Source organism: Symphalangus syndactylus, chromosome 15 (genome assembly GCF_028878055.3).
Source record: "Symphalangus syndactylus isolate Jambi chromosome 15, NHGRI_mSymSyn1-v2.1_pri, whole genome shotgun sequence".
Lineage (NCBI taxonomy): Eukaryota > Metazoa > Chordata > Mammalia > Primates > Hylobatidae > Symphalangus > Symphalangus syndactylus.
Genome location: NC_072437.2, coordinates 40,178,125 through 40,250,213, shown reverse-complemented (window position 1 = coordinate 40,250,213; position 72,089 = coordinate 40,178,125). Strand labels below are relative to the sequence as shown.

Genomic DNA, 72,089 nt, shown 5'->3' with positions numbered 1-72,089 from the left:
AGAAAATGGGATTTTCTTTTCTATTAAATTGTCAGGCTACAAATTTTCCGGGCTTTTATTCTCTCTTTCCCTTATAAAACTGAATGCCTTTAACAGCACACAAGTCACCTCTTGAATGCTTTGCTGCTTTGAAATTTCCTCTGCCAGGTATCCCAAATAATCTCTCTCAAGTTCAAAGTTCCACACATCTCCAGGAAAGGGGCAAAATGACTCCAGTCTCTTTGCTAAAACCTAACAGGAGTCTCCTTCACTCCAGTTCCCAACAAGTTCCTCATCTCCATCTGAGACCACCTCAGCCTGGACGTCATTGTTCATGTCACCATCAGTATTTTGGGCAAAGTCATTCAACAAGCCTCTAGGAAATTCCAAACTTTCCCACATGTTCCTGTCTTCTTCTGAGCCCTCCAATTTGTTCCAACCTCTGTCTGTTATCCAGTTCCTAAGCTGCTTCCACATTTTTGGGTATCTTTTCAGCAACACCCACCTATACCAATTTACTGTATTAGTCCATTTTCACACTGCTGATAAAGACATACCCAAGACTGGGGGAAAAAAGTGGTTTAATGGACTTACAGTTCCACATGGCTGGGTAAGCCTCACAATCATGGTGGAAGACAAGGAGGAACAAGTCATATCTTACATAGATGGTGACAGGTAAAGACAGAGATTGTGCAGGGGAACTCCCCCTTATAAAATTATCAGATCTCATGAGACTTATTAACTATCAGGAGAACAGCAAGGGAAAGGCCTGCCCCCATGATTCAATTACTCCCTACTGGGTGCCTCCCACAACACATGGGAATTCAATATGAGATTTGGGTCGGGATACAGCCAAACCATATCAAAAGTTTCTTGAATTAGATGGTAATGATGGTTATATAACTGAATTTTACACTCTGAAGTGGTGAAAATGGCAATTTATTTTACATGTTTTAGACAATTAAAAAAATAACTACACATACTGAATATCAACATGCAGGAAACTAATTCACAGATTAATTCAAGGAAAATTAACCTTCTCCAACTATTAAGTGGCATATTTGTTTATTAAACGTATGATTTTATTTTCTCTTTCTTAAATAAAAAAACTTGTTTACAAAAGCAATGGCTGACTAGTGGGCTACTGCTATGCTCACTAGTGAGCATGCCTTATTTGCCAAAAGGCTCTTCTTTTTTTGCTCAGTTTCATTTTAATGAAATTCCACCTATAGTTATTTCACATGCTCATATCTTTGATTAGGAAAAATGCCTTTTGAATGGAACCACTTATTATTAGCCCATCTCTCCTTTGGATGAAAAGTTTAAAAACGAAAATTTTTAAATATAACTAAAGCATTATTTTAAGAATATTGCCCTATCATTAAAGATAATTGAATATAATAGTTTCACATATAATTTTATCCCTGCCTCATTTTTTTACGCTACTTACATCAAGTCCCTGATTTCATCATGCTTTTAATTAAAATATGTCTGGATTTTCTTTCTCATTAATTGATCTGCCTTAACCCTAAGGTAGACTCTTATCTCACACTGGGATGATTGTGTTAGTTTCTTGTTCTCTCTGAATTTAAGGCCCTTACATTTCAACCCGTTTGATATGCTTCTGCCAGATTATGCTTCCTAAAATATAGCTTTTACATATTTTTTATGCTTTAAATTCTGCTGTGATCCTCCATGCCCTCATGATCAAGTCTAATTTCAATTGTGTGTTATCTCATGTATTTTAGCAAATTACTGTTCTTACCTATATCTTTTTACACTTTTTCATTATTTGTTGCCATTTCACGATGACTAATTTAAACATAAGACTATTGTATTAGTTCATTTTCACACCATTATAAAGATATACCATAACTGAAACTAGTTATTATAAATTTATAAAATAATATTTTTAATTATTTTTTTAAAATTAATTTTTAATCAATTAAATTTTTTAATTAAAAATTATAAATTTATAAAGAAAAGAGGTTTAATTGACTAACAGTTCCACATGGCTAGGGAAGCTTCAGGAAACTTACAATCATGGTGAAAAGGGAAGAGGCACATCTTACATGGTGGCAGCTGACAGAGAAAGTGAGCAAGAACAGGGAAAACTGCCTTATAAGACCATCAGATCTCATGAGAACTCACTGACTATCACGAGAACAGCATGGGGAAAACTGCTCCCATGATTTCATCACCTCCCACCTTGTCCTGCCCTCAATAGGTGGAGGTTATGGGGATTACAACTGGAGATGAGATTTGGGTGGAGACACAGAGTCATACTACATTGACTATGCATAGCAAGACATGCACTATGTGTAAAGAATCTGCTTTGTCTCTTGAGACAGAAGAAATATAATTGAATTCTAATTTTAGGATTTATTTCTTGAAATACTGAGAAAGTCACAAATTATTGAAATTAGTTTCCATATCTATACAATGAAAATTTAAAATGTCTCCTTTCTATCTCCTATAGTTTTTGTGAAGTCACAATGAGGTACTACATGTTAAACACAGTGAAAATAAGAGTTGATACTAGTTTGTATACAGTGCCATCATACCTTACTCATGACAGAACAGCAAATGTAGTACTTTCTACCAAATGTTTTTAAGATAGGTATAGCTCTGTCCTTTGTCATTCTTCTTTCTCATTATGCTGTGTAACTTTATTGAAGAGAGGAATGAGTGTAAAAAATTGGCTTCATGTGAATACTCCTCAGGTCAGTAGAGAAGAAGCATTATTTTTATTCCTGATTATTAACTACAACCACAGTCTGGCCTTCATAAAGCCAGCACAAAAGATGACTAAGTTCAGGAAAACAGCTACTCCTAAAATAAAATTGTGCTATAAATATGTTTATTATTTTCTCCTTAGATAAGCAGAGTGTTGTCTCTAAAATATAAAATATAGGAATACTGATCTTCTTGGCTGGCAATTTTTAACAATAATATCTCAATGTTGAAAATTTCCCATACTGGTTAACTAATTTATTTATAGAGCACAGCTATATCTCTAACTCTGAAAAAAATTATGTTACAATTGCTTATTCCAAAATTCTACCTCCAAGAAGCTATTATATTGAGCCAGTAACTGGTTAGTTTAATGTGGTCATATTTTTGTTTTAAATTTGATTTTTTCCCCTTTCACTGAATAAGAGCTATGCTGAGAATGATAGCCTCACTTTTTTTCTTTCTTTCTTTCTTTCTTTTTTTTTTTTTTTTTTTTAACAGAGTCATGCTCTATATCCCAGGCTGGAGTGCAGTGGCACTGTCTTGGTTCACTGCAACCTCTGCCTCCTGGGTTCAAGCGATTCTCGTGCCTCAGCCTCCTAAGTAGCTGGGATTACAGGGGTACACTACCATGCCCAGCTAACTTTTTGTATTTTTAGTAGAGCTGAGGTTTCATTATGCTGGCCAGGCTGGTCTTGGATTCCTGGCATCAAGTGGTCCGTGGGCCTCGACCTCCCAAAGTGTTGGGATTACAGGCATGAGCCACCATGCCTGGCCAATAGTCTCACTTTTAATAATGAGAAGGTAAAACTGAAGACTTGATTTTCTATGTCTGAAAATTTGTGGTTTGCCAGTTACAGGGGCAGAAACAAATATACCATATTCCTGAAGTCCTGTTTATTTTATTTGTTGCTAGTATAGTATACATAAAAACAAAATATTTTCATGTCCTGAATGCAAGTGTAGTTGGAATACTTTTCTGCTTAACCCTTTTTTTCTGTGTGAAATTATAAAAACAATAGATGAGTGGATGAAATATTTTCTTTATGCTCATGATAAATGTGTGACACTAGAAGAAACAAGACTACATTGAGTTCCCAAATGTGATGCTGCCTCATTCAGGAAACTGCTTTTGTCACTTTTCCCAGTTCAAAGTAATTTTTTGTGTGTGTGCAAATTGTTCTTTCATGATATGTGCAATGAAACAGGAGGTATAGAATTAAAATGAAAAGAAAATTGGAATTAGAAAAGATCTGGTTTTATATGTGAATAGAAAAGGTCAATTCATATAGAAAATCCTGAGGAAATTTGAGACCCAAATATTTCCCATTCTAGAAAGAAAAACAGCAACCTAAGGTTTATTTCAAGTTCCACAGCTGTTCAAGTTCTATTTCATTCGCCCTATTGAAGGCTAAAATTCTAGTCTTTCTTCTGTTCCTAGTTAAGCTTAAGTTAATCATACTCCTCAAACATGCACATTATTTCCATCAGCCTAAGGCTTTTTATTATTTATCAATTTGTTTATATGCTTGTTTGATTTTTTCCTTTTATCCCTATTTTCACCATTTTGTGCAAATCCTTATATTTACATATTTCTGTAGAAAATGTATTATTGTGCATGTGTATTTTAAGTTTGAATACATAATGCTATTTTATAGATTACGTTGTCATTTCAAATACATTTTCCAAAACCATCAGCATTTCTGTATCTTCTGCATAGTATTCTATGATATCCATCCACCGCTTTCTATAAGCTCATTCAAGGATAGACACACAGGTTGCCTCAACTCCCTAGCAAATAAAGAAGTATACACTGCCTACCCTTGTATATGCTCCTTAGTGGTCATATTGATCATGGCTTTGGTATATATACCCAGTAAAAGAATTGCAAGGGCATAGCATACCATAAATTATATTTATAAATATAATTTATAAATTTATCTATATAAATTGAGCCATTGAATAACTTAATACATTGCTTGCAAAAAAGGTAAAACAATATCCCATGCCCTCGCTCTACTTTTCCCTTTTCCTACTTCTACTCAAGCTGTTCTTCCCAATTTTTTCCTCTCTTTATTCATATCCTGGTTTTCATATTTCCAATTTTTAAATTGATCTTTTTTCAAAATTATCTTTAGCAGCAGAGCACTTCTTCAAAGAAAATCAGATGTATAGAGCAAATTATGTGTGCACGTATGTGAGTGCATGTGAGTATGCATATATATGTGTACACTCACACATATGTCAAATCAAAGACTTCTACTTTCATTGAGTTGGGTTGGGAGCTGTTCCACTACTGCCTGCTACTCCCTCCCCTTAGGGGCATCCTGGGAAGTTTCTAGGGCAGTAGCATCAGGTTAAAAAACTCTTAAATCTTTGAGATAGATTTGCACAAGTTGGAAGGAATAATAATATATATTACTCTTTAATAGATATTCCAGTATAATTTACATCTCAAAGCATCAAATTTAACAAGGAGTACAAGGAAGCAGAGTTTCATAAACTCACCAAAACTCAATAATTGTATAGCAAACAATCTCTTTTCCCCTTTTACTAACAGAATGTGTTTTATTTGGGTAGTTTCGCAGAGTCGGATCGATGCAAGTCAAGCTTTGTCACTGTCACTGACCAAACTAGACATTTTACTATGTTAAGAATGTTGAGAATGAACACAAATTTTCCCGTACTCAGTATGCATGTTAACTTTGAGTACTGTAGGAATTAAGAATTGCATTTCTCAGAATTAAGGATACATTTGTGGTTACTGTGCAAAAGCTAAAACAGAAATATCTCCTCCTTCTCCTGTTATTTTCACTTTTTAAAATCCTTCCTCAAGCTGTGGTTTCCTCACATTTTATTTGTCTGTTCTTTTTCAAATGCAAGCCTTCTTTCAAATCCCCTTCTACTCCAAAGCCACACCTTCATTTTTCACTTAAAATATGCATCTGAAGAAACACCTTTAGCTAAATTTTCTTTAGTGTACATATTTGTTAAATTTGCAAACTTCAAGCCAAGAACCATTTTCTATTTTTTCTATTGTCTGTCTTAAATACCAAGTTTTTGTTGAAATTTTGTTGAATTTTGCAGCACAAATTACATTCAATAAACCAAATGTGCACAACATTGATTAAACATTGAGATCTGTGATATACAGCATAATTTAAGCAATTTAGTGAAAGCTCTAAAATGATTTTGCCTACTTAAAGCATTTCCCTTTATTCTGTATAATCTTTAAAAATCATAATAAATAACAGCGTCGAATTCTATTTCTTAGCTTATATGACCTAATCTACCTTCAGGAATATCTACATCTGTCAGGGGTACCTGGAAAACCCAATACTTCAGATGTCAGCCATTACAATATTGCAACAAATTAAACCAGTAGATGGCAGTATCACTCAGCAAAATTTAAAGTTGTTTTTTTAGGCCTTTGTACAATAATCGTACGATCCTAAAACTTCCCCAATAGTATGAGCTGACAAAGGTTTTACTTAACCATAATCAATCTTTATTCTCTGGTAGATTAAAATTGTTAAATATACTTGATTGTATCAAACTCAGGATAAAACTTTGGTTTTTTTTTTAATAGGTTGAACATTTGTACCTTTGGCTTATTACTATGTTTTGTGTTCATTTTACAAATATATAATTCTAGAGACACTTTACACATTTTTTAAACATTGAATTTCATAATTTAAATTACAATTCTGAAAATAGAGTTCTCAATTTAGAAAAAGTGTAGTTTAGCTATTTTATATGATTATAAGTGCTGCATACTGCTATTTTAAACCCTCAGAAGCATGAAGGCTCTAATAGACTTTGCCTATATTACTGAAGTAAGTTACTAGGCTTTTTTTTTTCTTTCTACCTAACTTGTTTGCTCAGATAACTAACAACATACCTAGTCTTGTGGATCTGCATGTCTTTACTGGCACTGCAATGCAGTTCATACTATCATTTATCTTACTGGATGAAGTAGCAGATGATGATTCATATAATTTCAAGAGATGAAATGCTAAAAGTAGCATAGGCTATTTTACATTGCAGATAATCATAAGTCTACATTATTAGGTTTTGTCTATTAAAATTACTTTAATTCTTACAATATAATATTTTAGAATATTGAATAGAAAAAATAAAGTTTCTATTAACATGTTTGGAATTTAATGTAGAAGAGCTCATATGAAGTAAATTAGAATTTGGAGTGGTTGATGTTATTTCACTTGTTCTGTTTCTCCAATATTCTTAAGACAACTGACTGCGTAGTAACAAACTATTAGACTATTTCTTACATTTAATATCTTGTCTTTTTTAACGAAGGGCAAGCAATTACAGCATTTGTATGAAAATATACCATTAGCTAGAAGCAATGTTTGTACTATATACTTAGAAGTAAAGATGTGACTATGAAACATAGTGAATTGCATAGGTCTAATAAGTCTGGTGAGTCAGTTGCTTAATGAAAATGAATCGAATTGAGTAAAGCTCAAGTGTATCCACTGGAGTAAATGAATGTTCTAAATTCTGTAGAAAGCAACTGGAGTGTGTCACACAAACATCCAAAGAAAACAGGTGGTGATTTCAGATTTCCCAGGTGAGGATTACAATCAAGTTGCAATTGTGGATCTCTCCTGTGTAAGAGCAAATACGGATTGTTCTTTAAAGTCATGCTCTGCTGGTGTTCTGTTTGCTGCAGACACTGCCTTTTCAAGCGATGTCTCGTTTACAGGCAGATAAATTTATCCTTTTGCCAAGGACATTCGTAATTGTCAGAGCCTTTGCTGTTTTCTTTGACACTAGGGGTGAATCAGCTGTTTAACTAAACAGTGACTATACATGCTCACACATTTCTTCTTTCTTCCCCTAGCTTTCTTTCTTTCATGCTTTATGAAATGCCCCCTGCTAATCAAAGCCAAACAGTGCATAATGGACTTTCGTGAAAGCTGAAATGTATTCATTTCAAGTGTGGAGCATTTGAGCAAGCTGTGATTTAATCTTTGCTATTTGTTTTTCCTTATCAAGTGATTGGCAGGAGGAGGCAAGCACAATCCCTTCTTCTGATTAATACACTGCCATGCACTTTGATTTCCTCCACATGAAGGTTACAAAGACTGCTGGTGCCATCGAGGAAAAGATGAGTTCTCATATAGGAAAATGTCAAATGCATCCTGTTTTGTGAAGATAGCTGAGGCTGTGAGGTTCAATGGAAGAATCAGGGGCTTTGGAGTCGAAGAGGCCTGGGAATAGATTCAGCTCACCAACTTATTTGCCTTAAACAGGTGCTTTACTACCTGGCATTACTCCATGGGGCACCCAACCTATCCTACCAGGATCCTTTACCCACCTAAATCCTACCAGAATAACATTTTTGAGTCAGTACCAGTCTACAGATAAGTCTTATAGTCATGTTTGGCAGCATTTTCTGTTTCTCCTGGCAGTAAGGTGATACGCGTCTTTCAATGAATAGGATTGGTTTTCAATTCAATGAAATATTATAATCCTTATGAATTTCCATTTAATCACAGAAAAACAAATTTAGCAGTTCTTACTTTCAGCAGTTGTGTTAAGCATTGACTCTGGTGCATATATAAAGTAACTGGCAGATAATAGAAGTTCATTTATCATTAATCACAGTCTTTCATCATTTTTCTAGTGTAATCACTGCAAAGGTTGTGAATAACGAATTGTTATAAGAAGGAATTTTTCTGTATTTCCACAAATGGAAATGAGCTGTTTCATGGAATTAATGTGAGCTAATATCCAAAAATTTCCTTTCTTCTCTTAAATTACTCTTTAAGAGAAGGTAAGGGGACATTTAAAGGAAGGATATTTCTTTAATTTGTCAGTTTATTTTCCCTATGTACATAAAGTTATTGATTATAGTATTTCCAGAGCTCATAAGTCAATCAGACAATTATCATTTAATACATTATTGATAATATATTATAAAATAATATTAAGCAGTGACTATATTTCCTAAAGGCACATGACCACTAGTTGTGTCTTAAGCAATTGACAAAATAGATTCTCATTATCGTAATACTGAATTGTTATTGACTCCCATGGTCAAGCAATTTAACATTATGTACTTACTGTAACAGACTTAAAATGAGAAGAAGGACTTATTTAATTTGGGACTTAATGGCTAAAAGGTAACCTGAATTTGAAAATACTTCACATTGCCAGTCAGTGTCTTCACATTACGAAGGTCTATGGGTTGAATAGGGTGTTCAGGTATAAACATTTCTTTGAAGTTGAGGTAAGGCAGATTGAATTATACACTTGTTGGAGTACTTGCAACGTGAACTTCTAAAGTTCATTTCAACTCCTGCTTATGTCTCACTTAAGCCCATATCTCCAAAACAATTAACCTCTTGAATGCAGAGAGTATGTCAGGGTGATTTTAGTTTATACATGGATAAAATAAGCACCTCTGTGATAAATGACTTATCTACTTTCTTAATTTTAAATGGAAGCAACCCTTTATGTAATTCTAAATAAATTTTCAAATTCAAGAAATCTATGTCTAATATACTGGGATTAGGTTCTTCTAATATTTTTAATATTGGTGATAGTGATGCAACTAACAATTACTTCTTGGTAAAACATATATGGTTAGTAACAATACTATTTTTTTCTCAACTAGTGTGTCTGCTAAACATTTTTTAAGTGTTTGGAATCCTAAGTACAAATCCATTTTAAATATTAGGCTATTTTTTCTGTATAACAGGGGATAAAACAAGAAGAGAAAGTATATACTTGGTAACAATAGTTGTCTTTAAAATCATAGGATTTTAGACTAGCTCTTTTAAAAAATAATGCCTCAAAATAGTGCATCTTAGTTTGAAAGCTTAATCCTAAATGAATGAATTACACAAGATGGCTACATAATTGGAAAAAAGAGGGTGAAAAAAGGGGGGAAGTAAACAGTTTCCTCCAAAACAAGCATTTAAATTAGGAAAGGATTACAAACAAAAACCCTAATCTAATTTATATTAATTACATAATTTACAGTTTTCTTTTTCCTATATCTTCTTTCTCCTCCATTTCTGCTTTTTCTCTTTCTTTCTCTCCCTTATTGCATTAGCTCTTTGTTTAGATTTGGAAATTTGCTGATTCTTTGTGAATATAATTTGTTCTTTTAATTCATGGGTGGCAGGTGGAACTCTTCAAAATAAGCATTAAATTGAGTCAAAACAGGTATTAAAGGGGGTTTAAATTGCTAGACAAATGTAGGATATTAACTGCCTTAAAATTCCGAACAGTTTATCTGGCAGCATAAATGTTTGAAATGTTAATGTGCTTGACTTTCCTCTTTTTTTTAAATCCCTTTCTTTTCTCTATTGCTTAATTTCTTTGATTTTTGTTTTTTATTTTGCATTCATTAGTTCAAGATAAGGTTAGAGAAAAACAGAAGTCATCTCAACACTGGCTTCTTCAAATGCAAAATTAACCCCTTGGCCACCTTACACACACACACACACACACACACACACACTCACGTCCATGTATATGTACATATACAGACATAGAACTTATCTCTATGGCATATGTGCACCTTAGAAAAGTAAAAATCTCACGTGAAGAGTCTAATGTTCCTTATTTCTATTTTGTAGTAGAAAAGAATCAGTGGAAGTAAAGAAAAATAAGTACATTTTGTTCACAAGTCTGGTACTCATGGTGATTGACAAGATTTCAAATAAAGGGTACTGCATTTTAGAGTGACTGCTATCCCTACAATGTTAGAAAATGATAAGGAAATGGCCACATCCCAATGGATAAGCCAATGTATAGAGAATGCATAACTCTCAGAAGTAACTGATAGTAAGATAAATCTGAAAAAGATTCCAAAAAATACTGGATCTGAAATAGTACAAACAATGCTTGAAGTTGGTTAAGGAGTTACTAGTTACTTGTGAGAAGGAAGTTTGCTAATGCACACAACTTGATTTTGTGGTTTCATTCTGTGATATATATACCACAGAAAAATCCTTGTCCAATGTACGAAATTGTTCCAAGTAAAATAGTAGATAATAAAATTAACCTGGAAAATGATGCTTAAAAATTAATGAATAAATAAGTTGTGGACTATCACCAGAATGTAACATTAGGCAGCAATCAAAATAAACGAACACAGTTGCATAACTTAAATTAACAAGTACAATATTTAGCTAAAGATTATATAATAGAAGAATATATCATTTAACCTTTAATATACATTTCAAAAACTAGCAAAATGAAAAATATATTGTAAAATATATTGATTATATATTTATATGTACATATATGTGGAGTTTATGTGTATACATAGATAATATACATAGTAAAAATGAAAATAAAAGCAAAAAAATCACAGCAATCTTTTTATTTTTTGAGACGGAGTGCAGTGGTGCAATCTCGGCTCACTGCAACCTCCGCCTCCCAAGTTCGAGCAATTCTCCTGCCTCAGCCTCCCTAGTAGCCAAGATTACAGGCCTGTGCCACCACACCCGACTAATTTCTTTTTTTATTTTTAGTAGAGACAGGGTTTCACCATGTTGGCCAGGCTGGTCTTGAACTCCTGACTTCAGGTGATCCGCCCGCCTCGGCTTCCCAAAGTGCTGGGATTACAGGCATAAACCACCATCCCTGGCTGACAGCAAAACTTTTAAGACCTCTAAAGAGCAAAGCAAGGAACACCAGTGTATTTCAAAGGTAAATGAAATTCTCAAATTATTAATGTAGTTACTGAAAGTTGGAATTTGTGTTAGTAATTATTTTAGCTATCATATATATTACATATATTTTCGCATGCATGAAATGTAAGAAATATTTTAAAATAGAAATAAAAAAATAAGTAACATAAACTCCTTTAAAAATAAATATGATTGTGCGTAGTCATTTGCCCTTTATGGAAATAAAAATTGGAGTAACCTCTTCAAAAACAATTTGTCAGCATTTATATAAGAAATTCAAAATGTGTATACCATTTGCCCCAGCATACCACTTCCAGAAATTTCCCCTAAAAATATACTTATGGGTGTGTGCAAGGTCACAGTTATAAGGATGCTTTACTTCCTGTACTGTGATTTATGATACAGAAATTATGGCTAAAGCAAACTTTTGACAATTAGGGAACAATAATATAAATAAGGGTATGTCCACAAAATAAATTATGCCATAATTATTCTAAACAAATAAAATAATGCTGCATGTCACTATTGTCCATTTCAATGTCCACATTCTTTTCAAAGTTTTCACAGCATATTTAGTGCTCAAAGATGTTCCCTTTACATTTTTGTCAGTTCTTTCAAAAACTTTTTTCAATTATAAAAGCTTTTATTATTTTTACCAAGTTAATTTTAAATTTTGCTTTGTTTTAACTGACAAAATATTGTATATATTTATTGCACAAAAATATAGTTTTAAAATATAGTTTTAAAATATGTATACATTTTGCAATGGCTAAATTGAGCTAATTAACATATACATTACCTCACATAACTATTGATTGTGGTGAGAAAACTTAAAATCTACTCTCTTAGCAATTTTCAAGAGTATGATACATGTTATTAATGATAGTCATTATAGTTATTTATACAATAGATCACTTGATCTTATTCTTCTTCACTAATGGAAATTATGTATTATTTGACCATCTCCCCCAAAAGCCAGGTACAAGCATTCCTTGTTTGTACTTAAGTACTTATATATTTTTTATATACTGGGGGCATATATAATGCCAATTATATGTCTTCTATTTGTTTCAATTTATAATTTAATTTCTGTATATACATTTAAAACTTCTATTTAAAACACACTTCAAATATAAGTGCTTATTTTTATCACATATAGTAGGAATTACAAATAACGTATCATAAATTTTTTTAAGTGACTGAAAGGCACTGATGAGCTTTGGCTTGTGAGCATCCTAAAAAATAATGCAATGCAATATCTCTTTACACCTTTGTAATAGGCATGCCTGAGAAAGCTGGGTAATGCAGAGAGCTGGTTGTATGCAAGACAGGAAATCACTCCCACACTTCAGGTGGGTGGGTGAACTAGTGCAGTCCATTTGTAGATCAATTTGGAAAAGTCTAGTCAAATAAATATATGACCCAAACATTCAACTCCTGGAAGTAGGAGCCAAAGGAATGTCTACATATAGAGGATTGTATTTTACATAGTATTCGGGAGTTGGAAGTGATATGTGTTCATGGCTGGGTAGGGCATAGCAAAATGTGGTAAGAGCACAACGTGAGGCACTTGGCTATAGGTAGAATCAGTAAACTACATAAAGACATAGATAGACATGCACTAAGTATGCAAACAAAAAGTAGATTAATCTTAGAATTTTAGAGCAGAGTAAAAAGAGTTGAATAAAAATCATAAAAAAATGTACATTTCCACTTTCCTTCTAACTCAGGTCCCAGATTAAGCTGCTTTAACAATGAGACCCAAATGTTTGTTTGATATGCCCAAGGTTACCACAGTTACTATATTCTTTATTGATCTATTTTTATACAATCTGCATGCTAGCTAAGCATGGTTTTTAACTTTGTAAATGGTTGTTAAAGGAAGTGAAAGAAGCAGGAGGAGTAGAAAGGAGGATACGAAGAAGGAAAAGAGGAAGTAGAGAAGGAGGGGAGAGAGACTGTAAGTCTGAGACATTTACTATCTGAAACTCTAAGAAAAAATCTTGGCCGGTCTTTGCTATTAACGGTCATTCAGGGACCCATCTCCTTTGTCTTACTGCTGAGGGTTTCTCAATCTTCAGCAAGCATCAATATCACCTATAAGGTTTAAACCAGATTGCGGGCCCCATCTCTGAATTTCTGATTCAGTAGGTCTGGTACGCAGCCAGAGAATTCACAATGTTGAAACTAAGTTTCTGAGGTGAGACTGATGCTGTGTGCCTGGGAAGAACACTCTGAGGACCAGTGCCTTGGAGCATTGCTGTTTACTTGCCTACTTGAAACCACATTACTCCCACATCTGGGGAGCACAGAGTAGGAAGTAAGAGAAACAACACATTTAGTATTCTGAGGCTCAGACCTGGAAGTGTTTCACATCACCTTGCTTTCATTCCACATGGACACACCAAACTGCAGAAAATTCTGAAAAATGTAATTTATGATTCTATTACTATTGAATAAGGGGATGATGAATTTGGGTAGAAAATTAGCGATCTCTGCTACTGTAGTATTTACATAAATTAAAAGTGCATGAAGTAAAAAATGCCCATTATGAAAGAATATATGAAAACAAAAACATGCATATTAAATCATAAAATTGCCTCTGTGGGAAGGCAAATGTGTGCTTTTGTGTGTGTGTGTGTGTGTGTGCATGTAATTTTTCACAGACCAATTAATAATGTAAACTGAGTAAAATAATTAATTCAATTCTCTGCACTTAAGGTTAAAATAAAAAATCAGGGCCAGGCACTGTGGCTCACTCCTGTAATCCCAGCATTTTGAGAGGCCGAGCGGGGTAGATCACTTGAGGCCAGGAATTCGAGACCAGCCTGGCCAACGTGACAAAACCCCGTCTTTACTAAAAACACAAAAATTGGCCAGGAGTGGTGGTACATGCTTGTAGTCCCAGTTACTCAGGAGGCTGAGGCATAAACCAGGGAGGAACAGGTTGCAGTGAGCTGAGATCATGCCACTGCACTCCAACATGGGTGAAAGAGCCAGATTTTGTCTCAGAAATAAATAAAATAAAATAAAATATCAGTCATCCTACAAATAAGCATATATTTACTTCAGAAAAATACATATAAATTTTTCTTGGAAATTTAATTTATTTTTACACATTGATTACAACTTATTTACCTAAGTTTTTGAGTAATTATAGTACTTAATTTATTTAAAATTTGAAGACCCTGCCATGAGCAACACGAGAAGCAAAGGCTGAATCGGTGCTTATTCAGACTTATTAAAAATGAAAATTAAAATGATTTGCTACTACAGCTCTTTGTCATAGAAAAAACAAAAGCCCATCTTGGTTCAAAGCCTATGATATTGAAAAGCTTCAGAAGATTTGACAATTTCTCATCACTAAGAAATATAGTAATAATAACGTAGCTGACATTTACCAAAAGCTTATAGTACAATGAGCATGCTATACTAAGAGTTTTGCATGTACCTGCTCATTTAATAATTGAAATGACTGAATGAGATAGGTACTACTACAATCACGACTTTATGTACCAGGAAACTGAAGTACACACAATAAAATAAGCAAGATCACTAGTTAGTATCTAAGAGCCAGGTTTGAAACTTCTGTCATCCGTCTTTCTGAGCCTGCATTTTTCAGCCACTACCTTAAACTTTCTCTTTGTAGAAAGAGAACATTGTTAAACACTGTAATAATGAGGGAGCAGCACACACACCCAGTGTGTGCACAAACACACAGAACATCATTAGTACATGAAATAAAATGTTTTGCTGTGATGTTTTCAGAGAAAGATAGGATAAAGTCACAGTCACAGAATTAGTAAGAATAGCTTCTATATTCTTCCTAGTCCTAAAATAAGCTCTGCTCTTCTGTGATGTACTAAGATAGAAAGAACTGTTGTTTAAATAGTGGAAATAATGTTATCTCTGTTGGTCAGAGGTGGCCGAATGACTTCTTTGAAGGTAAAACCTTGAAAATGAAGTTAAGTTCCTCAGAGATGAATTGACAGGTACTGATATATGTTTGTATTTTCCACATTTTGAAGAGGAAAAAGAGTGTTGGTGATTTCTTATCTCCAAGGGGAGGAGAGGTTGATGGTGATTATTTCAATTCAGGGTTGGTGAACTACTGCCCTCTGGCCAAATCGGCCTAGCTGCCTATATATGCAAATGAAGCTGTATTGGACTCCAAGCACACTCAGAATTTAGATAGCGGGTATAGTTGATTTCCTGTGACTACAGTGTAGGGATTTTTCCTCAACCCCCGAAAGTTCAGATTTGGAACAGACTCTTATTACAGAAGACAGATTAACAAGAGAAAAAGAAACAAGTGGCTGGGCACGGTGGCTCACACCTGTAATCCCAGCATTTTGGGAGGCCGAGGCGGGTGGATCACGAGGTCAGGAGAATGAGACCATCCTGGCTAACACGGTGAAACCCTGTCTCTACTAAAATACAAAAAATTAGCTGGGCGTGGTGGCAGGCACCTATAGTCCCAGCTACTCGGGAGGCTGAGGCAGAAGAATGGTGTGAACTTGGGAGGCGGAGCTTGCAGTGAGCCAAGATCGTGCCACTGCACTCCAGCCTGGGTGACAGAGCAAGACTCCGTCTCAAAAACAAACAAACAAACAAAGTACAGTAACACATATATTTCATATACACATGGGAGACACTCAGACAATGAGTAGTTTTAAAAAGGTGGCTTTGAATTCTAACTTATATAGCATCTTCAACAATGAATAGTAAATTTTTACAGAAGTAATAAGACAAAGGAAGAGGACTTTGAGTTTCCACAGGTGGTCATTTTGGGGAAGGGTAAATAAATGGCAGATAAAGACTGCTTAGCAAAGCCTGTTGAGGTATATTCCTCTGGTACCATCTCCGGGTCCATAAGGGTCTACAGGTGTCATCACTGGTTAATTTTTGCTCTCCTTGGTTGAAGGGGGAAGGATACCTTTTCTTTGTAACTCTGTGTTCTGCTTTTAGGTAAATAGGGGAAGGACAGAAGCATTTCTGAATCTGCTTCTTCTTAATTTCTTCAGCTCAACAATCCTTCATATTTGGGGGCAGCATATTCTAGTCTCCCACAATGGCACGGTTGAAAGGCCTTCAAGACCAGATATATTTACTACATCAATGATTAGGAAAAAATTGCTAAACTGTATTTTAATTCAACAAAAGCAACTTGCCAAGACGAGGTTTGGGGAGCTCAAGTTTAAATCAGTCAGTGCTGACTAATGACACTCTCCTAGCCAATTGGATTAGGTTGAGAATGGGCATGTGACCTAATTCAGACAATGAGGCAAGAGGAGAGATTTTCAAAGTGTGTATGGAAAATATTTCTCTAGCAGCATGTATCAAAATGAATAGTGTCATTCCCAAATTATTGCTTGTCTGGAACTCAGAATATAATCTTAATTGGAAGTAGAATTTATGCAGATGTAATTAGTTAAATATGTTTGTAATAATATCCTCCTGGGTTTAGGGTGGGCCTTAAATTCAATGACTTGTGTCTTTATAAGAATAGGAGATAGCACAGAGACATACAGAGCAACGGTGTCAAAGCAAAAATTGCAGTGGTCAAAGTTAAGCGGGAGAGAAAGATTTTATTTGATTATATTACAGTAGGGTAGAGAGGCTGAAACTCAGCCTGAGATCAAATCCACTGACAAAAATGGCAGATATTTTAAGAGCCGGGATGAGGGGATTCTAGGCCATATGTTTTTGTTAATTAGCTTTACCCAAAGGAAAATAAACTTTCTCATCCTATCTTCTTGAAAATAAACTTCCTCATCCTACCAATCTTCTTGACAGAAGGTAGTTTTACTACTTGGAGCAAGGTGCTCACTTTAGTTAGGCTCCTACTCTCCCAGATAGACCGATTTTCCTTGATAATTACATTTCAAAATATGGCTCTCAAGTATTTGAGACAGATAACTCAGGATTTTAAAACTGTCTAGTGACTTCGAAAAAGATTTATATGTCAAAGAGGCAGAGAACAAATTTGCAATTGCATGTTTTCTAAAGTAAATGCTCTAAGAAAAGGGAGGAAGAGCACTGGTTAGGTCACCTGGATTCTGTAGGGGCCAGGGTAGGAGGGAGGTGAGGTCTTAGAGAGAAAGAAGACTGTCTAAGGTTTATTAAAGCTGAGGGAAACCTTAAGGCTGCCTTGAGCAAAGCCCATGTGTTGGCAGAGATAGGATTTATGCTGCCACAAACTAAGGATGCCAGGACCTACAAGAGGCATGGGAAGAATACTTCCTTAGAGCCTTCATGGGAAGCATGGCACTGCCAGAAACTTGATTTGGGCTTCTGGATGCTTGATTTGGGCTTCTGTGAGAGAATGCATTTCTGAAATTTTAAACCACCCAGTTTGTTGTGATAGGTGATGGCAGTCATAGAATATGAATATACTATAGGCCGTAAGTCTTCTTTCTCCCTGTGTTTCGATATAGCCCTGGGAGCAATTGGTAAAAATCTTACATTGGGATTAATTACACCCACTGTGGAAACCTGAGAATTGAGAAAAATTGTCCTAGTAATATCGATGAAATGCAAAATCAAGTCAATATACATTGGGCCTCTATTTATCCATCTTGTTTTGTGAAGCAATAAATGCTATTTAGGCTGATGCAGTTTTGAGAAGGAATCCTGTTACTTGCAAACAAAAACATCTTAATTGGTTTATGCACTGCACAACTCGGGAGAGCAGCCCCACATAGATTATAATGTGAATGGCACTTTCTGGAATTATTCAAAGCTGCAGTTCTACCTACTTCCTTATGGTCATTTTGTGTCCTTCAACATTATACCAAGCAAAGCAGTTTGAATGCTCTGTGAGTCTTGGGGTTACCACTAATAACTTTTGGGAGATATACTGCGAGAATTAAATAGCAGCATATATGAATTATTTTGTAAATTACTTCATCTTTTAGAAATTTTAATTTGTAAAATGTATATAATAATATGTACTTTGCATAGTTATAACAATTACATGTGAAAGGAAAAATAAAATCACACATTATGTCACACATTAAAAAGTAATAGATTTACTAAGAATCTAAAATTTGCTGGTGGTTACTATGACGATGACCACAGCAGTTTCTCCTCCTCCTCTTACTGAAGTTATAAAATCATTGCAGGCTCTACAAACAAAAGAGGCTATAGTTGTATAAAAGAACACATCTGTAGCATAGCACTTTATTCACTTCAATACTGTAATCATCAAATCTGAGTACAAAACACATTTATACATTTTTTGATGAAAAGTATGCTTAGAAAAAAGCTAATATGTAATAAGTGGGCAAATGTGACCTTGAGAAAGCAAATAGTGAACTAATATCAATTTAATCATATTTAAGAGGAGCAAATGGAAAATCTTACTTTTACAAAATAATGCACAATTTCGGAGGAATTACAATACTTGATTTATTGGCCTATAAGACACTATACAAATGAAGACAATAAAGAAGAGACTGGACTAAAAATTGACAAATAGATCAAACAAAGTAAATATACAGCTCAGAAATTGACCCACCTTTGTAACATAAAAATAAAATTCTAACCAATCACCCAAACTGACTAAATGGACCCTTTCTTGGCCAAGGAGATTGCAAAACAACTTGTAAACCAAAATTAAAATTCTAAGACTCCCCAACCATCTGAATGGATGCCTCTCAGGCAAGAGCATTCCAAAGTTAACCTGAAAATCTAGTTCAGGCCATGATGGGAAGTGGGGGATGGACATGCCTCATTACCGTTAACATCAAGACAGACCTTGATAAGACTGATAGAACAGCCTCTTTTAAGTCTGATAAGAAACGTTTACAATCTATTCTCTCTGAAGCCTGCTAACTGGAGGCTTCATCTGCACGATGAAACGATGAAACGTTGATCTCCACAACCCCTTATCATAACCCAGGCATTCCTTTCTATTGATTCCAGGTCTTTAGATAATAACTCAACCAATTGCCAATCAGAAAATCTTTGAATCTGACTATGACCTGGAAGCCTCCCACCCCACCCATCACTTCCTGTTGTCTTGCTCTTCTGGACAAAATCAATGTACATCTTACATGTATCCATTGATGTCTTATGTTTCCCTAAAATGAATAAAACCAAATTGTAGCCTGACCACATTGGGCACAAGTCCCATGTCATCAGGATGAGGCTGTGTCACAGGCATGTTCTTAACCTTGGCAAAATAAACTTCTAGATTGATTCAGACTTACCTCATATCCCCTTGGTTTGCAAAGCTTAAAAACAGAATTCTCAGTCATGATGGGAAGGGAAGTTGGACATGCCTCATTATACCCCCTCCCTTTTGAAGTTTAAACACAACAACTGACCAGCAATAATGTTAAACTGGAGATTATAATACTGACAAAATAGACTCTTTGGGGCAATAAGATACCAAACTATAAAGAAGACCTAAGGTCCTGCCAGGCAAAAGTTAAGTCACACCTGCAGGCCATCTATCTTGCTAAATAGCATCTTTATCTTAACTAAAACATTTGTTTCTGTTGATTCCAAGTTTTAGGCACAGCCTTATTCCTTTAACCAATTGCAATAAATGAATCTCTGAATCCACCTATAGCCTATAAGCCCTCATTTCAAGGTATTCTTCCTTTTGGGGCCAAACTAATTACACCTTCTTTCTGATTTTTGTCTTTGTCCGTAATTCCTGCCTGCGGAAAAGATGTTAAACCAAACCATGATCTGACCACCTCAGGGCCACTTACTCAAAGCTTCTTGAGTTTGTGTTTTCTCTGGGTCTTGGTCATGCATATTGACTCAGAATAAAGCTCTTTAAAATATTTTACAGAGTTTGGTTTTTCTGTTAACACATATATGCATTCATATGACACTTTAAAAATGAGACAAAGTAATCCAATGGGGATAGGATGCTTTTTCAACCAACGGTGTTGGAATGTCTCAAATCCATATGAAAAAAAATACTCTATTTCACTTTATACACCAAATTTAATTCAAAATGAAGCATAGATCCAAATGCAAATGCTAAAATTATAAAACTTCAGAGAAAAGCACGGAAGATATCTGGTCATGGCAATAGGTGAAGGTTTCTTATATTAGTCGTGGAAAGCAGCACTCAAAAAGGACAAAATAGTTAAATTAGGCTTCATTAATATTAAAATATCTGTTTATTGCCAGGCACGGTGGCTCACGCCTGTAATCCCAACACTTTGGGAGGCTGAGGCGGGTGGATCACCTGAGGTTGAGTTCAAGACCAGCCTGGCCAACATGTTGAAACCCCGTCTCTTCTAAAAACTACAAAAATTAGCAGGCACCTGTAATCTCAGCTACTCAGGAGGCTGAGGCAGGAGAATCACTTGAATCCAGGAGGCAGAGGTTGCAGTGAGCAGTCCAGCCTGGACAACAGAGTAAGACTCCATCTCAAAAAAAAAATTGTTTATTAAAAGATCCAATTAGGAAAAAGATTTGGCAAGATACAAACTGGAAGAAAATTTTTAGAAAACACGTATGGCTTAAAAGCATACATTTAAGAAATAACCGATAGCCATAATATGTAAAAAAATCATTTTCACTAAGTGATAAAAAGATAAACTACCAAATGTTAAAAAAAATGAGTTGAATAGAAACTTCACAAAGCAAGTAAGATACATAGATACAAAAGGCCAAGAAGCACATGAAAAAATTTTAATATCTTCAGGCATCAGGAAAATACAAATTATAGTCACAAAATAATATTAGCCCACATCCACCAGAAGAAAAAAAAAAAAAAAAACTCATGGCACTTTTTTTTTGCTATTTAGTGGACTCTTTGTGAAACAATGCAGGAATGTAAAATATATAGCCCCTTTGGAAAAAAGTTCTGCCAACATTCTTTAAAACTAATTATTGTTGTTCCTGGTACAATGCAAAGAATTGATAGAAATGTAAAATGTATAGCCACTGTGGGAAAAAAGCTCTGCTCAATTTCCTTTAAAGCTAATTGTATATTTACTCTACGTTCCAGAAATTTTATTCCTTGGCATTTAGCCAATGAAAATGAAAACATATTTTTATAAAAAGAATTTGTAATAAAATTCAAAGCAACTTTATTTTTAAAAAGACAAAAAAACCCCACAAATTTTAACTATGAATTGTAGAAGAATGGATAAGTAAGATGAATTAATTTATGATGTGAGATATGGTAAATAGACATGCAATAAAGCATCTATAACAAAAATATCTTGATGGTAGTTACATGGGTTTTCATTTTTTAATTTTTTGTTTATTTATTTATTTATTTTTTAAGATGGAGTCTCACTCTGTCACCCAGGCTGGAGTGCAATGGCTTGATCTCGGCTCATTGCGACCTCCACCTCCCAGGTTCAAGTGATTCTCCTGCCTCAGCCTCCCAACTAGCTGGGATTACAGGTGCTCACCACCACGCCTGGCTAATTTTTGCATTTTTAGTAGAGACGGGGTTTCACCATGTTGGTCAAGCTGGTCTCTAACTCCTGACCTCAGGCGATCCACCCACCTTGGCCTCCCAAAGCACTGGGCTTACAGGGGTGAGCCACTGCACACGGCCTCATTTTTAAATTCTTTAATCATTGCTGTATAAGTTTTTATTATAAACTAATAGCGAGAAAACTGCCAGGTGCAGTGGCTCATGCCTATAATCCTAGCACTTTGGGAGGCTGAGGTGGGTGGATCACCTGAGGTCAGGAGTTCGAGACCAGCCTGGCCAACGTGGTGAAACTCCATCTCTACCAAAAATTAGCAGGGCATGGTTGTGGGTGCCTACAATCCCAGCTACTCAGGAGGGTGAGGCAGGAGAATTGCTTGAACCCAGGGGTCAGAGGTTGCAGTGAGCAGAGATCATGCCACTGCATTCCAGCCTGGGCAACAGAGCAAAACTCCATCCGCCCCCCCCCCAAAAAATAAATAAAAATAAAATATTAGGGAGAAAGCTGTTCAAAAGAGGAATAGCCCACTTCTAATAGCCACATATAACATGCAAAATTGGAACACTCCAAAGGATGATCTTATGAGTTGGATGGGTGAGGGGTAAGGAAGGGTCACTGATAAACAGGACCAAAGGCTTTGTAAAAGGTCCTTAGTGAAATCATAAAGCAGCTTACAGCGGTGGGTGGGTGGCATAAATGGAAGAGGTCAATAAAATAGAGCACCTAGAAGTTTAGCATGCTCATTTGGGGGAAGCAACATATTAAATCATCTTCAGCTGCAGTGTAGAGGAACAAGAAAGATAGTTAAGTATTAATTTCACAAATATTGGATAAAAGTATTCACATATATAGTTACTGTAAAATATATATGTTGCTCTTTCCTTCACTCAAATGTTAAGAAGGTTCTTTGGGTGTCCTGCTTGGCACCTGGGTGTTTGCCTTTCACATTTGTGGGTTGAATGCCTCTGTGAAATGGAAAAAGTTTAAAGAGGCTACATTGATTTTCATTAGTAAGATTCTCTTTTTTTCTCCCCAAATCCACCAATTGCTTCTAATTTCACTTACATAAAGTCTAAAGCCTCGAAATACCTAGAGAGATCTGGTCTCTGTGAGCGATCTCGCTCACCTCATTTCTTGCTGCTTTTCTTCTCACCTACTGCATTACAACAAATAGTCTCCTTGCCACTCCTGGAGAAATGGAAGGCCTTCTGCTGCCTTGGAAACTTTTCATTTACTGCTCCCTTCACCTGAAATTATTCTCCTCAGATACATCAGTGACTAAATTGTTTATTTCCTACAGGTCATTAATGTAATACCACCTTATGGGTCAAGCCTTCTCCAGCCACACTATCTAAAAACTGCAATCTTCACTTCTCTGTTACTACTCCATTCCCATATTTAATTTTCTAACATCTAGAGCAATATAATTTACTCTATATTTTGCTAACCAAAATTCCTATTTGCCTTTCTCTTGCACTAAATTTTAAGCTCCATTAGGATATATAATTTCCCTTGTTAGTGTTCACTGGTAATCTTGAGCACTGAGCAAAGTGCAGTTCATATAACTGATGCTTGATAAATAATTATTTTTTGAAATAGTGATACATGAATGGAACGTTTATAATTACTAATATTTTAGCACATATTATATATGACTTTTTTATTCTAAGTGTATTGCAAGGTAACTCATGGAATTCTCACAATAACCCTATAAGGTAGATATTATCGTCCCTATTTTATAAATAAGGAAACTTACATAGTAATAATTTCAGTAACTTTCTCAGGGTTAAAATAGCTAGTATGTAATGAAAGCTAATTTGTAATACAGGACAGAAATAAAGGGAAGTCATTTTAAGATTGAACTTTTTAGGCATAAGAGAAAAAAGATAAATTCTAGGGACCAATGCTGTGATCTGAGAGACTTTGAGAGGTAGGTATAAGATATTGAGATGTTTTTAGGTTTGTTTTCTTTGATACATGATGTAGAAATAATGTTGCTGCCTCTATAAATATTACAGCAAAATTTACATAAATTTAAAGCTATTTGACTCATATTTATGACTTTGTTGAAAATTAGATTTAGCTTACAATTTATTTGGGTTATATGTAAATATAATCTTTACTAAATGTAAGGGGTCAGGCTGTAGAGAGGTGGGCCATTGCTCAAAACATTTCAATAAGGGTGCAGAGTAGGATGTATAACTTAAGAGCTTCATTAATTCATTTGAAGCTTGGATCTGTAAAATAAAATCTATGGTCAAACTTTATAATTTTATGAAAGAAAGATATATATGTCCATATTAGTATATTATAATTTATATTGTAATTTGTATTATAAAAATTATATTAGGTCTTGTCTCATGTTATTTAACATACTTTATGCATATGGCATTTTATATTAAGCACAAGTATAAATTTGCATTACTTCATAGTGTCACTGTAAAGTTAAAATCCTAGAATTGCCTTTCCAAATCTATTTTGTGCCATGAAAATACAAAATAAACTATTGATCGTTCTTCTGCTGTAGAATATTCAGAAGATTTCATTTTAAATATGAAAAACACATGCATCAGTTGACATTTCTAATTAATTTTATCTTCAAATGTCAATAAACTAAATTAACAAAGAGTAGTATCATGACAAGTAAAGTTATAATCATTTAGCAATATTTTTAATTCTACATTTAGGATGGAAATATTAAAGATTTTTCAACAGATTCTTTTATCTTTTCTTGTAATTTCTCTTCCCTTGAACACAACCAAGACTAAAGCTTTAAAACTTTCATTTTACTTTGATTTCTAAGATTCAAACTTCATTTCTACAGAGATAGAAATTGCAAGTTTGGCTGGTAGCTAGTAACCAGGTGTTAGCTATTCACTTTTCTGTTTCTGCCAAAAAGCTAGAAGCAATAAAATGAAATGTCTGTTTTCAGGGGAGAACTTACAAATTCAATCACAGGGTAACACTATCAAATTGAAAATCTATTTTTAAAAAGTCAAATATCTATGGTAATATTTTGGTAATGTAACTTCCTGTTGTACACACATCAGAAATTTTCAGACTTCCTATTCTGTTTGATGTTACATTAAAAGACATGGCTCAAATAAGGATATTTTTTAAAATTAAATATAAAAACTCAATTTTAAAAATTGGTTTATTTGGAAGAAATTTTGTGTAGCATATGAAAAGGTAATTGTTCTGTTAAACACTTAAAAGATTTTGTGGTTTAATATTTCAAATAGTCTTGTTTCATAATTCTCAAATATCAGTTACTCTTAGGGTATCACTATCAGAGATCACAAGATGATCTGTGGACACAGTGGGATGTCTTGTAACAAATCAATTGCTAAAAACAGATAATTTAAATCACAGCATGTTGAATTATGATCTCTGTCCTTACAGGTTTTGAGTTACAAGTGCAAACAACAATTGATATCTTTTAACAACTCTTCATACAATAATGCCCTATTTTAAAATAACTGTATCTATGTGAGGCTAAGTAGCAGGATGAGTTATGCATAGTAATTATTTCAATACTATCTCATATTTGAATTTTTGGCTAATTTTTGGCTAGTTACCCATTGGATATATATGCAATCTAATTTATTGTTATCAATAATTATTCACAATAATTATATCAATTATTAGAGAAAAAATTAAGGTACTTTAATTTATAGGACTTGCCATTTGAACTCTACTTCCAAGTCATCATCAACTGCCAATGGTACTTGGTAATTAGAATGTAGTTGCTTTCTGTCCCATCAAACCAATCCCATCAAAACTAGATCTGACTACATTAAATGGATTTCTTCATGAAGAAATAAAAATCAGAGTGATTTTCCTTTGACTCTATTTTGGGTCTGTGTACAACACCATCAATGATATCAGTCAATAAACAATGACTAAATCACAAAAATACCTGCTAAACAACTAAAGACTAAAACCAACTAAGGACTGAAATAGATTTCACTACAGTTGAAAATGATAGAAGCTAAGAAATTGCATATCTTTCCAGAAAATAAAATACTAGAATGAAATCTAGAGTAAGTGTAAGCCTGGATCCATTATTAATACAGCCATCGAAGGGCTTCATTGGGCTCTGGTATTTTAGCTATTTCCTTTCTCTAGCTCATATAAATAATATTGTTTTCTTCTGTGGCTTTAGTGAGAACACCAAGGTGTTACGATAGCATGCATGTGCATCTAGCATTGACTATTTCCTATTCCAGACCTAAATTTGTCACAGCCAGCTGGGTCATTTCATTTGAATATCCAAAGACAATATTGAAAGTAACATACATAAAACTGCATTAGTTATATTATCTATTCTCACAAGTAGTTCTCCTTCTGAGTTATCTTTCCTGCTGTTGCTAATATTTTATTACTGTTGCATAATGTGGAAACATCTGAATAATATCTGCCTGTCCTCTCCCAAACTCCTTATAGAAACTTACAGTGACTCCTTATAGTCACAAATCTTATTCATTAGCTCATGCTTACATTATCTTAACGCAAATGACAACTTCTTTCAGAAGATATAGAATGCTGGAGAATGTAGCAAACTGAGTCATTAATCCTCAATTGCATCTGGAAATAAAATGGTTCTGGAAAACATTAACAGAAGCAAGGTGGCAGTTATTCAGGCAACCTATTTATTCCCCATTTTCATTCCCACCTTCTCCCTCAGCAGAAATACACCTATACACACATCACATGCACATAAACATCTACATACACACACATATCCACCCTCACATATGCACATAAACTCACAACCTGAAAGAGAACTATTCTAGAGATGTTTTATTTATATTCATAAATTTAACAAATATGAGTATCTCTCTTATGCCAGGCGTTGTCCTGACACAAGGAATATGAGCTTTTGATAAAACAACAGTGATTCTACCATCATGAAGCTTATTTCCTTCATGGTCTGCTAGGCAAAACAAAATTTAAAAGGCAAATAATAAATGATAGTTTTCAAGTTGTAACGTGTTCTTTGGATAAAGCACACATGGGAAGAGATAGATAATGATATAGAAGGAAGATGGTTTCTTTTACAATTTTTCAGAAGTGACAATTAAGATAAAACTTGAAAGGTAAAAAGAAATAATATAAGCAAAGACTGTGAAAGAATCATTCCATGCAAAACTGCAAATATGCCCAAAGCTCCTACCATAGGAATGAGCTTGTCATGTTCATAAATAAATAAATAAATAAGCTGAAATAAAACTAGGTGATATGGTTTGGATCTGTGTCCCTATCCAAGTCTCAAGTTCAATTGCAGTCCCCATGGTTGGAGGTAGGGCCTCATGGGAGGTGGTTGAATCATGGTGGAGGGTTCTCATGAATGGATTAACACCATCTCCTTGGTACTGCTCTTTTAATAGTAAGTGAGTTATCATAAGCTCTGGTTGTTTGAAAGTGTATGGCACCTCCCCCCTCTCTCACAAAGCAGAAGCTACCATGCTTTCTGTACAGTCTGCAAAACCATGAGACAATTAAATCTATTTTCTTTATAAATTACTCGGTCTCAGGTATTTCTTTTTAGCAGTGCAAGAATGGACCAATACAAAATATTGGTACCGAGAAGCGGGGCATTGCTAGAAAGATACCTGAAAATGAGGAACAGCATTAGAATTGGGTAACTAGCAGAGTGTGGAATGATTTGGAGGGGTCAAAAAGACAGGAAGATGAGGAAAAGTTTGGAATTTCCTAGAGACTTGTTGGATTATTGTGACCAAATTCTGACAGTGATTTGAAAAGTGAAGTCCAGGCTGAGGAATTCTCAGGTGGCGATGAGAAACATATTGGGAACTGGAACAAAAGTCACTTCTGTTATGCATTAGCAAAGAGCTTGGTTGGATTGTGGTCCTGCCCTATGGATCTGTGAAACTTTGAACTTGAGAATGATGATTTAGGGTATCTGGCTGTATTAGTGTGTTTTCATGCTGCTAATAAAGACATACTCGAGACTGAGTAATTTATATTATAAAGAAAAGAGTTTAAATTGATTCACAGTTCCACATGGCTAGGGAGGTCTCAAAATCATGGCAGAAAGTGAATGAGAAGCAAAGTCACATCTCACATGGTGGCAGGTAAGAGAGCTTATGGTGGGGAGCTCTCAATTACAAAACCGTCAGATCTCATGAGACTTATTCACTACCATGAGAACAGTATGGGGGAAACTGCCCCATTATTCAATTATCTCCACCTTGACACATGGAGATTATTACAATTCAAGGTGAGATCTGGGTGGGGACACAGAGCCAAACCATATCATCCCACTCCTGGCCCCTCTCAAATCTCATGTCCTCCATTTCAAAATCAATCATGTCCTTCCAATCATCCCCCAAAGTCTTAACTCATTCCAGCATCACACCAAAAGTCCAAGTCCAAAGTCTCATCTGAGACAAGGCAAGTCCCTTCCACCTATGAGTCTGTAAATGCAAAGGCAAGTTAGTTATTTCCTGGATACAGTGGGACTACAGGCATTGGGTAAATACATCCATTCCAAATGGGAGAAATTGGTCAAAATGAAGGGGCTGCAGGTCCCATGCAAGACTGAAATCCAGAGGGACAGCCAAATCTTAAAATTCTAAAATGATCTCCTTTGACTTCATGTCTCACATCCAGGTTATGCCAATGCAAGAGGTCGACTCTCATGGCCTTGGGCAGCTTCACCCCTGTGGTTTTGCAGGGTATAGCTCCCCTCCCAGCTGCTTTCACTGGCTAGCATTGAGTGTCTGTGGCTTTTCCAGGTGCACAGTGCAAGCTGTCAGTGGATCTACCATTCTGGTGTCTGGAGGATGGTGGACCCCTTCTCACAGCTTCACTAGGCAGTGCCCCAGTGGGGGTATTTTGTGGGGGCTTCAACCCCACATTTCCCTTCTGCATTGCCCTAGAAGAGGTTCTACCTGAGGGTTCCACCCATGAAGCAAATTTCTGCCTGGACATCCAGGCATTTCCATACATCTTCTGATATCCCAAACCTCAGTACTTGACTTCTGTGCATCTGCAGACTCAACACCATGTGTAAGCCTCCAAGGCTTTGGGCTTGCACCCTCTGAAGCCATGGCCTGAGCTACACATTATTCCCTTTTAGCCATGGTTGGGATGCAGAGCACCAAATCCTGATATTGCACACAGCAAGGTGGCCCTGGGCCTCGCCCAGGAAACATTTTTTTACTACTAGGCCTCTAAGCCTGTGATGGAGAGCCTACCATGAAGACTTCTGACATGCCCTGGAGACATTTTCCCCACTGTCTAAGTGATTAACATTTGGCTCCTCATTGCTTATGCAAATTTCAGCCTGTTTGAATTTCTCCTCAGAAAATGGGTTTTTCTTTTCTACTGCATTGTCAGGCTGCAAATTTTCCAAAGTTTTATGCTTTGCTTCCCTTTTCAACATAAGTTCCAATTATAAACCATATCTTTGTGAATACATAAAACTTAATGTTTTTTAAGAGCACTCCAGTCACCTTTTGAATGCTTCAGTGCTTAGAAATTTCTTCTGCCAGATGCCCTAAATCATCTCCGTCAAGTTCCAAGTTCCACAGACGTGTAGTGCAGGGGTAAAATGCTGCCAGTCTCTTTGCTAAAGCATAGCAAGAGTTACCTTTATTCCAGTTCCCAACAAGTTCCTCATCTCCATCTGAGGCCATCTCAGGCTGGATTTCATTGTCCATATCACTCTCAGCATTTTGGTCAAAGCCATTCAACAAGTGTCTAGGAAGTTCCAAACTTTCCCACATTTTCCTGTCTTCTGAGTCTTTCAAACTGTTGCAGCCTCTGCCTGTTACCCAGTTCCAAAGTCACTTGCACATTTTCAGGTATCTTTACAGCAGGGCCCCACTACCTGGTACCAATTTACTGTATTGGTCCATTCTCATGCTGCTAATAAAGATATCAAAAACTGGGTAATTTATAAAGAAAAGAAGTTTAATTGACTCACAGTTCTGCAGAGCTGGGGAGTCCTCAGGAAACTTACAATTATGGTGGAAGGGCAAGCAAACACATCCCTCTTCTCATGGTGGCAGGAAGGGGAAGTGCCGAAAAGAGGGAAAAGCCCCTTCTAAAACCATCAGATCTCATAGGAACTCACTATCACAAGAATAGCAGGAGGGTAACTGTCCCCATGATTCAATTACCTCTTACTGGGTCGCTCCATGATACATGGGGATTATGGGAACTGCAATTCAAGATGAGATTTGGATAGGAAGACACAGCCAAACCACATCAAAGTCTCTAGGAAGTTCCAAACTTTCTCACATCTTTCCATCTTCTTCTGAGCTCTCCAAACTGTTCCAATCTCTGCCTGTTAGCCAGTTCCAAAGTCACTTCCACATTTTCAGGATCTTTACGGCAGTGCCCCACTACCCGGTACCAATTTACTGTATTAGTCTGTTCTCATTCTGCTATGAGGAAAATAGCCAAGACTGAGTAATTTATAAAGGAAAGATATTTAATTGATTCACAGTTCAGCATGGCTGAGGAGGCCTCAGGAAACTTACAATCCTGGCTAAAGGCACCTCTTCACAGGGTGACAGGAGAGAGTATGAGTGTAAAGTGAAGGAGAAAGCCCCTTATAAAACCATCAGATCTTGTGAGAACTCACTCAGTATAATGAGAACAGCATGGGGGGAACCATCCCCATGATTCAATTCTCTCCACTGGGTCCCACCCCTGACGTAGGGATTATTACAATTCGAGGTGAGATTTGGGTGTGGACAGAGATCCAAACCATATCACTGGGGATTGTTTACAGGGGTGTATGTGTGTTTGTGTGTGTGTGTGTGAATGCCTAGGGGAAGACATTTGGTGTATGTATCCACATTAGTTTGCTAGGGTTGCAATAACAAATACCAGGAACTGTATCTGAACAAATATTTATTTTCTCAAAGCTCTGGAGGATAGATGTCTAAGTCAAAATGCTATCGGGGTTGATTTTAATTCTAAGGACATCCTCCTTGGCTTGTAGATGGCTGTTTTCTTCCTATGTTTTCACATGGTCTTCCTTGTGTGTGTGGCTGCATCCAAATCTCCTCTTATAATAACACCAACCATATCACATTAGGGCCTACCTATATGGCCCCACTTTACATTAGTTATCTCTTTAAGGTAATATACCTTTAATATACCTCATATACTCAAATACAGTCAAATTCTGAGGTGTTAGAGGTTGGGACATCAATGTATCCATTTTAGGGGGGTAAAATTTAGCCTAAACAGTATGTACTGGATATGTACACGTTATGTAGGTAAGTGTTTATGTGTGTGTGCTGTTTTTTTGTATGTGGAAGGAAATAGGTATATTTATGTGTGTGTATGTATGTATGATTAGGTACACGTATGTGTATGCTTGGGTGTGATTTGTACATGTATGCACATACAGCAACTTGGAATGGCAAAAGTTGGGATTGTAGGGACATGTAGAATTTCTGTGATATAACCCAGGAACCTACAGTTTTAAAGAGTTCTAAAATTGATTCTTATACACAATGGTTTGGGGCACACTAAGATTTAGAGAACAAGTAGAGGACTAAACCTTTGATGTAAGATAGGAGTTGTGGAACCTTTTTCCATTATAAGGGAGAGTAGGGGAAAATGCATAAAGGATGCATAGGCTTTTGTATTTGGCAGTAGTAAGAAGGTGCTTCATCTGCTGGCTTCCATTTTCAAAGTGAATTAGGCAATGATGTTATCAGACATGAGTGAAAAAAGAGGAGGAATATAGATAGGAAAATTTTTAGAATGGAGGATAAAATAGTAAGCAGATAGTATTTGAGGGAGTTGGAAAGCAAATATAACAGAAAAATATATGATAGTTGTTGTGAAATAACTGATGTCAATTTATACCATACATTTATAAATGAAACCAATAGACATTTATGTCTTTTTCTCCAGCAAATTTCAGAAGAAGAGGCTATGAGTGTTAGAATTCAAAAAACTTCGGGTCTTGCAGGGTGAATAAAAAGAAAGGAAAGATAAAGATGGTGGTGAGGATATCTACAAAAAAAGTAATAATGATAATGGGCTGGGGAATTTCTACCAGAAAAAATGACATTGAAGCCAAGCTGATTTGGGGATTAATTTTGCAGTCTCTCTCTTCACAGCTGTGGTACCTTGCTGCCACGATTTTCTGCAATGGTGTTAGCTGACATGATTATCTGGTCATGTGTCTCTAGGTTTTTCCCAGACTTCCCAAGAATTATTGGTCTTTGTAGCACTATGAACTACTCCGAGACTTCACAGTGTTTCCTTTTGGAATATGTTATGTACTGTATGGCACTGCATTTTTTTTCAACGTAGTACACACACACACACACACACACACACACACACTAATACTCATAACTGTAGATGGCAATGTGACTAAAAGAAAATGTATAGATATAAAGGGAAGTTGAATATAAGCTAGCAAAAAAATAATCACATGGACTTAACATTAGGTTTATTACTATGATCTTGGCACTGTAAAAAAGCCCTATAAATTTTGAAGTAATATTTTTATCCTTATGTTTTTCAGAAAGGCCATGAATAATTAGAGTTGAATCAATTTGTCCAAGGTTACATCCCTAGCAAATGACAGCTGAAATTTAGATCTAGTCTATCTACTTTAAATATCTAGATTTTAAAAAATCATCATATTCTACTATTTCCTGGTACCATTCACATACACCCTAAAACAATATAAATATAACTTCCATATTTATATAGTGCTGTTCCACAATTTCTCATATTATGCTCTGTACACATAAATTTAATGTGTTTCACTCCCAGAAATAAATCATTCCTTCAAGAAATGTTCATAAAAAGTTAATATTTTCCCAGCTTGCTTCCTCCAAGTACAAGAATCAGATAAGCTTTTCCTTGTTCATATATTGGCTTAGAATAATTCCTTTTTGGGGATTTTGATTGAGAAATTTATTATTAAAAAGATTACTCCACCATGACTGATAATATCCTACGGAATGGAAATTACATATAATTTATGATATAGGTAATTATTTTATTGTTTGCATATGATACTCAGTGGGACTCGTGCATGTTTTAATTCTTTCTATGCAAACAACTTGTTGAGGATCCTCATCTTGATCTGTGTACTTATCTAATCTAGAATTCTCCAATTTCTTATTTTCTATGTGTCCTATACTTAATTTTCTTTGTAGTCATTTTATTATATTATAATTCGCAGTACATTCTCAGAAAAATTTCTGCTTACTTTTCATTAGGGAAAGCAAATCCGAATCATTTTCTGTTTATAATGTATGCAAATCCAGTCTTAAATAATCATATTTGAAGATTTGGCAGTTTGCTTCCTTTTTATACAGCAGTCAAATTACTGACCTTTTGCCAGTAATTTGTTAGCTACAGAATTATTTCCCCCTACTTATTTTTAAAAGTTGGCTCTATATTTGTTATTTTGAAAAAATAAATAAAAATAATTGCCACTCTGGCTGAATTAAAATGGCACAATGCTCTACCTTTCATTCTCCTCTTCCTCACCCCACTTTCCCCTGCTCCTCCTTCACCTCCTTCTTCTGTACCATGTTATATGCACTCTCTGATGGCTTAAAAATTATTTGGTTAGTGCTTCAATCAGGATCTCATCTGAGAAGCAGAATCACAGCAACATTAGGGATATATGTAACATACAGCAAATAATTGCCTTATATAACTGTGGGGTTGACTAAGCAATTCCAGTCTTCAGCTTAGGCAGTCAGGAGGGAAGTTGAGCAGGCTAGACCCCCACATGTTCTGAAAGTTGACCATGGGAAACAGTCAGAAGAGAAGATTCAGGGCTGGGGCCCAGGGGATGGGGCAATTACAATGCCAGGGGCTATTCAGAGTCTTTCCCTCAGGCAAGGCCTAAGACCTTTTGAATTGAACTTCCAACTGCTTAGGTCAGTTCCCTCTTCCCCCTGCCTCCAGCATAATCCTCCTTTTGACTAACTTGAAATCACTAATTAGGGACTATACAAACATCTGTAAAATTGCTTCACAACAGCACCTAGATTTGTGTTTGATGAATAATTGGGAGAAGGAGTGTGTGTGCTACAAAATGGCCACTACTCTTTTTTGTCCTTCATCTCTCCTTAAAGAATGTCTCTTATAGGCCAGGCGGTAATCCCAGCACTTTTAGAGGCCGAGGCAGGCAGATCAACGAGGTCAGGAGATCGAGACCAACTTGGCTAACACAGTGAAACCCCATGTCTACTAAAAAGACAAAAAATTAGCCAGGCGTGGTGGCTGGCACCTGTAGTCCCAGCTACTCGGGAGGCTGAGGCAGAAGAATGGCGTGAACCTGGGAGGCGGAACTTGCAGTGAGCCAAGATGGTGCCACTGCACTCCAGCCTGGGCCACAGAGCGAGACTCCATCTCAAAAAAAAAGAATTTCTCTTATAGCCCATCCTAACAGGAATCATACTTGAAAGAACATTCTGGGGACTATAGTTCAGCCTAGGCAAGATGCCATATTAAAAAACTATCACAGCTGGAATATATCAACTTAGCTAGGCTGAGCTATAGAATAGTCCCCAAATTCAGTATTTTTTTTTTTAAGAAGATATTGATTTGGAATAGTACAATGGTTCAAAGATATATAAGTAGCTTCTATTAATATTTACTTAGGAAGTAATAAATAAGCATTGGCAGACACTGTGAGTTGAACATAGACTGTCTTTTCTCTCTCACGACTGCGTTGCTCCTCCCATCCTACACTGTTTTGCATGTAACTACTGCCAAAAGACCTGGTTTTACTTAGCCAGTGAGAAGTAAGAAAAATTATTTTAGAACGTTCCTAGGAATATCGTTGCTTCACCTGTTTCATTTAACCCTGGCTTTCCTGTTTATTCTTCTCTTAAACACAAGCATAAAAGCATAAGTTGGAAGAGCTTGCATGTTTTCATCATGAAAAGTTAATAATCAGGGATTTAAGTTCCAGCATGCTGAGGTATGGAACCTCCTTCTATCTGAAAATAGCAAACCATATCTAAAATTAGTATAGTCAGGATTCCTACTATTGCTGATGAACACCTATTTATCTGTATCATATACATAATTTTAGCTATAAATCTTCCCCTCGAAAACATTTAAGAGAATTATCCTCAACAATGTGCACATAAACATATGTGCAAAGTTGCTTATTGAAAAATTAATAGTTTATAATAGCAAACATGGAAACCAGGCTACCTATCTTTATATATTAAAAATGTATAAATTAAGTTATATTTAAAATATAGAATCATGTAACCATAGGTGAATAAAGGTTAAGTAATGTATACTATGGTAATAACTTGTGAATAGGTGAGCCAGGATGCAACAATGAAATTCTCCTTAATTGATTACCTATTTGTTTAATTTCTGTGTTGTCTATCTTTGTCCGAAGGCAAAATGCATGAGCTATTAGAAAAAAATTGAAATACTCTATTCAAATAATTGTTTTCCTGTGTTAAATTTCAAAGTCATCTACCTTTGTAATTCATGGTCTTAGCATCCACAATAACCTGGTTTTATATTCACAAAAATAGAAATATTTTACAATAAATTACTAAGTATAAAAACAGATGATAAAACTATGATTTATACACTTATTTTACCGTAACAATAGATTCATACAATGTACATATGTATTATTTATAAATATATTCACTTTATGCATACATGAGGTATGTATTGTTTATCTCTATATTCTATTTTTTAAAAATAAGTATATATAAAGTTAAAATTCTGTTGAATTTTCTTTTGAAATTTAATATGTTAAAGTCATGTTTTATGTTTATACTTGCATAAAACTTTTGCACGAAGGAATGTATTCAAATAATATTTTTTAAAAACTAAGAGGAATGAATAGTTCTCATAGACTGAGTTAATGTTAACAAATACAGTTTCTGAGAAAATATTTTAGAAATAAACCTTAAAAAAACTATAGTCTTAAGTTTACAAACTAATCAGAGATAATTACTAAAAGTAATCTTGAATACTTAACATGAAGTTTTTTATCTTTTTGGAAGCCTACTTAAAACTCACTCTATGATAATGAGTTATACAATAAGTATGCAATTTATTGTAATTGGTATTTTAGATTTTTCAAAATGTCTGGCATTTGTTTCTAAATGAATGATATCTAACTACTGTTTTACATTCTCTAAAGAACTTGGATTAATAACTCTTTTACTAAAAGTTTCTCCATATGAACTTTGTCAGTGAAACTATCATTTTTCTGTTTCTTCATAAGAAAGCCCACTTGCTCCAACCGTTTATTCTATACTATTGTTTTCTTAACTTCAGTTTTCTCGGTGGATATTTTAACCCTAATTTGCTAAGGTATCTCTGAATAGCTGACATACATGACTGAATCCAGCACTTCTACAAAGTCTGTCTTCTGTATTTCTGTAATATCTTAGCATAATACTTTAGTACTTACATGTTTACAGGTCTTCTTCCCTCCATTACAATAAGAAACCAAAGAGCAAACATTGCACTCTAATCAACACTATAGGAGAAACTCCTGGTACATAGTAGGACTTTATAAATATTCAACAAATTATTTCTAAAATAAATGACATATTTTAAGAAAATACTTTATTTTATATGTTATTTTTCATTAGATTGGAAAGTACAATTTCTTTCAGCAAGAAAATGTGTGGCACATACCAACATTATTTATGTTTACCCCACCTTTATTTCTGACCAGAATACCTTCAGCCACTTCTTTCCTACCAAAGTTCATGCGTTATCATGTAGGCATTCTTTCACTGTCATGCACCGTTGCCAAATTACCACTTCTCAACTATATACATTATTTTGAAAAATGTCTTTCTTTTAATCATTACTCTCAATTCATAACATTGCAATGATATCTATTAAATCATAATCGTGTCTCTATGTCAGAATTTCCAGAATACTTTGTTATTTTAATTAGGAGCAGTATTATACAAATCATCGTAGGCAAACAAACGAAACACGATTGCTCTTCTGTCAACATCCCCATGATATCACTTCTGAGAAACATTTTCTTATACATGCTTGCTTACTTACCTTCCCAATTATCTGTTTCACTTGTAATAGAGCATTGGCCTCTCTCTTGTTCAAATACAAATTTGATTTAATTGATGATTTTAATAAATTACATGTGTGGTTTGGTTTGATTTGGTTTTCTTATGAGGTGAGATATTTTTGCTAAAGAAACAATAAAATTTTTCTCTTGGATATCAATATATTATGTAGTTGTTCAATTCCTTTATCATCCATTTTGCCCAAGGGCAAAATGCTTCAACTATTAGAAAATAATTGAAATATTATCCCCAGTTAATTATTTTCTTCCCTTAAATTTCAAAGTTATCCAAGATATATTCCACATAAAACTCATGAGAATTTTCATCAGATGTTTGATGATTCCTTTGGTAAGATAATGTTTTACATAAATCACTTTTATCTGGTATAGTGTGAATCTTCAAATTCTATTGTGATTTCTTTTTTATTGAAATGGTAATGGTATTCCTTTTATTTGATTATCCTATTGATTCTTTGTATAATTAAAAAAATTAATAGAATGCAAACAGAATCAACTGCAAACATGAAAAGCCATGGTTTTCTACTGATATTCTAATCTTAGCTAGTTTTAGACCTTGAGCTCACCAGTTAAAGGGAATGTTGTGTCACTTGAGCATAGATTCTGCAATGTCACTGAAAGAATATAAAATGAGCATTCCTCAAATCCTTTTCCTAAAAATACCTGCAGTAATTTGCCAACATAAAAGTTATGATGAGGATTGTTGGATACAGGGTGTGATCTGACACTTATAATCTAACATGTCATCATGATCCTTCAGTTAGAGTAATTTCATAAAGAACCAGTGATCAATGAAATCTTGATTCAAGTTGATCTCACAGTCATAGAATAGCGTAAGGGTCATAGATAAACCCTTAGGTTATTCCTCATACTTGACAACAAAATTAGGATGGTTACACCAAACAGCTGGCAGTACACTTACAAGTTTCCCTAATTTGTAGTGTAAGAACTTTTTTGGTAGCAAAGAACAAGTGGTAGTTCTTGAGAATTTCTCCTGTTGCTCTGTCAGCTATGACTGTAAATCAGAAGTCATGCTATATATCCTTGGTAAAATATTAGAGATGATCAACACCCTCAAATACATAAAGGAGATAGGGTTTATTGTCCCACTGTATCTGCTTTTATCTTATGTTTGTGATTCCTGAGGGGAAAAGATGGAGTATAGTAGATTATTCTGCATTATCTTAAATTTGACCAAGTGGCAGAATCAATTCCATTTGTTTTGCCAATGTGGCATCTTTATTGGAACAGATTCATACAGTCTCTGGAGACTGTTATGCAGCTTTTCATCTAGAGAATGCATTTTTTTCAAACCCCATTAGTAAATAGGATCAAAATCAATTTGCTTTTATGAGAGAAGAACAGCTATGCTTTATCACTTTCTTGCCTAAGCTATATCAATGTTCGTCCAGGTCACTGTCAACCTTGATCATCTTGACACAAAGAGCATCTTGCTAATACCATATACCCTGTCACACAGACAGTGCTACACAGATATAATGGTGGGATGGCCTATGAAAGGCCTAACTAAGTTTCCAGCTTTGGGATCAATTTATGTGGGATTGAGCCATTATCCCCTGGGAGGCATATATGCTTTGGTCAGATGCTAATATAGGTTACTTTGTCTCTAATATGTGGAATATCCATGTCTGGAAACAAAAGGTCAGCCCCTGTCACTCATTCTCAGTAGCCTACTTGCCAATTGTATGCTTCTTTTTCTTCATATATATATATATATATGGAGAGAGAGAGAAAGAGAGCTGTCACCAGGCTGGAGTGCAGTGGCACAATCTTGGCTCACTGCAACCTCGGCCTCCTGGGTTCAAGCCATTCTTCTGCCTCAGCCTCCTAAGTAACTGGGATTACAGGCATGCCCCACCAATATTAGGTCCCCTTAGAGATCCAATATTAGGTCTTCTTAGAGATTTTTCTTCTTGAGTTTGGGGCTGGAGGGTTCACATTGTCAAGTAAAACAAGAAGTGTTACAATGAACAGGAATCTGTGACTGTCATTCAGACACTTTGGCTTGTTATTCTTGTGGATCAACAGGCATGGAAAGGAGTTAGTATACTATCAGTGACAACAGACACTGATTACCATCAGAGGCTGGGGATGCTGATACAAATGAGTTAGGGAGGAGTATGCCTAAAACCTGTGACATTCACTGTGGCAAATCTTTTTGTTGTTGTTGTTGTTGTTTTTGAGATGGAGTCTCATTCTGTTGCCCAGGCTGGAGTGCAGTGGTGGGATCTCTGCTCACTGCAACCTCCGCCTCCCAGGTTCAAGCAATTCTCCTGCTTCAGCCTCCCGAGTAGCTGGGACTACAGGCAAATGCCACCACCCTTGGCTAATTTTTGTATTTTTAGTAGAGATGGGGTTTCACCATGTTGGCCAGGATGGTCTCGATCTCTTGACCTCATGATCCACCCACCTCGGCCTCCCAAAGTGCTGGGATTACAGGCATGAGCCACCATGTCTAGCCCCAAATCTTGTTTTTTCAATACTGGTAGTAACTGTGAATGGGCAGTTGCACCGAATTTAAACTAACCAAAACAATTAAGGGATAAAGGCCTGGTTTGCCCCTACCAGGCAAGCAACCTGGACCAACTGAAGTGCTGAATGAGGGTAAAGGAGTTCTAGAACAGATGGTTGAGGAGAAAAATGATGGAATAGCTATTAAGGAACATGGATGTGAGACATGATGTCAAACGAAATCATTTTGGAACTTTAAGGTTTAATATCTGCCCTACTGGATTTCAGACTTGCATGGGTACTCTAGGCCCTTTGTTTTGGGCAATTTCTCACATTTGGAGTGGGTGTATTTGCCCAATGCCTGTACCCTCATTGTATCTAGGAAGTATATAACTAACTTGCTTTTACTTTTGCAGGCTCATAGCCTGAAGGGACTTGCCTTGTCTCAGATGAGACCTTGGACTTAGACATTTGGGTTAATGCTAGAATGATTTGAAACTTTGGGGGACTGTTGGAAAGGCATACTTGTGTTTTAAAATATAAGGACATGAAATTTGGGAGGCGTCAGAGGCAGAATAGTATGGTTTGGCTGTGTCACCACCTAAATCTCACCCTGAATTATAGTTCCCATAATCACACATGTGGTGGGAGGGACCTAGTGGGAGGTAATTGAATCATGTAGGCGGTTTATCCCATGCTACTCTCATGATAGTAAGTTCTCACGAAAGTTGATGGTTTTATAAGGGGTTTTCCCCCTTGCTCAGCTCTCATTTTTCTCCCTCCTGATGCCATGTGAAGAAGGACGCGTTTGCTTCCCCTTCTGCCATAATTGTAAGTTTCCTAAGGCCTCCCCGGCCATGCTGAACTGTGAGTCAATTAAACCTTGTTCGTTTATAAATTACCCAGTCTTGTGTATGACTTTATTATTAGCAGTATGAGAACAAACTAATAAAATTGGCTACAGCAGTGGGAACTATAACTTATGGAAAGAGACTCTGAGATTAAATGTATTTGCATTTAGGGTTTCAGAAAAGTGGTATAGACTGGGTTTTCACAAAAGCAGAGGCCCATGTTGTAGAACTGGATATTGGAAGAGGGTAAGAATAATTTGGTCTTGTCAGTGTAGACTACATCACTTACTCTTAGATACCACTTCAAGTTCTCTTGCACTGGGACACAGCATATTGTGTCATCCTTGCTACCATAGAGAATGGGCTCCCATGTGCACAACTATCACATTTTGTCTCTTGCCCATGCTCTATACCATTCAGCTGCAATGCTAGGTTTTGTCTTCGGCACAGAGTCCTAAGATGCCATCAAATTTGCATTGTGCTCGTGTGTGTGCAACCAGAAGTGCAGGTTAATACCTTATAGGGAAAAGCCTTTGATCAATGTAATACTGGAAGCAAGTGATAAATGATTTCTTCTTTCTTCATGTGGAGGAATTTCCAGAAATTAATATAGTTTCCCAGATAAGATTTCTGAGAAGCCGAGTAGTAAATTATACAAGATAAAAAATGGTAGCTAATTCAATATGCACCTCCAAAATTTTTCTCCTTTCTCAGTCTCATTACCTTTTTAAACCAATACTGCATTCTTGGGTTTGCACCTCTTCATCAAATATTAACGTATGATATTTTTCTCATATCATATTTCCTAGGACACCCATGCCAAGACAAATGTAAATAAGTGGACCAGTTCTCTTACTGAGTAAATATCTATCTTACATACATTTTTAGACACACTTTGGATACCCTTACTCTCTGCCTCCGTTTCCTCTTTCTAAGTTACTTAATGTAACTACAACCCTAGCTATCTTATTTGTAAAAATTCCATCTATTCTTTAAGGCCCTAAAAGATTCCTGTTCTAATTGCTTGTACTACTATTTTATAAGGTTTTTCAAGATGTATTTTTTAAATTTTATAAATTGTGTTAATACTCTACCTTTCTATCTATATTTTAAGTTTATTCATGCCAAAGATTGTGTCTATTTCATCTTTCTAGTACTCATCACACCTATTACAGTCTTTTAAAAATGTAGTATAAATGTTTACTTTGATGGTAATTTATGTTTTCTTCTCTGTGGTAGTTTTTTTTTTCCCTCTCTCTACACCTTCTTATAATAAGCAGCCAGGACTCTGATTCTCTCATACCTCACAAGTGTTAATGTTTCAAGGTTTAAAGCTTTTGTACAAACTACCTTCGTACATTTTTCTTCTTAAATTCTCATTTTCTGGGATATTAGTCACAAAAAAAAATGAGGTTTTTTTTTTGGAACACCTTTTTTTATTATACTTTAAGTTTTAGGGTACATGTGCACAACGTGCAGGTTAGTTACATATGTATACATGTGCTATGTTGGTGTGCTGCACTCAGTAACTCGTCATTTAACATTAGGTACACCTTTTAGAATAGCAGCTGAGAGGATGGTTTTCTGCCTTAAATGTTTTTTCTCGAAAGATTATTGAGATCAGATGGTTTTGCTGCTATAATTGACTCATGCCCTGCTGGGTATTTGCATCCTCAGAGGGCAGTAAGATCTCAGAGAGGGAATGGTTACATAATGCATCCAGGAATACTGGACATTAAGCTTCAGGGATAATGTAATCCATCAAAAATTTTGTGCTTTAATTGCCTCACCGAAGCAGTACCTTCTGAATTATTACACAGGCCTCGGGGGGGCAAAGGAGATCAAATAATGAGTAATATTAAGTTTTCCAGCAAGCATACAAAACTGCAGTTCAAAGTGAAGTTTTATTAGATTAAATAAAAAATTATAATTTAAAATTTCTTTTATCCCCTAGCTTGTGGACTAGGATTCATGGCCATCAGACTCAAAATAAGCAATGAATTGAATGGGTCATACATCACAGATATCTGAGTAAATAGTCATTCTCCTGCCTGTTTTTTTTTTTTTCCTCCCTGTGGGCTATCCTCTTTAGCAGCATTAGCTAAGTATTTGTTTGCTCCTAGGCTCCGGATAACATGAAGTCTTTTCAGTCATACCCTTTAAACATCAAGATCTTCTTTCTGCCTTGAAATGTGCATTTACTTTTACCCTTGAGTTTTCTGTTATCTTCGTATCTGGCTGGGTCATGTAAGTCTATTTGTCATAGCTATAAATCAAACCTTGATTAGTTAAGACCATTTTCCAGCCTCCACATTCCCTATGAATAGGACCTTAAAAGCCAGTCAAAAGTAATCATGTAGTTTTTTTTTTAATTATTTTTCCTTTTTCAATCACTTCTCTTTATTGGTTATTTAACTTTCTAGTCTCTTATTTTTCAGTACCAGTATAATTACTTCTTAAAGCATATAAAACCAGATGGCTAATGTGGACACAGAGAATGCTTTTAACTTACCAGCATTTACGAGGTTTCATTCAAGATAATACAAAAAATTATTTTAGTTGATACATTTTATTTTAATTCATTGTTTTGAAATAGGTATTTTTGTTTTGTTTTGTTTTTCTCCTTTTGAGACAGAATGCATTATTAGTCTCCAGGATTTGCTCTAAGTATTTATTATTTAAATTTTGAAATTGAAGGAATCAAAAAGTAAAGTGTCTTTTTTTGAGATTGAAAATTGGAAATCAATATGATTTTAAGCTTTCATTATTTATATGGAAACACTGTATTGCCAAAATACTGACAGGTCCATTTCTATCAGGAATTTTGATTCTTATTAAAATTATAAACTATTAGTTTGATATTTCTTCTGTTTTTTGTTTTTAAATCTGTGTTCATATATGTTAAATATATTTTAAAGTTTTTGAGAACTCAGGCTATGAAGGTGGTGTCAGGTCTCAGGAGGTATGCAAGTTTATGTGTCATCGCTGGGAAAGACGAAAACTAGCATTATGCAAGTAATTTGTATCATTTATCTCTTTCTGCATGGCATATTACCCTAACATTTTGCAGCTTAAAGTAAAAGACATTTATAATATCATAGTTTCTGTGCATCAGGAACCTTAGCTGACTGAATATCTGTGTCTCAAGTTCTCATACAGGGTTGTGGTTAAGCTTGCAGCCAGGGCTACAGTCTCTCCTGAACACTTGGCTAGGACAGGATCCATCTCCAGGACTTACTTATATGATTTTTTAATATTGAGTTCTTGTGAACTGTTAGACAGGGCCTCTTTTTCTCTCTGGCTATTGGATAAAAGCCTCTTACAGTCCTTGGCACGAGGGCCTGTCTATAGGACAGCTCAGAATATGGCAGTTGGCTTCCCCTGAAGAAAGTGTGTGTGAGAAATTAAAAAGGCACTAAGAAGTATAGTCTCTGTGTAACCTAATCTCATTAGGAGCATCCCAAACTTCTGGCACATTCCATTCATTAGAAGTGAGTTAATAAATCCAGCCCATACTCAAGGAGAAAGGATTACGAGGCAAGGATCATTGAAGGTAGTCATAGAGGTGCCTACACATAACTATTTGTCAGCTCTTGTGAATATAATGCAACACCACAAATAATAAAATAAAATTAAAGCAAGAAAGGTGCATATTTTAAAAAATAATATGATATTATTTAACCTCCAGACACAGCACTTTCTCAATTACAAATTCTTGCTATCTTGTGAGAACAAATTCTTGCTATCTGGAGTTAGGAAAACATAAGTGAAAAGAATATAAGTGCTGGAAATATTTGACATTTACAAAAGTTGTGAAGTGAAATGTGTGGATTGTGAAGTCATGGTTCAATTTGACTATGCCATCTTTAAAGGAAGAGCAAAAACCTACCTCTGACATATTTGTATATCTGGTATTCTATGATATGTTCCCATACAGACTCAATAGCAAAATAATGGCCCTATCTGCATTGTTATTTTTAGGTTTAAAACTTGTTTATCCTTTGCTAATTAACCATTGAAACACAGCTCTTGGAGACTATAAATAATTATAAACATTTTTAACAAATGCCATCGCAAATTTCACATAAGAGATGTTGCCAAACTTTGCTGAGTGATTTACCAAAGGGATGCCCAATGGAGTTTCTTAGCATGGATCTTCTAATACTTCAATTTATCTCAATGCAACTCTTCATGTAAAAGAATTATTATAAGCTTTTTTTCCATATAATAAAATGAAGTCACATTTAGGTTTTTCTGATTTTCCTATAGTTAAATAGTTATTTATTCTGTGGAAAATTTGGGGCTATAGCCTGATTATGAATGATGATTTGAACATAAAACTGGCTAAATAAATATTTTTTCTGAACCATTAGACAGCTTCCAACTATTTAAATGAATGTTGATGCATTTAGAATCAGGAGAACAAATATTTTTTAAAAGTATTATTATACTCATTATGTTATAAGAGCATACACTCAAATCTAGGAAATAATACCATAGCCAAATTATCTCTGCCCTAAAATGTTTGGTCTCTGTCTCTTACATGATTTTGTTAATTGGTATTTGCTCTGTGCCCAGAATCTCCAAGTTCTGTTATTTTCTGTGCCAATGAGCTGTGGTGAATTAGGTGGTTTTCGTCTTTGGTAGCCCTTTATCTGTCTGCATTCACAGAGACATGAGTAGTCTCTTAAAAGATGTTTGAATATCTTTACTAAGGCCAAAGTAAATGTCGTTTTACATTTATTTATCAATATTAACTGAATAGAATTTTAACAAATATTGACAACACTGGGGATTTTTTGGTATCTGAATGCAATTATTTTGGCATAGGCATTTTTTCCTTTGGTTTAAATACTATAAATTTGTTTAGAACTAGCATAAAATCATAATAGAAAATATAATGAGATTTTACTATAAAATCGTCATCTATAATATGTTTGTTGTCAGGAAACGATTTTCAGTAATGTTCATATTGCTTAACCTGGGAGCATATCTTTTTTATCACATATATTCTACCCTTTCATCTGGGGAGGAAGAGATCTTGAATTCCCTGCACCTTGTCCTTAGGCTAACTTAAGGGTATGGCATAAACACTAAATTATTTGCTTCCTACACTCATTGCCCAGCCATTCATCTTTTCTTCTCCCCTACTGACCTTCAGGACCATCAATGCTTCAAGATGTTATATGAGTTCTGAGTTTCTAATTTATGTTCAGTGAACTCAATATATTCTAAGAGGAGTAATCAATGTGACTCATTCTTTGTAAAATTTCAAAACAGCATAAGAAAACCAATTCAAAAACAAACAAAATATTGCCATTGTTCTCTGAAATATGAAAAACTTGGGGATGACTAAGCTTTCTTTCTGTACATGTCATATTTGCGCTTTTATTGACTTACCTATCAATACCCATGGCAGCTGGACATCACTCAGTTTAGATTGAAAGATAAAATTGGTGGCCGTGAGCGGTGGCTGACGCCTATAATCCCAGCACTTTGGAAGGCCTAGGCGGGTGGATCTCGAGGTCAGGAGATGGAGACCATCCTGGCTAACAAGGTGAAACCCCGTCTCTACTAAAAATACAAAAAAAAAAAAAAAAAAAAAGTTAGCTGGGCGTAGTGGCGGGCGCCTGTAGTCCCAGCTACTCAGGAGGCTGAGCAGGAGAATGGCGGCGTGAACCCGGGAGGCGGAGCTTGCAGTGAGCCGAGATCGCGCCACTGCACTCCAGCCTGGGCGACAGAGTGAGACTCTGTCTCAAGAAAAAAAAAAAAAAAAAGACACGGTTGTTGAGAGAAAAAAAAAAAACCATCTACTGCACAGGCACCTTTGAAGAAGCTGGGGTTTCCGTTATGAATCCAAACCAACAAATCCAGCCTTCAGAATTCTCTGGCAGTTTGTTTTCAGTGTTTATGAAAACTCTGGATAACCTGAAGTCTTTTCAGTCATACCCTTTAAACACCAAGATCTTTTTTCTCCCTTAAAATGTGCATTTACTTTTACCCTTGAGTTTTCTATTATCTTCGTATCTGGCTGGGTCATGTAAGTCTATTTGTCACAGCTATAAATCAAATCTTGGTTAGTTAAGACCATTTTCCAGCCTCCACATTCTTTATGAATAGGACCTTAAAAGCCAGCCTTCAGAATTCTCTGGCAGTTTGTTTTCAGTGTTTACGTATATTCTGATGAAATAATGTCTGCCAGCCTTCCTCCCCACAGCACAGACAAAGCTTTCAGACTTTACTTACTCCTATTCTTAGATAATCTTAAGAAATATTCTTTGGTCTTCTGTCAGGATAAAATGTCAAAAACATCTCTAAATTAACTTTTAATAGGTGCTGCTTCGTGGGAATACTTACATTTCACGATAACATATCAGGAGTTGGGCGAGTGGGCTAAAGCATGTGCATTACGAGGCAAAATGGCGAGTTTGACTGGTATATGCCCTTCCACTAGGAACACTCGCTGGTAAGGGAAAATCACCTCAAATGAGCATGCGCAAAACTTCAGTAAACACAGTACACATGCAGCCCCTCCCAAGTGCTGGAGGCCACTGAGCTTGCGGACAGCCTGACAACCCACTCTTGCTCACTAAAGCTTGCCTTGGTTTCTCACTCTGCCTTATGCCCCTTGAACAAATTCTTTCCTTTGAGGAGGCAGGAATTAAGTTGCTGCAGACCTGTATGGATTTGCCACTGCAAACATACTTTGGTAGTGATATTAAGAAAATATTTTTTAAAAAAATTTTGTCTTCTAATGATAGACATTCAAAATATTATAATTGGTTTGGGAGAGGTGCCACTTAATTTATGTTAGAAATGTGACCACCAAATTCTTTATTTCTAAACTACATATTTTATATGTACATAGGAGTGAATGAAGCAATTTTACACTAAAGACAGGATTTGAGGTTGCCTTCAATGTATTTCTGAAAATCAATCTGCACTCTGACATTTCAAAATTCATTTTTTGCATTGCAATAAAGTTTCATCTATAATTCTTAAGAACCTGGTCTCTGGGTTTGGAGTATGTCCTGGGTTTGCTATTGTCTCAAGGATTTGGCAAGCTGTGTTCTCCTTCCTGTGATTGTTGTCTACTGAGCTCCAATTTTCTGTTTTCTTTCACCCAGAGTGAAGTATTTGCCTTTTTATGAGTAAGAGTCTACTCTTGCTTTACACTTTTGAGAGAGACTATAGTGAGATCCCCTCATCTAGCAGTTGTCTCTCAAGAGTCTCTCTGAAATGGTGTGGTTGAGGAGCAGTGTGCTACAGGAGTATTGCATTTTACTCCTGGTGGTGGTCATCCTAGCCTTCTCCCAAGAAGGTCATTAGAAAAGGATCTCAGCTATCCATGCAGAGGCCATGAGCAGCCTCGCCAATCCTCTCTACTTGCCTCTGTGGATCACAGAAGGATGCAGTCATTCTTAAGCTCTGTGACATGCTATGCTTCACTAGTGATGCCTGATCACTAGTCCATGAGTCCTGCATCATCCTACAGCCTTTCTCCTTGAATCCTGCAATCAGCAACAAACACGTTTACAGCTTTTGATTAGCATATGAAAATCTGTTTGTGGCTATATGCTATGAATAGCTACGTTTCGAAGCAGACAATCCACCTAGAGCCTTAGGATCTGAGATTTTATTACATCATGTGAAATATTTTGCCTAGTTAATATATTATTTATGTAATATTTTTAAATTTTGAAAATACATATATTTTAAATTTTGAATATATATATATATACACACACACACTCACACACACACACACACACATTTCCTTAACAACAAGATGTAAATGGTTGATAGCTGGTGTTTCCAATCAAAGACTGGATGATGGGCAAATAGTGTAGATGAAAGAACTTTACAGTTAGACATAAGTCCTTAATATAAAGCTCCTTTGGGCAAATTATTTAAACCATCTGAGTTTTAATTTTGTTATCTATAAATCCAGAATAATTATTTTTCACAAAGTTGTTAAATAAGTTGATGCATGTAAAAAAAAAAGCACAGTGGAAGAACCATTTTGAGAGATGAACTTGTTTGTCCATATTTTCTTCCAAACCCTCTAGATTATTTTCATGGTAATTTCAGTAGATTGACTGCTTGGCACTGTGTAGGGTGCACTACTTCAATCATTATTAAGCATAAAATTCAGGTTACAACACCCAGAAGGGATTTTCAAGTACTCAGCTGCCTTTTGCCTTAGTGTTTATTTTTCTGATGAAGTTTCTCTTCTTTTTGTCTCTCTTTTCCTGTATGAACTTTTTAAATTCCCTTTTTCTTTTTTTTTTCCATTTTTAATTTCCTCTTTCACTTCTCGAGAAATAACTTCTTATTCTATCTCACTCACACCAAACACTGACATTTGGGAATCCCAGACCTTATCTGTCTCTTTTCTAGTTCCTTCCACACATTCTAAAACAAATCCAGATCTATGTACTTGTAAGTAACAGATGCTTCATTTGTTTATTTCCTCCCTCCACCCTTATATTTGATCTCTTGTTTGAGTAAAAACGACCATCTAGACAGGCCATGAAAAGTGTCTGCACTTGCCTGTTTTATTACTTGGTAAATAATGTTTTGGAAGATCTGTACCCTACCCTACCTTACAAAAAGTGTAAAGTTCTGGTGGACAGACCTTATTTGAGTTCTTATCAACTTCGTGTGTATAAAAAAACTTTTCAAAATGTAAACGTAAATTGCTACAAGATCATCGTTAATATCTTCTAGTAACTAGTTTAAAACTATCTTTTGGGTAGGTGACAGTTTACTATATTCTGCATCTTAGAAACTTTTTCCCATAATTTAACTTCAGAAACATGTTTCCATAATTAAACTACTCCAGATCATTTGTGTTTAATTCTTCTGAGAGCTTGGATTAACAGTCTTCTATTAAAAACAAAGTAAAACAAAGATAAAAACCAAAAACTTATCCTTAAGGTTTAATGGAAGATCAATCTTATTTCGATCATTTTTTAACACCTGCTTTCTGCATTTTAGTTATCTTTATAAAAAATTAAGGACTAAGAAGATTAATCATTATTATTGCTCTGTAGTGATTCACATGCACACAAATATCACATTTTAAAACACTTAATGAATTAACTTTCCTAATTTCAAACCACAGGCAAAAAGAATGTCTGATACTCTTGGTGCTATGTATTTGGAAGGTGCCCTCGGTGCTATTGTAAATGCTCGATAAACTTAACATTGTGTAAGTATGAAGTACACTGAGTGTTGCCTTTTCCTTAAATTCAGATGAAACCATTTTAAACAGATAATCTGCTATGTGATCAAATGAATGATATGGAGACAAATAGAAGGTTGAAATAGAAGGTAGTTCATATATTTCACACAGTAATAATAGCTTTTGTAAATTTATTGCAGGCAATATTTATCCTAACCCATGCATCAATTTTTTAGCAATGAAGTTTGTGAGTTACATGAATACTATATACATGTAATACTAGTAAATTTGATATACAGCATGAAAATGTCTCTGAACCCAACGGAGTAAGAATGTGATTCATAAAGTTGCACTCCATCAAAAGGACACTTGCCTTCCAGCAAAGGCTGGGCAAAGTTAGTCACATCTATTAGGAAACAGTTCAGGTAATCACAAGGTAATCGTTGATTTTTTTTTTTTTAACAGTTCTTTCTGGCCTATTTTAAATTACTAGAGGAATAAGAAACTTCTGACTTGTGATGGATTTAAACATTGAGATTTATCATGCTTTTTGGAAATAGTTTTTTCAGCATTCTTTTAAAAATCTGTAGTAGTTTTAAAGAGGAACATACTCTAATGAAATATGCTAATACGGATAAGGTGACTTTTGAACTAATTTACATTAAATGAAAGTATAAATAATTTATTTGTGGCCTGAAATAAAATTGGTATGTGAAGCTTCTCTATGATATAATCGGCACATTTCTAGTTTTAGATTAGTAGTAAGCCACTGTGGACTAGTCAAAAAATATAGGTATTAATTCACATTAGTTACTCAAGAAATCATTACTGGAAACACAAATGGATGTATGGGTTATTAGATGGATCACTGGAAAAATTGAGTGGAGAACAGAAAAACGAATAACAGGCTGGGCACAGTAGCTCACGCCTGTAATCCCAGCACTTTGGGAGGCCAAGGTGGGCGGATCTCAAGGTCAAGAGATCGAGACCATCCTGGCTAACATGGGGAATGCCTGTCTCTATCAAAAATACAAAAAATTAGCCAGGCATGGTGGCGGGCACCTATACTCCCAGCCACTCGGGAGGCTGAGGCAGGAGAATGGCATGAACCCAGGAGGCGGAGCTTGCAATGAGCCGAGATTGCATCACTGCACTCCAGCCTGGGCCACAGAGCGAGACTCCGTCTCAAAAAAATAGAAAGAAAGAAAAACGAATAACCTAGTAACTAGTTAGGTTTTACTTTTTAAAAACTAGTAAGATAAATAGTCAATATTCAAAGTTTTTTTTAAAAGCCTAGGGATCTGGAAGACTTTTTTTGAGAATACATCAATTTTTGTTTCCTATTATTAGTGTATAGTGGGAACTTGCACAGTCCTACTAAAATTTCATTCATATCATTAAGAACATAGCTTTTCCACAAACACTTCAGCAAGTAAAAGATTATAACACATCCCTTTCTTAAAAAATATTTTCTTCTGTTGGTTAATTCTAAGAATTTATCTGATTTTGAGAATTTGAGTTCTCCAGAATTAGTACTGTGATAGGGATTTCAATACTCGTGGTTTCTTTGTGATATAATTCCAAAACATGCCAGTATAAAAGAAGTGAACCTGAGAAAAGAAAAAAGCAGAAGCCAATAAAGGAGGTGTGACCCACTAAGTTTCCTCTGTGGACAACTGGAACTCAATCCTACTGCAAACTCTGCCAACCAATATGAAGAACAGTCATCAGAATTAGACCACCAAACGGCAAAGAAGCTTGGATATCTACCCACCAACCTCATGATACAGTTATTGAGGGCTGTTCTCAGAAGGGAACATTTATCCCATAGCACTTTATTCCTTATTTGTGCAGCAGACACCTATGGCCAGAGAGGATCCTCACATAGGGTTAGTTCTAAGTGCTGTGAGTTGGAATCTGGACAGAAATGCATGGAAATGTGTGATGTGGGGATCTTGGTGGGGCAGAGATGGTAGCTGTCACATCACACTCCTTTCTCATTTGGAAATTGAGACATGCCATTGTATACAGTGAAGATCATTTATTCATTAAACAGGTGTCTACTAATTATGGGCCATGTGCCCCTCCTCTAGGTTAAGATCTGGAAATAAAGTGGAAATGGAGGGCAAACAAGTTTTTTTCTTTTTTTCTCCATTTAATTTATAGTATAGTAGGCAAGATAAACAAAAACAGAATTTCAAATGTAGTACTACTTTACAAATGTGATAAGTGCTAGGAAGAAGTAGATGGTTTTATGAAAGATTGTATGTTCTCTTTTTTTTGAGACAGGCTCTCACTCCTGTGGCCCAGGCTGGTGTGCAGTGGCTCGGTCCCGGCTCACTGCAGCCTTTACCTCCTGGGCTCAGGTGATCCTCCCTCCTCAGCCCCCTGAGTAGCTGGGACTACAAGTATGCAACACCACACTCGGTTAATTTGTTGTAGTTTTTGTAGAGATGGGGTTTTGTCATGTTGCTTAGCCTAGTCTCAAACTCCTGGGCTCAAGTGATCCACCCACCTCAGTCTCCCAAACTGTTAGGATTACAGGTGTGAGCCACCATGCCGGGCCCATATATGTTCTTAATAACTGCAAATCTGTGCTAGTGTTGTTCAGCCATCAAACAAATAAAATATTCTACAAAATAGTAAAACGTTGTAAATCATCAATATCATACATTGATTTTTCATGTTTTCTACTCCTTAGCAACTAACTTATTATTATCTTGTTTCTTTATTTAGGAAGCACAGTTTTCCTTCTCATCAAGCCACCAGCTCTATGACAATGGCTCTCAGTTGGGGAAGAAGCAAAGCAGATACTGAAAATCAAAAGAATGTTGAGATGAGAAAAGTTGTCATGGAAATAGCTCTGACCCCTAATTCAGCTGAGGCTACCAGAGAAGGAGAGTCCCTGCCTCTTTTTTATCAGGCACTTAGCAACTCACGTATGGTGAATACTAGCGATGTAGTTTGCTTGTACATAAATTTCCTACCAAAATGTATGAATTTTATACAATTTGGCATTCTTTGTTTGAATGAATGAATCTCAAACTTTACTCTTATTTTATTTGTCTGATTACATGCCTATGTCACCAAATCTGTGAAATCCTGTAAGGCAGAAGAAAAATGTCTTCACATATCTATACTTTAAGATACCAACGGTCACCTGGCATACGGCAGGGCACAACACATATTTGACGACTAAATGAAAAGAATATAAAATATCACCTAGCTATAAACCAATATATATAATTTGAGACATAATTATCATATCTGAGATCTGTGTGACTTTTTTTTGAGATGGAGTTTTGCTCTGTTGCCCAGGCTGGAGCGCAATGGCACAATCTCGGCTCACTGCAACCTCTGCCTCCTAGGTCCAAGCAATTCTCCTTTCTCAGCCTCCCAAGTAGCTGGGATTACAGGTGCATGTCACCATGCCTGGGGTTTCACCATGTTGGCCAGGCTGGTCTTCAACTCCTGACCTCAGGTGATCTGTCTGCCTCGGCCTCCCCAAGTGCTGGGATTATAGGATTGAGCCACCGTATTATACATGTTGTTATATATTAACATAACATGACATGTTTTAATCTTACCACAGAACCTTAATGAAACACTGAAGCTCTTTTATTTGCAATTCAAAAATGAGTTAAGTAAAACACAAAGTTAACTGAGTTGGCAGAGTAAAAAAGATAATAAGTGACATAATTCAGATTTGAACTTCATTCATGATAAGCCTAAATTCGGTGTTGTTTCAATGTGACTGAGCTATCATCACCTCACTTAGACTACATTAAGGAGTCCATTCATTTTAACCATGGCCAATGATTTACTTAGCAGAATTTTATATAAATAGTATTACAGAGTTTGTGAATGTATAATCCCAACAATTACGCAGTTCTCAATCTTCAGTAGCATCTAACTGTACACACTCTGAGAAATTTCACATTATATTTACTGCACTTAAAGTACAACTGGCTCCATTGTTTATTAATGCAGGAAAAAGTGCCTTTGTATAGATTTTTTAAATAATAGATTAAAAATAAAGTGCTCTCTATCTTAGCTTTTTAAAGTTTTGATGGAAACCTTTCTGCAATTGCAATCAATATTAGAAATTTGTTCTGAGTTGTAAGAATGAATATAGAAATTCACCTATTGCATATTGATGCCATGGCAAGAAAATTTATCCTAGTCTTTCCTCTTTTCGTTGGATATTGTTAAGAGGTCAATACAAAATTATATTCATTTAAGAGGTAATAAAATCAAAGTATAGAGAGTTTAGTTGACTTATACATATATGTGTGGGTGTGAATCGGCCTTATTAAAATTTCTATGTCACAAGTCTAAAAAGACTCCTTTAAACCCTGCCTTATAAATAATTATATGATGACAATTGTATAAAGTTTAAGTTGAATGCTATCAGACATCAAAGAGAAGTGGTTCTCCAGGAAAAAATAATAAGAAAACAATTATCAAACAAATATCTTGACTTCTGGATGGAAGCACTATAACTGAATTTTACAATCTGAGTTGATACAGACATCGGTCTTTATTAAGTTGTGATTTTCACTTCAGACAATAAAAATGTTATTACCTTTTCTATAATTTTTACCCAGGGTAATCTTGCTTTAAATGTGTTTCTTAGTTGCCCAGGCAACCAGCATTCCTTACCTTGCCATTCACACTTATTTTGAACACTTATTGTAGTTTTTTAGTCCTTTTCCTTTAAACAATGGCCTAACAAATATGTGCAATATCTGCAAAAGTTATTAAAAATGATAATTTCAAAAATTATTCTGACTCAGTAGTTATTTCATCTTTATTAATGGTATTGTTCATCACAGTCACCTCCTATTTCACTTACCAAGTAAAGGTTACTAAAAGAAGAAATAAATGTATGGTTATAGTAGAATAATTGCAAACAATTGTCTACCTGTCTAGATTGACTTAAAATACTAGCTGAAAATAAATATGTGTATCTATTGAATAAAAATACGGATTAAAGTACCACAAATCTGGCTGTATTTTAGAAGCCTTCTTTAAAAGGTATGAAGAGAATGAACTAGGCCGGGCGCGGTGGCTCAAGCCTGTAATCCCAGCACTTTGGGAGGCCAAGGCGGGCGGATCACGAGGTCAGGAGATCGAGACCACGGTGAAACCCCTTCTCTACTAAAAATACAAAAAATTAGCCGGGCGCAGTGGCGGGCGCCTGTAGTCCCAGCTACTCAGGAGGCTGAGGCAGGAGAATGGCGTGAACCTGGGAGGCGGAGCTTGCAGTGAGCCGAGATCGCGCCACTGCACTCCAGCCTGGGCGACAGAGCGAGACTCTGTCTCAAAAAAAAAAAAAAAAAAAAAAAAAAAGAGAATGAACTAGATAATTTGTTAATATTTTCTCTTAACATCTATAATTGTGTGCGTCTGGGTCTCACTAGTGAATGCTACCATAGGATAAAATACAGTTAAAAAAAAGAGGTGAGAAATTATTAATATATATTTTGTATGTGTTACAACTATAAACATACACACACAATTTGATCAAATTGTTATTAGTGATTTCATTATGCTCATTTTGAAGAAAAAGATAAAGTTAAGACTTGTGAAACTTAATTGAAAATATTTAGGGATTATTGGTCAAAAATATATCATTGATAATAACTGTATTTCCTCAGCTATTTGTCATATGAGAAAGAGAATTGATTAGCTTGAATTAAACACATTGTTGAACAATAATGTATTTAATGTTTCAGTGTTCGGGGCTATAAATTTGTAGGATAACAGCTCAGAGAGAGATTTTCTCTCTTCATATCCATCGTTGAAGCAGAGTTAAGATAAATATACAGTCAATATAATACAAAGGTCAATGAATATAAGTACTATGGGTTTAGTCTACATCAAATGTCATGGACATTATATATGTGTGGATGGCTTTTGGAGATCAGATTGTATGCAGAGGATAGCATATAAAATAAACTTGGGAGAATAAATGAGAAAATAAGAAGAACAGCTCATTTTTGTGAAAGAGAATGTGAAAGCAGATATAACCAAAGACATAAAAATTGAGTATTTCAGTGCAAAGAGGAATAAATTACATGATTAATGATGATAATCTCCTTTGATATTGAAAATGCTTAATGCTAATACGAAAAAACTGTTCATAGTTTGAAGTGAAATAGCCACTGAAAGATAAATCAAGATAGCCATTTTTCTTTAAGTAACGAACCATAATTTGAATAAGTATAGAAATAATTTAATTTTTAAGACTTATTACAAAAATGAGGTAAAAATTAAGTAATTTTAATATTCAAAGAAAACATATTATAAAAAGTTTTACCATAAAAAGAGTACAAACCCAAGTGAGGCAGCACATTGGGAATTGAGATTGTTAACACATCATTAAGGGTTCTTTTTTTTCTTCTTCTTTTTTTTTTTTTAGTATTCCATTTATTGCCAGGAACGATTATTAGCTTTCTCCCACAGTCTCATTAGAAATACTTACAAATTTCATATTGTACTTCAAGATGTTTGTATGCTTTCATTCTTATGATATTAGAAGAAACTCATAATCAACTCTCAGATACTGGAGTCCAGAAGAGAGAAATGCTCAAGAACATTTAAGTGAATGCTTCTCATTTCATTTACTGTCTCACACATCATCTAAGTAAGATCACAAATCTCTCCTACAAAGAGAAAAATGATGAATTTGTTTACTTTTTTAAAAAGTAGGACAGGTATCAGTGTAACATTGAAAATCCCCTTAGGTAAAAGATAAAGATCCAGAAAATTATGAGACTTTGAGGGGCCAAATTATTATTGGACGTCTAATATCACATGTGGCTGTTTTTATATTGATGAACTTAACATATAAATTATGTTCTATATATTATTTATAGGACTTTCTTAATACTCACATGGTTATACATTATTGATTAAACATTCTAATGTATTTACTTAAGAAGACAAAGTTTAATTGCTTAGTTTCTTTTTCCCCGAGGTTCACTGAGGCATAACAAATAAAAATTGTATATATTTAAGGTGTACAATGGAATATTTTGAGATATGTATACATTGTGAAATGATTACCACAATCAAGCTAGTTAACATATCAATCACTTCACACAGTTACCATTTCTGTATGTGTGAGAATACTTAGGATCTACTTTCTCAGCAAATTTCAAGTATACAAGATATAATTTTTAACTACAGTCATCATGATGGGCATTAGGTCTCCATAATTTATTCATGTTACAACTGGAAGTTTGTCCCTCTGACCAACATTTCCCCATTTACCCCATCCTCCTACCCCTAGTAATCATCCATCCATCTATTCTTTGCTCCCATGAGTTCAACTTTTTAGATTCCACATATAAGTGAGATCATGTAGTACTTGTCTTTCTGTGTCCATTCCAATTCTTATGTTTTCCTGTGTGAAGTAACTTTTTTAGACGATTTTATAATCTGTTCTGTTTCAAGGCTTTCTTTTGTGCTTTGCTTTCTGAAGTTTGAATATGATATTCTCCAGTATAGATTTTTGGGGTATTTGTTTTGTTTGAGGTTTCCGAATGTGTGGTTTGGCTTCTTCTGCTAGTTTTGGACTATTCTCTGACATTATTATTTCAAATATTCCTTCTAATTTTTCTCTTTCTTCACCTTCTGGTATTATGTGTACCTTGAGAAATTGTTCCACAGTTCTTCAATATTCTCTTCTACTTTTCTCATCCTTTCTCTATGAATTTCAGTTTGAGACGTGTCTATTGACATCTTCAAGCTCGCTGACTTTCCCATGGCTATTTCAAGCCTACCAATTAGCCCATCAAAAATATTTTTAAATTCTCTGTGGTAGTATTTTTTATTTCTAGTGTTTTCTTTTGATTATTTTTTGGTGTTTTCATCTGTCTGCTTACTTTAGCCATCTGTCCTGCTTGCTGTTTACATTTTTACATTAGAATTCTTATCATACAATTCATAGTAATTTCTATTTCCCTGATAATTACAAAAGCTGTGCTATATCTGAGTCAAGTTTGATGCTTGTTTTGTCTTTTCAAACTATGTTTTTGTTTGTTGGCTGGGTCTATCTATATCTATCATCTACATATCTGTCATCCATCTATCTATCTATCTATCTAATCTATCATCTATCTATCTATCTATCTATCTATCATCTATTTGCATCTTAGCACACCACTTTAGGCTGCAGTCTGAATGTTTTTGTTCCCGACAATTTATATGGTGCAGTCCTAACCTTCAAGGTGGTGATATTAGGAGGTAGGGCATTTGAGGAAGTGATTAGGTCAGTGAGGTCTGAATATTCACGAATGGGTTAAGTGAAATGAGTGGAATTAGAGTTCTTATAAAATAAGCCCTAGAGAGCTCATTTGCCCCTTCCACCATATTAAGGACACAGCTGGAAGGTGACAACTATGAGCCAGAAAGCCACTCTCACCAGACACCAAACCTGCTAGTGCCTTGATCTTGGACTTCCCAACCTCTAGAACTGTGAGAAATAAATTTCTGTTGTGTATAATCTACCTGGTTTATGGTATTTTGTTTTGGAAGCCCAGACTAAGACACCTTCTATTTTGTTATTGTTGAAAACTAGACATAATATGAACTAAAATAAGTATACCTTCAGTATGAGGTTTTATGTTCACTTGGGAAGGAGTTGTGCTATGTTGAATATTTGCTGTGGCAATAGGTGTCAGAGTTTCAAATTCTTTTAGTGTCCTTCTTTTTGTTTCCTCTGTTGTCTTTGGGTTTTACTTAAAAGAAAAAAATCAACAACCAAAACAAAAAATCCTTCTTATACGTGTGCCTTGTAGCTCGTTGAGCTGTAATCCACTATTATTACATTGGAGCCCTATATATGTGGTGGGAATGTGTGGATGAGGGGTAGAAATCCACAACATTGTAATTAAATCTCAGTGTTTTAGTAGGTCTTTGTTCTTGGCTTGACTTTCACACATTTTCTTAGCCCCCACCTCCCCCTCACCTTTTCTGAGGCAGTTGGGCTAATATAGCTAGAGTTGTAAAATTGCCCTTCTCCTAGGTATTAGAATTGTAAAACTGACCTTCTCCTGGGTAAGATAGAGCTATGATAAAGTCTTTTTCCCTGCAGAGTAGGCCTTTGTTTTACAGAAAGAGCTGAGTGTTTTCAAAATTGTTACTTTTCCCCTGAACTTCCCGAACACAGGATTTTTTCTTTTCTGTTCACTATCATAACCTATGAGTTCCTACGGGTAAATTTCACAAAATTGTGGAGGACCATCCAAAAGGAAGGCCTTTAGGGCTTGCTCATCTCATGCTAATCCACATCCAGGCTCATAAATTCACCAAAGCTATAGTTACGATAGCTGTTGTTACCATAGCTGACCGGACCGAGTGGGTGTCCCACTGCTGGTTCTCGCTAACAAATAGCGAGATGCAGACTGACTGGGAAGGAAGGGAGCTTGTTTGTGCAAACTGTTAGAAGGAAGAGCTCAGAGTAACTCACCAGAGCAACTCAAAGTTACAAGTTATCTAGTGCTTATATACATTTAATACACCTACAAGCTGAAAGCCAAAGTGTTTCCCTCTGTCTATTCTTTATCGAGGGTCTGGGGTCTGAACAATTTCTGCAGAGCTTTGGAAAAAGTACTTAATTTAAAGTGAGTCCTTTCCAATTGTTTTAATTAAACTCTAAGGTCTGAGAAAGCCCAGGCAGGGTCTTAATGGACTTGGTTTTACATTCTAGCCTTTGTAGTAAGGCACTGGTTTCTCCAGTTCTTTAATGTTTAGCTTACGTATTTACCAGAGTTATGGCAAGGTGTTAGTGAAAGCTGACTCCTCTGTTTGGAAATGGAGACCTGGTCTGCCACGTTTTGGTCAAAAATTGATGTTTTGATCAAAAGTGCACTGTATATATACGGTAGTCCCTTATGACTAAAATGAGGCTGAAAAATTCCTAGTGGCATTGTAGCCATCATACTATGGTAGCACAATGCATTACTCGTGTGTTTGTGATGACAGTGGTGTAAGAAAACCTCCTGGGTTGCCAGTCGTATAAAAATATCACACATTTAATTATGTACAGTACATAAAACGGGATAATGAAAATAAACTCTTGTGTTTCTGTATTTTCTGTAATATAGTTCTTGTCATTATTGTAGAGTGTACTCCTTCTACTATTAAAATAATTGTTAATTGTACAATAGCCTCAGGCAAGTACTTCAGGAGGTGCTCCAAAAGTTATTTTTGTTATTATAGGAGATGATGCACTTATCTCAGTCACTAAGTGAAATATGACTGCACTTGTGTAGGCCTACCAGTTTATCGCCCCAGTGGCTTCAGCCCCAGGTAAGCAGATCTTTGATATGACTGTCTACATTCACCTGTCTCCAGATTTTCGAGTGGTGGTTTACCCTGGGAATCACGACTCTCATGAATCAAAGAAAATTATTGATTTTCAGTTTGTGCAACATTTTTTTTTCTACGTAAAGACAGGAGTGGCTGTATCCAAGGTATTTTCACATTGGAACTGGAACTAGTAGTTGTAGACAGATTTTTAAATTAAAAAATAACGTTTTATTTTTCAATTCACTTTGTAGTTTATGTGATTATTCTATCTGTGTCAGCTAAGCTTAAAATCTGCATATAATTGGATTTGAGAAACAGATAAGGGGACTAAGGAGAAGAGTTTTCTGTTTTGCCAAAAGTCGAGAGGAGGAGAAGAAACGATGGAAAAGGGGGCCTGGTGACTGAACTCTCTTATCCGATGGAGGACTGGCTGAGACCTATTGAAGAGTGGATGAATTTATTTTTCTAAGAAGAAGAAACTCTGACAATAGAGTTGGTGCTTAGACTCAGGTGACAATATGCAAAAAAGAAAAAATGAGGGAGTGAGCTCTTCAGTTATTTTAGTCACGTGGAGTCACTTTAGTACTTGGATAAGATTTGGAAACATGAAAAAGATTGCACTCTGATGTTGATTTCATACTCACAAGAAGCATCAGAAATACTGGTGGAAGCCAAGACATTTATGTAGCATCTCCATCAGAGTTCAGCAATTAACAGGTTCAGAATAGGAAGAAGGGAAATGGCCACAGCAAAGTAATTATTGCTGGCAATTTTTTTAAGCACATGCGTAACATTCCCTGGAGACCTACAGAATATTCCCTGGAGACTAACAGAAATAAACAGCTCAATGCGGGGCTGATTTTCCGTAAAAGCAAGTGAGATGGGACACAACAAAATTTGTGTTATAATTTTGACTTAAAATACTCACAGGATGGCACAAAATTACACATTTAAAAACCTTTCTCAAATTAACCTCTACATAAAATCCAGTTTTACTTTGACATTAAAGTCTGAGTCAAAAAATGAAATGCATTAGATTATCCTTAAATGAAACAGCTGTTTATGGCACTGTTCTTAATTTCTTTGCTAGTTACAAAGATCTACTACTAATTATAGCTGCAAACTAAAAACTTTTCAAACAAAACAGCTATTATTTAAAAAAATACTATAATACTTGTCTTCTGAAACAATTTAGATTTCATATTGAGAGCTAAGTAATATTTTTATTTTCTAAGTTTTTAATCTTAAGAAAGGAAGACAATTTAGAATGAACGTGGATACACAATTGATTCTGCCAGGCTAAACGGGGAAAAAATACTTTTTGTCAAAAATGTCAAAAATATGTTTCCTTGTTGGTATTAATTGCAAAGCCCTAATTAAATAATACCCTGAGAACTCTAAATCAATATCAGATGACTTTGTCCTTTAGAAGGAGCAGATGGGAAGATACCAGTATAAATTTGAATTATAATATTAAGTTAAAGGTATAAAGAAACATTATCATAAAAATGTGTCAAAATACATTTTAAATAATTTTCTTATACAATTTGTCACTCTTGCCTTTTTTTAACCCTTTGACCAACATCTCCCCATCTACCTCCAATCCAAGCTTCTGGCAACCTCTGCTCTACCCTCTGCTTCCATGAGTCTGGCTTCATTAAATGCCATATATAGGTGAGATTGCATCTGGAATTGGTGGGTTCTTGGGCTCGCTGACTTCAAGAATGAAACTGCAGACCCTCCCGTGAGTGTTACAGTTCTTAAAGATGGTGTGTCCGGAGTTTGTTCCTTCTCATGTTCGAACGCGTCCGGAGTTTCTTCCTACTGGTGGGTTCGTGGTCTCACTGGCCTCAGGAGTGAAGCTGCATACCTACACGGTAAGAGTTACAGCTCACAAAGGTTGTGCAGACCCAAAGAGTGAGCAGCAGCAACATCTATTGCAAAGACCAAACAACCAACCACACACAACACGGACAGAGACCCAAGCCATTTGCCGCTGCTGGCTAGGGTCACCTGCTTTTATTCCCTTATCTGGCCCCACCAACAGCCTGCTGATTGGTCCATTTTACAGAGAGCTGATTGGTCCGTTTTACAGAGAGCTGATTGGTCCGTTTTGACAGAGTGCTGATTAGTGCATTTACAAATCTTTAGCTAGACACAGAGCACTGACTGGTGTGTTTACAATCCTTTAGCCAGACAGAAAAGTTCCCCAAGTCCCCACCCGACTCAGAAGCCCAAGATGATGCCGTATTTGTCTTTGTCTGGCTTATTTCACTTAACTAATGTCTTCTATTCTTGCTATTCTGTCTCATCTGTTTGTCCTTTCTTTTCATGAAATGTTATATAAAATATTCTAGAATATCTTCAAAATGTTTTTACTCTTAGATGATTAAGGATAAATTCCAGTTAAATTTCTTTCTCAGAGAATGCTCTCTCAATTTCCCCTTGCTTTATTCTGTATTTTTATTGGAAAATTAAATACCATTTTTGTTATTATCATTTTGAAGAAAATCAGAAAAGAACAAATACTGCCTCTTTATATATCATAATACACAGAATCATTTTCAAAAGAAATCTTTTCCAGGTTGAATTTCAGTGAGGGAGTTGAAAGACTTTATATCCCTTTGTTTCTTTACCCAGAATTTAATGTGATACTGTTCAGTAAACAGAAAAATTAGTATAGTAATATCTAAAACACACACTAAATGCACATTAATAAGAACATAAGAAAGAGCACAGGTATTGCTGCTTTTCTATATTTATGAAGCTTTTCAGTTTTAAAATATTTACTATTTAATTCTCATGATTTAGAGAAAATACAGTTACAGGACTTTGTTTACCTTTGATAACCTAGTTAAGAGTAAAGGCATTTAAGGAAGAAAAGCCAGTGAAGTATATATTAGATATATGCCTATACTTCAGATAACATTAAATCATTTCCTGATCCTTGGAGAGAAGTTGCAGAGATTTAAGAGATACGAATTCTATCTCCAATTGTACAGCTATTGTTATGCCTGTACTTTTACTGCAAATTATTAATAATGTGAAATTAGTCGCTGTGGGGAACTAACAGTATGATAAGTGTCCTCTTTAAATTAGCTCTGAGGAAGAAACATTAATGGATTTCTATTGCTTCAGTTGATTTTTTTTCTCAATTCTCTATACATGTTGAAAGGTTTTGAAGACCCTAGACAATACATTCAGTCTTAGAGGTAAAAAATTAAATAACTGGATAATTATACTTGGAAAAGTTAAATGAAGAGATGAACTGAATATTGTAATTTTATGCATCTTTGCTATCAATGACTCACCCCTGTTGATAATTCATAACATTCTGTCATTTGCATATTTTCTCATTGTGCTTTCTTCCAGAAATGTCATACCATTGTGGAAGTATTAATAACTTATTAAAAGGTCCAATTTAAAAATCCTCTAAGGACTAAGACTTGACTATAACAATGATGCATGTACTATAGAGAGCTGAAATATACCATCTTTGTAAATTTGTATTATAATCTAAGGTAAACAAAATCTTAAAATACAGATCTATTAATGTATTGCACAGTCCAGGTGCTGAGCTAAGTAGGTAAGTTTGTGAATAATGCAATGTCATTTGACTTTGAATTGCAAATTTGAACATTAGTTTTATTCTGTGATTTTGAAAAACACATATTACATGGAAATAATAAATTTAATTTAACTTAATTTAAATTGCAAAAAATAGAGGTGTGCATTAATCTGGTTATCACACCTGTTCAGAATTTATTACCAGCTCTTCATTTCACGCTTGTGTTGAACGTTATTACCTCATGGGAGAAAGACAAAATATGCTCCTTACTTTGCATTTCCCTTGGAAGGTATGATATATGAGCTCACTCATGAATTAAATTACCACCCTTGGGATATGCAACTCTGTAGACTTCATATAGATTTCCATATAGTAATCCCCACTAGATTACTCTCATTTTTAAAAAAAAGTAACTTTTAGTGATTCAGGCACATTCAAAGGAGGGGAAAGGGGGTAAAATTTGTATTGATTGTCTACTAGAAGTTATTTCATGTATCTAGCAAAGCAATCTTAAGCCTTTTTATTTCCATTTTGCAAATAATGCTTGAAAGAGAATTTAAAACATATTATAAGCTTCTTAAAGATTAAAATTAATTCAAACACATTTATGTTAAATCAACTTTCTGTCATATTTCTCCTGACCTTTATGCTTTTATTTTAACAAAGGCAGATAGCCTTCATAAACTAAATATCTGTAAATTAGCTCAAACTTATAATTCATAATCAGGATCATTTTTATAACATAGAAATGACTTAAGTTACTGATTGACATTGCTATATTTTAAATGCAAATGTTATGTATTAATCTGACTGTATATACTTTATGTCCCATCTTAAAAATTTGAGATTAGAATAAGGACACAGATCAAGCTAGAAACTAGAGAGCTTTCCATATGTTGTTCTAGTGATCACAATATCTTTTATAAAAAATTATTGTCAAGTTGTTTTCTTCAGTTCAGATTAAGTCATTAGTCTGAAGAGTTTTTCAAGAATTGTCAAGTGAGCTAGACACATCTTAAGAGTATATGAATTGTTTTTTATCCTAGAATCTCTTCAGCCGACTCAAATCAAAAACAAAAATTAAAAAATAAAATCCAGTAGAAGATAAGGGACTTCCTGCCTCCCTGTATTTTGGAGTAGTTTGTATTGTTTGTTTAACGTATGTATCGATACCCCCTACAAAACATCTTTCTGTGCAACCCTTTCATTAGGGAAAGCTGTCTTTCCCATGCATTGACTTCAGGCTTGCCTATGTGACTTTGACTATTGGGTTATAAACTTTAACAGCCATCATATAGTTTGAAATATCCAATTTTCAGTTACTAATTTCTTTCTTACTTTAGGTTCTGGAGTCAAGAGTTCATGCCATTTCTGCCAAACAACAAAAACACATGGAACAACAAAAATTAAAACTTTGTTGAAAAAAAAACTTTAAAATTTGGTATTTTTTATAATGACTTAACTCAAGCTGATTTATAAAATATTCAATTTATTTTATTTGACAGCATATATTTGCATTCTTTTGACTATGTTTACTGATATAAAATAAAATTCCAATGTCTTCAATTGGAAAGCAAGATGAGATTTACACATTTACTTTAGATAATACAACTAATTAAAAGTTAAAATGCCCTTGCTGATTTGATGGCACATTTAGTTTTACGTGATTTTGCTCTATTTAACTTTGGATACATTGTGATAAGAAAGAAGTGACCACAAACTACATTATTCCCAGTATATCCCTAAATCCTAGAGCATTAGTAGCACTCCTTGATTTATCATTCCAATCTAATTTCACAGAGCTAGTCTATCAGCACACTCAGTTTGACAATTTTGAGCTACAACTATAGCAATTCATTTATAACATTCTCCAAACAAATTTCAACTTACTAACAGATTGTGCTTGACTGAGGCTGTTTGTCATCTAAAATAGCTAGGATCCTAACATAAGCTTATAGTGAAATGTCTGACAGGACTTTAACATGGGAGTCTCCTAATGATTTTGTAATGTTTTGACAATCTTGAAAATATGTTTTTAAAAGAGCTAGCAAATGCAAGTGTTCCCTAAGCAAAATATCCCATCTGTTCAAAAAAATGTCTTAAGATGCCAAAAGTACTAACCACAGTGCAGGAATAAGCAGTCATGTGACTTAATTTCCTTAAATAAATGACCCTTTTATTAGATAAATAATAGAAATTATAGAAACCTTTAAAATCTTGAGTTTATAATTCAACTGCCCGGTAATCTTTTAAGGTAACTGACTAAGAGAATTGTCAGAGATGCCTCAACTGTAGCAAAGTGTGTCCTGAATGCTCCTATTACAGGAGCTAAAAGGGATGTTTTAAACCTTATTAGTTTAAAGTACAAAGAAAAAAGGTGAGTTTTATATTAAAGAGTACTGATTATGCTCCCTTTAGACAGCTATTATGAACATTCATCATTTATTGCTCCAGTTGAGGGAATTTTGACAATTCCCTTTACAAGTCACCTTTAAAGCTACTCTGCCAAGCTGATGAGGCCGAAATATTGATTTGGGTTGTCCACATGTTAGCTCAAATGATTGCAAGTCAGCTTGAGTTCTTTGTTCTATTTTGAGTTTTCCATCTGTATTACCTCAAGAAGGTTACAGTGAACACTTTCCTTTTGTACATGATACATAGGTTTTTTTCAAGATTTAGTTATTTTGCATTCTCTATTTCATATTATAGATATATACTCCTCAACTTATTCATTTCAAATGTAATAAAACTGAGGTCCTGGGAAATAAAATAACCTATATGGTTAAAATAACTGAAAATGTGCAGAGTGAGAATTTCTAATGTCAATTTATTACAATGTCTTGTCTGCCTGCCTGTCTTCCTTTCATTCTTCCATTTGTCTCTTTTTCTATTTCTTTCTATAGGAATGTCTATTTTTTTCTTATAATTTAATCTTTAAACACTAGCAGGCTAGGCGGGGTGGCTCATACCTCTAATCCCAGCACTTTGGGAGGCTGAGGCCAGAAGATCACTTGAGGTCAGGAGCTTGAGACCAACATGGCGAAAACCCATCTCTACCAAAAGTACAAAAATTAGCCAGGCATCGTGGCACATGCCTGTTAATCCCAGCTACTCAGGAGGCTGAGGCAGAAGAATCACTTGTACCCAGGAGGTGGAGGTTGGAGTGAGCTGAGATTGCACTACTGAATTCCAGCCTGGCAACAAAGTGAGACTCCATCTCAAAAAACAAAACAAACAAAACAAAATGCTAGCAAATAAAAGTGTACCTATCATCATGAAGTATAAAATAGACACATAGAAATTTATTTTGATTTACATTTATCTCTATTTTTACCAATTTAAGAAAAATTTGAATATACTTTATTTAGATAAGGCGTATATATTAAATTAAAAATAAATATTTATCTCGTTTTTAAGGCTTCATTTTAGCTAATATATTCAGGAGGATTAATATTTTTGTATACTTTATATGTTCAGGGACAATCACATTTGGATTTTAGGCTCTCTCTAACAATGTTAGCAACGTTACAATCAGAAACCTAAGTAAATAGCAAATATCAACCACCATTGGTGGTTTTGCCTTGGCAGCTTCTGATTGCTGTTTCAGGTAACAACACTGATGTTCAAAGGTAGATTTACCATGAAGTTAGTGGGTCTTAAGCTACAGGGTCCCTCACTTATTAAGACTGCTTCTAAATTAACAATTTTTTTTTTTTTTTTTGAGATGAAATCTCGCTCTGTCGTCAGGCTGGAGTATAGCGGCCTGATCTTGACTCACTGCAACCTCCACCTCTGGGTTCAAGGGACTCTGCTGCCTCAGCCTCCTGAGTAGCTGAGATTACAGGCATGAGCTACCATGCCAAGCTAATTTTTGTATTCTTATTAGGGATGGAATTTCACCATCTTAGCTAAGCTGGTCTTGAACTCCTGAACTCAAGTAATCTGCCCACCTTGGCATCCCAGAGTGCTGGGATTACAGGCGTGGGCCACCACGCTCAGCCTAACAACCCTTTTTATACCTAATTTTATGATTATACATTATTCTTATTCTTAAAGAAGTTCCTCAAATTACAATGTTTTGCACTCCAAAACTTTGAATATCCCTTTAATTATTCTATATATTAATACAAATTAAAAATCTTTAAAGCCTTTCTAATGCGTGCCCCCTTTCTCTTACAGTTATGATCAGTATTTGGTTATTTTTAAAACTGATTCAAAAAGAGGAATGTTCATGTAATTTACAGTTCAAATCAGGTCACTTTTAAGAAGTAGGATAAGCTAGGTTTATACCAGACAAACTGGAATACATAATCTTTTGAAATAAGCTAGAATGTGAAAAAATTGTATAAAAATTCAGCATTTGATTGTATCGACAAACAAAAGAGAAGTTTCAGGAGGGCCTGACAAATGGTTTCAAATATTTGAAGGTTGTGTGAATTAAAGGTGCACTTGTGTTGTGTCTCTTGTAAATAATAATAAAAAATCAAGAATTAAATTTGAGTTCAACATAAGAAAGAACTGCCTATTCTCCTTTCCCCTGTTTCTTTTCAGAATTAAAACTACCCAACAGCAGAAAAATCTTTCTTGTGAGCCAGTATTTACTTTGTCACAGGAAATATTTTCACAGAAATAAGATGACCCATTAAAAGACAAATAATGATGAGATAACTGCATTGGCTGGGAAAGGTCTTGTGAATTATACAATTGGAAGTAGATGACATAGTGGTTAATAGCTTTGCCTCCACTGTCAAACACACTGGATTTGGATTTCAACATTTTACTACGAAGTCCAGAATTTCTGAAAGGACATAGAAATTCATGTCTAGTCAATGCTAACACTTTATTCATATCATTATAACATTATTTCAAAATGTTAAAATTAACATTTTATTATTTAGACCTAAATAAAGTGCAAGAACACTCACACTTATGGATGCTAAAAAGAATCATTTTCTATCTAAGAAGCAAAATTTTGGAAGGCATATCCTTAAGTTTGCCTTGGGAAAAAACACACACACACACACACACACACACACACACACACACACACACACACAATTATCTTGCTTAAGAAAATAAGGAACTGTCTCATCTCACATGAAAGAAATGTAAAGTAAAGCCTCTAAAATAATTAGCTGATTTTGGATTCCTGGTCAGCTTCACAGAGTCATCTGCATACATATCAGAAATTATAATCTCTTGTTACCACCTGTCAAATGTTTGATCATGTCAGTTTATACTGAAAAACATGTACACATGAGTTGTTAAACTGTAGTATCCGTAGGCACCACAAGTACCTGGTATAGCCCCTCTCATTAAGGAGAAGAAAGCATGTTATGGAAATGGAAGAAAACATTGAGATTCTAAGGCTGTTCACGTTGCCCAAAGGTATTTTAAATTTGGTAATGAAATCGTCTTAGATAATGCAGTATCTCTTTTGTAATTGAACATGAATGTGTTTCCACAATCCTGAATAAAACTCAGAAAACTACTGTTACATTTACTATCCCTAAAACCTATCCATATTAGTAACATTAACCTAAGTTAGTTTGAGCTTTACATTTTCATTTTATAGCATTCCATGTATTTTAAGCTCAATAAATAAAACAAATCATATGAAATGTTTGAGCTAATTAAGATTATATGGAGTCTACCATCATTCCTCTTGTATCCCTACATACTCTTGAGTCTTAGGTTGGAAGGCCAGGAAGGAAGCCTCTGATATCACATAGCAGATATCTGGAGGATGCTAAAAATATTTGGGTATAAATGACCCCTTGCTACTCATATTATTCTGAATGTATAATTGAAACACAATTGTCAGATCATAGTATACATGTCTTCAAGAAGGAAATGAGCCATTTATTTAAATAGTCATTTATATGTTTATTTACTTATATATGCATTAATACACTTATGTATGTTTGTGTGTGTGTGTGTGTAACATAACAAACATGAGAATTTTCATATCTCCAGAAATGAAGCATCATCATTGTGATTCTATTTACTTTCACAATTTTTGTAATTACAAACTATTTCAAAGCTGCATAAAAGTATAAAAACAAGTAGATCTATAGATCTATTTGAGAATACAAATTCAGAAAAGGTAAAACAGATACAATTTGCCATCTATGTAAAATATGCAGAATGTAAATAATCACTTTATGACTACTGTAACTTGACAGTAAACTGTAGATCATTTCTCATTTGCATCATTTGTCTTCTTTCTATTATGTATAAGCATATTTTTAATTGACATACATACGTTGATGAGTTTGTATATATTCAATATATGGGTACAGATGCAATTATTCTATACAAAGATAAAAACTACATTACTTAAATCTTTACAATATAATCAATTTTCAAGTTATTATAGTGTCTTTACAACAGTGAATTGACACAAAATTTAAATGTTTTGAAAAAGCAATAACTGTCCGTATAAGCAAGTTTCTTTGGAATTTGTGTATAATGGTCTGTATTTTCTTGATGATTTTTATTCTGTTTCAATCGCATTGCAAACAAAATAACTATAAGCTTTTAGTATCACATTCACTATTAAAGGGAATATAATTTTATTTTTATTAATTTCTTTTTCTTCATTCTCTTTTTGCATGCTGTTTCTTTTTGTTGTTTTATTATACTGTAGTAATTCATTGATATGTGGAAAAGGCATTCCCCTCTCATCATTATAATAATGATATTTTATAGGAGGCTAGTTGACAGAGATCAAACTAGCATTCTTCCATGACTCCTCTCTTTATTGATCCTGTGTGTCTGTGTTCTAGTTATCAGGGCCTGATGGGACCTAATTTGATTTCTTGCTTCACTTTTTTTTTCCTTTTTTGAATTAAACTGAAAGTATGGTTTTTTACTTAAAATAATTTAATTAGTTGATTAGTAATTATTTGGAAAGACAAGCGATTTTTAACTTATATTTTAGGGACAGTGAGTCAATTCCATTGAATTCCTTTTTTTTTTTTTTTTTCTTTTTGAGACTGAGTCTCGCTCTGTCACCCAGCCTGGAGTTCAGTGGCGCGATCTCAGCTCATTGCAAGCTCTGGCTCCTGCATTCACGCCATTCTCCTGCCTCAGCCTCCCAAGTAGCTGGGACTACAGGAGCCCACCACCATACCCTGCTAATTTTTTGTATTTTTAGTAGAGATGGGTTTTCACCGTGTTAGCCAGGATGGTCTCGATCTCCTGATCTTGTGATCCGCCTGCCTTGGCCTCCCAAAGTGCTGGGATTACAGACTTAAGCCAACGTGCCCGGCCCCACTGAATTCTTAAAGCAACAACATACTTACAACTGACTGGGAAATATTTTGGGCACTCTCTGATGATTTGATTGGTGTTAGAAACTGAGGGGAACTTTAACAGAGAAACAAGATGGCTCTGTTCTGAAACATATTCAGTGTTACCCAAATTGTGATTATGGGAAGTGAAAATACGAAAATTCTTAAAAAATAGTTTCTATTTTTATTGTTTTGTGTTTCTTTTTTGTTTGTTTTTTTTTTTAGGACCAAAGTAAAAAGTTTAATGACTTGCCAGAAAGAAAGAAATATGTCATGCCTCAGAATTTTGGAACAATTAGAAATTTTAGGCATAATCTATAGAATCACTTTATTTGTAAAGTAAGAGGACTGAGTGTCCAAGAGTATCTTACATCTGACATTCATCCTACCAATGGAGCGCTTCAAAACAACTTCTGGCTCTGACATTACCTGTTGTTTTTAAATATATTTTTTTCCACTCATTCCTCAGTTGAAATGCTACTTAGTTGATTGACTCAATTCTGTTTCTATCACTATTAAGGGAAATGAATATTTACAATCCACCTTGAGATGGTTATTTATTTTTTCCTCTAAAACATGACTTAACTATACTCATAGCCTCATGGTTATTAACTGTAGTTCTTCTCTCTTGAGTAGCAAAGCAGACAGGATTTTAAATCAGGCAATTGTTTTCATTTTTGTTTGTTGACTAATAGAACTAATTCATCAGACTCAGTATTATTAAGTATAATTTTAATAGTTATATTTATTTAATCCAGGAAAAAAATTAGTAAAAGTCTGGATTTATATTTTTTTAAAAAAAGAAAAAATTCGTTTTTAATACAAGTAAACCACATGGATTTCCAAATACTGCTAAAGAACCCATAAAATGTATAATTATCCGTGCTTGGTTTGCCTATAATTTTCTCATTAACCTTTCTTGTCTCAGCCCATTATAACCAGTTTAGATGTATTTACAATGTTTCAATATGCTTACTTTTGTTTCTACTTGGGAATTTTCTTTTTATTTTGTATCAAATGTTTCTGGTCTGAAAGTGATCAGCCTCCACTCTTTTCCAGTCAATTTGCTTTTGAGCAGCATCTTATCTGAGTTCTTGTGAATGCATTCCATTATTATTCTGTTTCTAAGACACTGGTGCATACTTCGTTCTTTGCAATGCCTCTCATTGTCCCCTCTGGCTTCATTGAAGCAGTTTCCTTCACCTAGTCTCTTCCCTGATTTTGGTAGCCAGGCCTGTGATGCCAAGATATCTGTCCTAGAAAACTCACTATGCTCAATCCACAAAATATCTTTTCCTGGGCCGGGCGCGGTGGCTCACGCTTGTAATCCCAGCACTTTGGGAGACCGAGGCGGGCGGATCACAAGGTCAGGAGATCGAGACCACGGTGAAACCCCGTCTCTACTAAAAATACAAAAAAATTAGCCGGGCGTGGTGGCGGGCGCCTGTAGTCCCAGCTACTCGGAGAGGCTGAGACAGGAGAATGGCGTGAGCCCGGGAGGCGGAGCTTGCAGTG

General features: G+C 35.2%; 1 long non-coding RNA gene across 1 annotated transcript; it reads right to left on the bottom strand.

Annotated features, from left to right (window-relative positions):
* Positions 1–18,390: 18,390 nt before the first annotated feature.
* Positions 18,391–46,657, bottom strand: LOC134732602 (uncharacterized). Its single transcript, XR_010115912.1, has 5 exons — positions 46,562–46,657; positions 45,605–45,775; positions 26,306–26,409; positions 22,650–22,770; positions 18,391–18,514 (listed from the first exon to the last, which is right to left on the bottom strand). It is a non-coding gene; the product is annotated as an uncharacterized lncRNA (long non-coding RNA).
* Between the last annotated feature and the right edge of the window lie 25,432 nt (positions 46,658–72,089).